The sequence below is a fragment of the Beta vulgaris genome, chromosome 5 (assembly GCF_026745355.1).
Source record: "Beta vulgaris subsp. vulgaris cultivar EL10 chromosome 5, EL10.2, whole genome shotgun sequence".
NCBI classification, from domain to species: Eukaryota; Viridiplantae; Streptophyta; class Magnoliopsida; order Caryophyllales; family Amaranthaceae; genus Beta; species Beta vulgaris.
The window spans coordinates 14,219,711-14,286,511 of NC_079206.1; the positions used below are offsets into that span (position 1 = coordinate 14,219,711).

Below are 66,801 nucleotides of genomic sequence, written 5' to 3' on the forward strand. Positions count from 1 at the left end.
GAAACATAAACAAAAATATGGAAATCAGAAAATGTGTGGGTTTGGCCTGTTCGTTATCGCTTTTGTTTCCAGTTTTCAGTTTTTTTTATACTAAAAACAAAATATGGAAACCAGAAAATGTAGGGGACTTTTCGTCATCGTATTCTGTTTCAAGTATTTTTGAAAAACTAAAAATAGAAATATGGATACTAGATAACATTAACTTTCTATTGTTAAGTTTTAAAAATTGACATATTTAATACACGGTTTTTTCACCAAATACCCTCAATGTTTCAAAAACTCAATTTCCAAAGGATTCGTTATAGTCTGATCCAAAAGGTATTTTTAATAAAGATTCCCAGAAAATATCGAAAGATGCAAAAAGCTATTTTTTAATTCGAAGTCATATACCCCTAAGTTTTCGAAAATGTTCACCAAACACCCATTTTCTAACGGGCGTTAGGTTGCCGTTAATGTTATTTACAATATTGCCATCATTAACCCCAAATCCCTAATTCTAACCTAATTATAACCCTACCCAAACCCTAACCCACCTCCCCTCCCCTCCCCAAACCCTAACCCCACCTAGACCACCACCCATCCCCTCCACCAGCAGGCCCATCCCCACCCTTCCCCTCCGCCGCATCCCCCACCCCTTCCCCTCCGTCGTCGTATCCCTCCTCCCCCTCCATCGTCGTATCCCCCTCCTCTATCTCACCCCTCTGTTGTAGCCCCTCCCCCTACCTGCTACCCCCTACCCCTCCCTCCCGCAGCCCCGCGAAAATCACCACCCCTACCCTCCCTCGTAGCCCATAAATTCGAAACCCCCCCCCCCTTGAATATTTGCGACGAAAACAGAGGAGGGAAGTGCAATCCGCGACGAAAACAGGGGAGGGGAGTGCGTTTGGGAAGTGCAAGGTGGTCGGAGGTTGAGTGGCGATGGTTCGATTTTGGGTAGACGAAAACAGAGGAGGGGAGGGGTGGGGACTGGGTGACGGCACTTCAGTTTTGGGCAGACATAAATAAAGGAGGGGAGGGGGGCTGGGTGGCGGTGGTTTAATTTAGGGCAGACAGAAATAGAGGAGGGGAGGGGAGAGGGTGGGCACTGGGGGAAATCGGCGGTGGAGAGGATGGGGGAGGGGTTGGGGAAATCTGTGGTGGAGTAAAAGGGGTAAGGGAAGGGCAGCGACTGGGGTGGAGGCGGTGGGGTGGGGCTGAGGTGAAGGGGGAGGGGATGGGGGAAGGCACGAGGTTAGGGTTAGGGTTAGGGTTTGGATTATTATTTAAGATTAGGGTTTAGATTATTATTTAAGATCAGGGTTTAGATTTTAGGGTTAGGGCTTAATGATGGCAAAATGGTAAATAAAGCTAATAGTGAGTTAACGGAAGTTAGAAAAAGGGCTTTTGGTGAACGTTTTCAAAAACTCAAGGGTATATGGTGCATTTTTGAAACATTGAGGGTATTTGGTGAATGTTTTAATCTGTCGGGGTTATTTGGTGAAAACACAATTTAATATAAGTATGACTAATTTCAAGTTTGTTATACCCCTTATATCATACTATAACTTCTACATTCATATAATAAAAAACTAGAAACTGACAATAATTCTTAACGGACTTGTAGTTTCTAGTTTTCACTTGTCAGTTTTTCAAACTTGATATGTTTAATATAAATACGACTAATTTTAAAGTTTAAAAATACTTATTGTATCGACTTCAACTGTCACGAATTGGGTTGCTAAATGACTACCTAGAATTTCCAAATACGTATAAAGTATTGTATTTGTATACTTTCCATCTCTTTTCTCCCCTTTCTTTCTTATTTTCCCTCCCTATCTTCTTCCACACCACCACCACCACACCATCACCGCCACACTCCTAAATATTTTTGCCCCAAATGGCAAATCCTCTCAACCCCACGCCACAACAAAAGAAAAAAAAGAAAGCCCGACCCCAAAACACAATTTAGAAAGGTCGTCCAACTTGGTTGGGATTTTCTTGCAAATACAATTTTATAAATTAATTGATGCAAAGCCCACCTGTTGATCTTTTTGAAAGAAATAAGTATATAAGATTCCAAGTTGTTGTTGTAGATAATCACTTCAAATTTTACAACAAGAATAGCTCACCAAAAATTAATTTTCCCCTGGATTACTCTTGCATCGCTACTTTTACTCTGATGATATTGATTGATGTATGAAAAATACCTCAATCTTTCGAGTTTTCTTCGATTTTCTTTAAAAAAATTTAAAAAATGAGGCGTCCAAGGGCCATGACAGGCAGTCCACCATAGGGTGAGACGTCTGCCATGGATGCCTTTTTTTGGATTTTTTAAAAAACTCTACTGTTTATGTGGATTTCATATGCCCTAATGTTTCTTCTACTGTTGATTCTTCCTTGACTATGGTTATGGGAGATGATATGGTGATGCTTGGTATGATAATGAGTGGGGTTACTCTCAAAGAGTTGTTGATATTGCTGACATTGTTGCTAACAAGTGACAATAAACAGTAATTGATCATTTATGTTAACAAAATGAAACTTAATTAAAAGTTGGCAACGGTGTTGGTGGTGGTGGCGCCGGTGTTGGTGGTGGCAATTCTAATGGTAGTGTGGCAGGGAAAGGGATAAAGAGAAAAGAAATAGAAATATAAATTCACAATATGAAAATATTGTATTTAATACCGTTAGTAGGAAATATTAGGGTGTCAAATACCAAATTCCCTTCCCAAAACCAAAAATTGAAAATTGACCGTAATTTAAACCAATCCGGAGTAGAGGTGGCCATTGGGCGGGCCCAACCGGTCACAGACCTAGACCGAACCGAAGAAGGAACCGCCCGGACCGGACCATCAAATCGGCGGTTCATAATCGGCCTAGGATCAGACAAGGAACAGGGTTGGCGTGGGTCGAGTGTGGGTCATGGGGGATCGGACCACCCTTAACCCGGACCGTGGACCGGATGATAACCAAGGGTTGGCCCACCCACAAACTTGCACCGTGGATTGGGACCGTTACAAATCCGGCCCAAAAATCACCATCTCCCTCCCTGCCTTTGAAACCGTGGGTTGGGACCGTTCAAGACCTTCCCAAAAATCGTTATCTCCCTCCCTGCCTCCGAAAATAAAGCAGTAAAACTGTGAGTACCATGGGTTGGGACCGTTCAAGACCGGCCCAAAAATCGCCATCTCCCTCCCTGCCTTCGAAAATAAAGCAGCAAAACCGTGGGTTGTTGTGTATTAAGCAGCAGATTTTCGAAAATAATGAAGGTGGCCATACTATGATACTAGAACGGTCAACAGTGGAATGGGGTGGAAAGGAGAGGATTAAAAGGGAGAAGAAAAAAGTAAAATTGGGTGGAAAGCCTCTAACCACCATTCGTGATTCCACCAACATACTGTTACATACAGGATGAATTAAAGAGAGAAGGAGAAAAGATGATAAAGTGATATTGGAAGGAGTGAAAAGATCACCGATGAGCCGTGTAATGTGTTACATATGGCCCACATGGGCAACTATTATTTTTTTTAAAAAAAAGATAATTCATTTGTTACTGTTGGGAATGACTAGTGAATGAATTTGCAGAATTCAATTGCAAGCTTTTGCTATGTAGCTCTACTATTCATTTGCAGGTAGCTCCTCATTATCATCCGTTTTTGGTATTTTATCTTGTAGGTTGCATCTTTTGCTCCTCAATTATAATGCCGAACGGATGAATTATCGTACGCTCACCCCAATTCCATTATCAACTATCTCCCAACATACTTCATGATTTTTTCACCCCATTTGAAATTCAAAATTAATTTTTTCCCCCCAAAAATTCCTATAAATACCTCCGTCGACCATTTTCATTCTTCACAATTCTCAGCATCTCAATTTCATACTATCAAATTATTTCAATCTCGCATACTGAACCTTCTCTTTATACTTCTTTGAGTACTTAAAAATTCTACTTTCCAACTTTATTTATTGCAAAAAAAAAAATCTTGTTTGGCATTATGTTGTCTACTTAGCTAAGTTTTAGTTCTTTAAGCTATTGTTTTACTAGTTTTTTTTTTTACTTTATTAGTTCTAACAATACCACATTACTTTAATACTTTAGTTTCTATCTCCAAAAAAATGTCTAAATTTTTCAAAAATATAACTAGAAGAGGTAAGAGCAGTGGTTCAACTAGCCGAAGGGGTGGTTCTGCTAATTCGCCGTCCATCGACAATAGCGATTTCATCCAAGATTTAGAACATGAGTTGTTAGATGATAATGAAGTTTTTGTGTAACCACCCAACCGACAACCATCGGCTTCAAACATGCAACAATTGGGTTAGTGTTCAATAATTAGCAAATCAACTATCACTTAGCAATTATTTATAATTATTTTAATAGTCAATGTAAATAATTAAGTCAATGTAGATAATTAATCATGATTATGATACATTAATAATATTTTAGCAATAATAATTATGTAATGGTAATTATGTTAATTGATATTTATTAGGCTAATTAATCATGATTATGTTACATAAAAATGAATTAATCGATAACAATTATGTAAAAAAAGTATGACTTAGCTAGTTAATGGTAGTGGTGTTATTTAATAATGATTAAGATAATTATTCATGATTATGTTAGATAATAATGATTTAAGCAATAACAATTATGTAAATCAAATAACACTTAGCTAGTTAATCGCGATTATGTTAATCTTAAATAATTAAGATAGTTAATCATGATTATTTAAAATTAATAATGTTTTAGCAATAATGATTATGTATAATAAGTACGTAAATAAACTATCACTTAGCTAGTTAATTGTGATTATTAATTTTAAAAAAATTAAGATAGTTAATCGTGATTTTGTTTAATTAGTAATGTTTTTGCAATAATAAGTATTCATAATAAGAACGTAAATAAACTAGCACTTAGCTAATTAATTTTTATTATGTTAATCGACAATGAGTAAATATATATATGTTAACTTAAATATCGTAGATGAAGCCGGTGAAATCGACATGGGCAACGACGATGACATAGCTGGTGGCTCACAACCTCAAGGTACCAAAAAAGTGTCATGAGTGTGGCCATTCTTTGAAAAAGTTGCTACCAACGAACCGAGACAATGGAAGTGCATTTGTTAACTTTGCAAGAATGCAGGCGTCAACCCACCACCGACTTACAACTGGAGGAACGGTGGTGGAACGGGAAACTTAGGTCGTCATTTGACCAACAAACATGGCCTTACGACAGAGAATGTTAGCAGTGGTGGGGACCGAAACATCCAGACACAACTCCACGGGTATGCTGGTGAGATGCCCGGCGCAGGTATGTCTTTCTCCTACAATAGAGATCGTATGATTGATGAATTTGCTAAAGATAATTGCGTTCAACCTGGGAAAGTGATGCATATGAATATTTCAATAGAACTGCTTTGCAACTAGCATTTAGGAAAGTCCCCAGGAACACACTTAAGCGCCCACACAAACGACATTTCATCTCTATAGAAGTCATATGATGGAGATGTTCCGTACCTTCAACGGTCGCATTAGCCTGACAACGGGCACATGGACCTCATGTGTTTAGTGGACTTTTTATGTGTGTTGCTGCCCATTGGATCGATGATGAGTGGTTTTTGCAAAAACGTATTATTGCTTTTGAGCTTATGGAAGAGAGTCATAGTGGGTACAACATAAAAGCCCGTTTAATGGAGTGTTGTAAGAAATATCATTTGCTTGATAAAGTGTTTTCATTATCTATGGATAATGCAACGGCCAACACTAAGGCCATTGATTTCTTGAAGCAGGAAAGTACGTTTAACTTATATTAGAGGTCAATTCTTACATGTTAGATGTTGTGCTCATATACTCAACCTGTCTGTTCAAGAAGGTATAGCTTGTTTACAACCTTTATTAGAGCCCATTAGAAATATCGTTAGGGTCCTAAGAAAAAGCCAGGTTAAGAGGAGGTACATGGCGTTGTGTAAAGAATTCAGCTTGCCGAAGAAGGTCTGGTCTCTTGATACTCCAACACGATGGAATTCTACTTATAAACTGCTGAATGATGCAATCAGGTATCGTGATGTTATGACTCCTTTATATAATGAAATCGAAAGAAGATATGTTGATTATTGATTATAATTGGACAGTTGCACTGCTTGTTCAGATGTTCTTAAATCTTTTCATAATGCAACTAACACATTTTCTTTGGTTTATGAACCCAACATTCATTTGGTAATTGTAGAATGCATTAAGGTGGTACATGCCATCAACGAGAAATTGGATGTGAGTGAAATCAAAGTTGTGCTTGATAGCATGAAGGTAAAGTGGTTTGCATATTTTAGTGAATTTCCGTACATTTATGGTGGTGCCTGTATACTTGATTCGGCGCTTAAACTTGGTGGTCTATCAAACTTGCTAAATTTCTATTATCAATGTTTAGGTGTTTCTTATGATGTTGGCAGTTATGTTTTGAAGTGTAGACATCTTTTGGAGGAATTTCATGATCATTATGTCTCGATTTATGACCCCGATTTCGTTCCGACTTCCGGACATGCAAATATTGTTCGCTTTGATTCTTTAATTACTAACATATTGAAGAAACAAAAAACTAGTGTTTTCGGATCCGCTTGCGCAGGGGTAGACGATTATTTGTCCTATCAATTTGAAACATGTGCAGATTTCCACATTCTTAAATGGTGGAAACTTAAGGAAAATCAATTCCCCATTTTGGCTAGAATTGCAAGCGACGTACTTACAATTCTAGCATCAACTATTGCTTCGGAATCTGCTTTTAGTGCAGGTAGAAAAGTGCTGGATGAAAAAAGATCTCGCCTATCTCCACAAAGCATCGAGATTTGCGTTTGCAAGAAAGATTGGGATCAAGCCGAAAAAAGAACTCAAGGATTAAGGGAAGATGAAGCAGAAGAAGATGATCCTTGGATGCTAATGGACACCGAATCATCTAGTTCATCCAATGCAGGGGAACATACAGATGGGGGACAATAGTCAACTGTCAACTGCCAACCACGACTTGAAATAAAATAAGGTATGTAGAGAACTACGTTGGCTTTGATTCCTTCAGGATACGTAGGCAGCTTACTCCTTGAAATTTTCAATATGATTGCCAAATTATATTGTAAATCCTTAAAAATTTCAATATAATTGCCAAATTATATTGTAATTTTCAAATGTAAGTCCAATCCCCCCTCCCATCAAGGGGTGTTTTCCAATAATTTATTAATTTGATTATATGAATTACATACAAAATTTTATTGTTCTTGTAAATCATATATATTGTAAATTCTTATTTGTGTAAGCATTTAAATTTATATTGTAATTTCTTATTGTAAATAAATTAGATACTATAAATTATTATCGTACTGAAATTGTCATATTTGTAAATTCTTATTTATTGCATATTTATATTTGGATATTATAAGTTCTTATTCTGAAGAAAGTATTTATTAGAAAATCTTATTTATCGTCTCATGTCGTATTTCGGCATTGTAAATTTTATTGTAATGCAATATTTGTTATACATTCTTATTCCAAAATTATATATTCTTATTTATCGTCAATAGTTGGTTTTTCTCGTTCTTTATTATTTAATTATGCTCAAATTTTATAATTCCCTGGGAGCCCCTGAACCGACCCGCCTAGAACCGCCATTCAACTCGTCCTGAACCGGTGGGCCAGCCTTGAACCGAACCGCCCTTCTACCCGTCTTGAACCGATGGTACCCCGGTCCTGGTTTCACAGTTGGTAGCCGTGACCCTGAATCGGACCCGCCTAGAACCGCCATTCAACTCATCCTGAACTGGTGGGCCAGCTCTGAACCGATCCGCCCTTCTACCCGTCCTGAACCGGTGGTACCCCGGTCCTGGTTTCACAATTTGTAGCCCTGACCCTCAACCGGACCGGTCACCTTTCAGGTCCAGTTTAGGTTCCCCTCCCACTGAACCGGCCCGGCTTTGAATCGGCCCAGCCGAGACCGTGGGCACGTCTAAATTCCGGAGTACAGCACTGTTTTCCTTTGGAGGTGCAGCCCGGTCCCCCTTTTCCCCTAGCCTTCTGTTTGGCTCCCTCAGACCCTGACTCATTTCTTCTCTCTCCCCCTCCAACGCGAAAACGACAGCTTACCCAAACTCCATTTTCCCTTAGGCCTTACTCTCTCTTCTCTCTCCTAGGATCCGTTTCACTCAAACGGAACTTCTCCTAGGATCCATCTCAACTCGAACAAAATTCACAAACGATTCTATCAAATTCCCCCAGATTTACAAAAATAGTGTCGTTCTTTTGAATCCTCTTCAAAAATCCCCTAAAAATGGCGCCAGTTTCAGCTCTTGCTAAATACAAGCTCGTATTTTTAGGGGATCAATCCGTTGGTAAAACCAGTATCATCACTCGTTTCATGTATGACAAGTTTGATAACACTTATCAGGTAATCTCCTTGATTTAAGCGTTTTAATAAGATCACTAACTCATGATCTCAATCATTGTTTCAATGTTATACTTTTTTTTATGGATCTCATCAATTTCTAGGGTTTTATTTGGCTTCTTTTTCGTTGATCTATTCGAATGTGATCTTCGGTGTATGATTATCTGATTTGTCGTTGTTTGTCATTGGGGTGATGGTGATCGGCATCTTTTAGATTGTAGTATAGTTTTTGTGAAATTGAATTTCATGTGTGCATCGGAGACAATTTTTGAGGTAGATCTGTGCTCTTAACAGAATGTATTTGTAAATTTGAGTGAAGTTAACAAAAGGATCTGTGCTCTTAACAGAATGCATTTTTGGTGCACTACATTTAAAGCATTGCTTTGAATTTATGAATGTATTGTTTAAATTATGTGAAGAGTAAACGGCTGGATAGAATGCGCAATTCACTTGCCATTGGTACGCCATACATGTTTTAATTAGTGTTGCTTAATTCGCGGTAAAAGATTGAGTATGGGGACAAAATTGGCTACCTAGTTCTATCAAGTTAGCGAAAAGTATACCAATTTGCCTTTTTCAGGTCGCAGTTTGTGAGGGTTTAGCAAAGTAGGTGACCTTGTTTACTCTCGACTGTTGAAGGCACTGAACGAGTGTGTTGTACCCATGCAATTGGTTACAGTTGGATCTCTATTGTGCTAGCAAACTTAGGATAAAGCTCTTCATCTTATTTTGCAAGAGTTTTGAGAGAAGTAAACAAGCAGTGGATCAAGAATGTAGCGGAAGGGTTGAAGAGAAGACTTCCTTAGGTGTTTTGCTCCTATTGTTGTTACAGCAGTAACATATTCTTTTAGACCTCTTGATCGAAAGAAGTAAAATCCCATAATTGACTTGTTGCATGGATGATTATATACTAGAATCTGAATGGCTGTATTGGTTATTCTTGCAGGAGAGAATCAATTCTCTCTTATTGCTTCCCTGAAATGATGAAAGACATGATATCATGGGCTTCATGTTCCGCATCACCTAACTTGACTACCTTTATGTGCGAAGGGATTGTATGGACAGAGTTGGGAATTGTTGTTTACTACTTGGTCAAACTCATGGAAGGATTTTCTTTGATGGGCGCTATTTAAGATATCACAATATGGTTGATGACTCGAAGTTGCTAACTACCACCTTAGCATTATGCTATATCAATCCTATTGTGTGCGTGGATCAATTGCAGGATGCATGAACATTATGCTATGTGAAAGTGATTGTTTGCGTCAATGGCCTGTAAAAGATGTTTTAGAGTAACGAAATAGTCCAAAATGCAAAGAAACCGCTTCACAAGTCGCGAAGACTTTGCTCGTGATTCTGTTTTTAAGTCATGTGATCAGACATAATAACGGGAAGTTGGATTGGTATTGTAATCATATTTTGTGGATTTGAGAACGAGAAATCATGTTAATTGAGCTTAGTTTAGTGCCTAAATGGTAGACTTAATAGCGTACTAGGATTTGTCTTATGTATGTGGTTCATAATACGTATTCTGCATAGCTTTTATTTTAAGGCAAAGGTACAGGTCCATTATAATGTATCTCTCCATTACTTATCAATATAAAAAGGTGCAGGTCCATTATAACCCTGTCTCAGGCTCCTGGCTTCAGATCGGCACTTATAGTCTGTTGGTCAGATCTTGGATGCTCGATATATAATTGCTCACGGATTTGATTGTGTAAGGGCTAACATATCAGGAGAAAGTATAATATGGACATTGTCAGATTGTGGATGTTCAATATAAAACTGCTCATGAATTTGAGTGTATGAAGAATCCTATAACTTGGTGGTTTATTAATGAATGTTATTTATATGTCTGAGGGGTAAGGGGCTTGGTTCAAAATTGCTGTCATGATTTTATCATGCCTATAAGATACTATGCACTTTTCTAACTTATTCTATGTATTCTTTATTGCTTAAGGCTTATGAGACTCTTTCGATGTTTCTCAGGCTACAATTGGTATTGATTTTCTATCAAAGACCATGTATCTTGAAGATCGTACTGTACGTCTACAGTTGTGGTAAATAACATCTCTCTATGCATGTATTTTCTTCTTTTTTGTAAATTCAACAAGTGATTGTTGCCGTTTGAACAATTTTTGTTGGAGCTTAGTGTAACATAGTGATCATTTTGGCGCATGCGTACATGTTATGGTTTGGGCACTTCTAACGTACATGATAATTATTTTATAGAGATTGTGTTGTAGTTGAAGGTGGAGGATGTAGTTTAGAAGTTTTAATTGGATTGCTGTGGATTTCATATCACTTTACATTAGATATGAACTTTCCTGCGACTCTATAGTATTGGATGTTCAGTTTGCAGAAGAGGACCTGGACTTGTTGTAATTTTAGCTTAGTTTTCAGTTTTGATATTCATTTATACCTGCATGTTTTTGTGCGTTGTATTTTTTGTTTGGAGCTATTGAGCATGGTTGCTGAAAATTTATGTTCAACATTGATGTCTACTACTTATTCAGTGACTAATTTTCATGTACAGGGATACTGCTGGGCAAGAGAGATTCAGGAGTCTTATACCAAGTTACATAAGGGATTCATCTGTTGCAGTCATTGTATATGATGTTGCAAGTAATTCTAAATTGTTGAACTGCAATTCGCTACTTAGCTTTTTATGCTGTTGATGAAATATAATGGAAAAATGTTCAGCCTATTTACATTTTAGTATTGTGGTTTGCGCAGGTCGACAATCTTTCCTTAATACAGCAAAGTGGATCGAAGAAGTCCGCACTGAGAGGGGTAGTGATGTCATAATAGTCCTTGTTGGAAACAAAACTGATCTTGTGGATAAAAGGTAGTATGATGAAAGCTAATTTACAATTCTGAAAGTATCTCTTTGCTCTTATATGGGGTTAGTATTGTATTGTGGTTCTTATCTCCAGATGACTGAAAAAAGAATCAAAGGAAGTTGGCCTTAAGACTCCATTGATTCTCGTCATGATTCTTAGATGATTTTTGTGATTTTAAAATTTCAGAATGATCTTTATCTAAATGTACAAAGCTATCTTTTGAAGTTTCATTGGCATGTCTGAACCATTTTGAGTTATCTTCTGGTGGATTGATGAGTTGAAATTCCCTTTCCCCTTGTTTTCCTTTCCACTTCTTCAATCATAGCCTCTGGAGTCTGGACTGACCGCAACCACCATAGGACTCCTTCCCCGTTTTTTTTCCTTTCTTTGATCTTCTATGGGAATTCTTCTTGTAAACCTCTCTGATTTTCTTTCTTCCATTGCTGGTTTAAGTGGTCGACGGTGAGGAAAATCAGAGTTTCTTTAAAGTTAGGTTTTTTTTTTTTTTTTTTTTTTTTTTTTTTACCAAATTACATCTGCACCTTCAGACATCTATAGATTCCACAAAGTTCAAACAACACCAAAATTATATTTATCTTACCCCTCTTAAATCTGCCAGAGCATTTACGACTCATTTCCTTCAGCGGTTTTTGTAACAACAAATATGGCTTCACTTCGCAAATGGAGTTGGGAGAAAAGTGAGAGATGATGCCTAGGCCATTGCTTAGGTGGAGATGCAAATGAGGAACTATATCACAATGGTGGTTGCCTGGTCGGAGTTGTGGAAGGAGAGAGATCAGTGGGTTGGAAGAACAGAGAGGGGAAAATAAGGAAATGTTGGGGAACATCGGGCACTTGAACTCATTATTCTCATGAATATTAATTGTAGTGTTCCTCATGGAAAATATCTTCCCATTGGCTAGGGGAGCCAGAAAAGGCATGTGTAGATGGGTATGATCCCAATTCTTGGAACGAGTTTGTAATGAACTGAATATTTGGGCAGTAAATTAAAAGAAGATGACGATTTTGATTGCGATAAATGGAAATTACATAAAATAAAGATAATTTATCAATTTTTCAAGTGACTCGACAGACTCCAAGCTAACCACTAAAATGAACTCCAAAATATTTTCTTCATATCCATTGCCTATCACTAATCTCCTATATTCGTAGAGCTAACATACTTACTCCCCAAGCTAACCTAATTATATTGTACTCCCCATATTACCCCTCCCCTAAACCCAATGCATAACAGAGTCCCTCCCCGAAAAAAAACAGAAAATAGATACTTATAAAGCTAGTCGGCATATGTGGAAAAAGTATTTTTAGAGTTCTTCTCTACTGTGTAACTTATATAATTGGTTGTTCCTTGCAAATCTCCTTTTTTTCGTTCTTATAATGGACTCTATAATACTTGTTGCTGTTGTTTCACTACCTTCTTTTCTCTGCTTCACAGGCAAGTCTCCATAGAGGAAGGAGAAGCTAAAGCTCGTGATCTTAATGTCATGTTCATTGAAACCAGTGCAAAAGCTGGGTTCAACATAAAGGTCTGTCTTTGAATCACTTTTGGCCACTACCTTAAACTTTTTTTGTGATATTGTATTTATCTGCTTCCTGGCACCTTAATATTGGTCCGGTTGAAGTTTTATATTAATGTTAAGCTTCGATCTTTGTGAACTTATGGACAGTTTATTTCATTTATCAATGTATTTATATAGTCTTTCAAGAGTTGTCGCTGGCAGTCAAAATTTTCCTTGTGTTGCACTTGACATCACTGTAGTTGAGCATAACTGCCATTTCTTTAGAGGATTTATAGCAGAAGTGGAGCTTTAAATTTTGTTATGGATTAAGTTCCCTATAAATGATGCATATTACTTTGGTCCTAAGTCCTAACCTACCCTTTGTCTCAAATTTCCGTCAAGTTTGAAATGATTTATTCAGCTGCCCAGATGGTGATTCTTTCTGCCAAATTTTTGTGAACTTAGCTTATCCTCACCCCTGGTTTCATATCTCATTATGCAAACTCAATCTTGGTCAATAGCTTACTTTCGTGGTCGGCAGCTGAATTTTAGAACTCGGTAACCTTTAGAGGCTTGACTAACTACTTACTTTTGGCCAAGCACCAATAAACTTTTCAGTTACCACTTATCTATATTAATGTTTGGAAAGCGGAGATCTATAATGGTGTAGCTACTTAGAGGATCCTGGCAAAAGTTTTGATCTTTTTCGTTTGTTGTGCTCATTCTGTTGGGTCACTGGTTACAGTTATCAATCGGTCATTTCTCCTTTAACATGTTGGTTACTCTTGTCTGAAGTATGTATTGGAGCTTGTATTGAAATTAGGTGTTTCTAAACCGCTGGTCTCCTTCATGTCTCATACTCTCTTCATCGTCTCCAATTTTTTTTTGTTTTACTATACATCCTATGTTCTTTTTCAATTGCAACATATCTTTGTAAGTAAAAATTATTAAATTTTAATGTGTGGAAAATAAACATTCAGATGAATATAATAATATAACACTTGATAATTATTTTTGATTACATTTGAATATATATAGGAAAAATTGAAATAATGGGCATTCTGCTATTCTCAGTGCCAACTTTTAACTATTCTTTAGTGGTACCAACTTTAGGGTATGGTTTACAGAAATGAGTCGGGGTAATCTGTAACCGGTGAAACAAGCTAAAAAAACTTGTTGACTTTTTTTTTTCCAAAAGGAAGGGGGTGATGCGGGAGCGGTTTTGGGGTGGGGGAGGGTGCGTAGGGAAGCGAAGGGGGTTTTGAGCACGGGAGGGGATTTCGGGGAAGGGGTGGCCCATAGTTGAGACTGTTCTCGTCAATTTTCCCATAAAGATAAGGTCAAAGTTTGTCATATTTGACCATGAAAATATATGTTGCAACAGCATAGCAAGTATATCTTTTTTCGTTTTCCTTGTTTTTGTTTTCCTCTAAATTCTTTTGGATTTTTTAGTTTTTACTACCTGGTAATCACCCTGTTTCAAATTTACCTCTTTAATATTCTTGACTCGCTAAGAATCACCACCTAACTCGTTATCAGGCCAAAATTTTGGCCAAGTGGGGCCGCATAACGGATATAAAAATCCCCCCCTTTTTGTACTTTCTCTCTCTCCCTCCCCCGACTTCTCTTTCTTTCCTCCCGGAACTAAAATTATTTTATTTTCTCAAGCCTTTCTTCATCTATAATCTCAAATTTCTTTCTTCTAAATCCAAATTGACTTAGGACTTATACTTATCTGCCACATTCAACCACAATCAAAGGACATTTTCAGATTCTGAAATTGTATAAATGTATGAATATTGAATTATGCTTCAAAAGTTGAGGTTCTTGGTTGATTGTTGGGAAGAAGATTGAGATGTTATGTACCTAAAAATAATGAAGAGGAATGTGAACCAAAACAATTATTAAGCTAAAGAAGACCATAGATGCCCCAATTTAGGCCCGATTTACCAGAAAATCAATTTACAAAAAGTTCCCGAAGTTTGACCTACAAAATTAGATCTACGGAATTAGATCCATAAATTATATACTACCTCCGTTTCTTAATAAGTGCAACACTTTCCTTATTTTGAATAGTCACAATAAGTGCAAGGTGCAACCAAACTCAAAATGGTATAAAAAGTTCAATATTATTACAAATATGTCACCAAAAAGCAAGAGGGGGCCAAAACTTTTTTGTTTCATCTCTTGAATTACTCTACTTTATTGTGGTCCCAACCTTTTCTCTCTACATTCCTTAGTATTCTCCCACTTTTTCTATGTTGCACTTATTATATAGCAACTTAAGAATATGCAATCGTCATTTGATTGAGGTCGAGTATCTCATGAAATTGTAAGCCCTAACTTGATTTAGGTTTTTATGAAAGAATTTTGGGTTTTTAAGATGGATTGGAAGTCATGGTTTATATGAAATGAGAAATTGGGGCATCGGGGTAAAAAGGGGGGAACGAAAGGTAAAATAGTTAGATGGGCCCTACTTGGCCGTATTCTTCACCTGAGATGAGTCAAGGTGCTATTTTTAGCATTACATTAGCTAAAACTTTTTCGTGGTTGTTCATTTCTATCACAACAAGATAAACTTTACCTGGACTAATTATTAAATCTTGGATGAAAATTTTAAAGTGGTAAATTTGAAAAAAATCCAAAAGGTCGTAATGCATAAATTTAGGGTACTTATAAAGTGGTAAAAAACAAAAAATCCAATTTTGTTTCCCCTTTTCTTTCTATTGATATCGTTCTTGATTTTTTTTATTAAAACAGCAAGGGTTTACCGGGTCACCTTTTAATTTTCCAAAAATTATAGATATGCTTTAGGTGGTAAAATTAAAAAAATCCAATCCTTTTTTCCTTTTCTTTCGGTTGATATCGTTCTTGATATTTTTATTAAAACAGCAAGGGTTTAAGGGGTCACCTTTTAATTTTCCATAAATTATAAATATGTATACCTAGCTTCTCCCCCTCCCCTCCAAAAAGGGATCTGCATTCATATATACTATATAATTCCCCATGTTAGCTTATAAAGCTAAACTTTCACTTAAAGATAAATTACATTTTGTTAATGGTGTCGTGAAAGAAATGTATTCCATCTATTCCATTTCATGGAAGGTGGCATACAACATTTTGTATCCTGCTTTATTCTGGTAAATCTAGTGTAAGTAAGTAGAGTTCCAATTTCTTGGTCCCGAGCATTGCACAGAATATCCTGCGTCCACTGTTAGATGACAGTCACAGTCAAAATTTATCTGGTAAATTGTAGCTAAAGCTGAGAGGATCTTCTTTTCTTTTATCTGAGTACTTTGAGCCACTAGCTGGTCCTTTTTCTCCCCCTTTTGGTGAGAAACATAACTGAGGCTGGGGTTGTGACATTGTGACTTTCATGAAATGTCATCGTACTATGTTTTTATTTTATTTTGGCAGCATGGACTTTTTCTATTATTTCTGCAAAGTAAGATGAAAGTATTCCATGAATGATTATGCAGGCATTGTTCCGGAAAATTGCTGCTGCATTGCCTGGAATGGAGACACTCTCTTCAACAAAGCAAGAGGACATGGTTGATGTAAGTCTGAAGTCGACATCAAGTGCACCCCAGTCGCAGCCTCAGGGCAGTGGATGTGCTTGCTGACCCTGCCTTATCTTGCTCCATGGAAGTCACATTCTCCTTAATTGTGTACCCTTTTTGTACTTTCGGCCTCTGAATCTAGAAAGATTTTGCTCCCTTTCTCTGAAGTAATTATAGTCATAAATATTGTGCTTTTCTTGCTAGAGTTGAAAAAAGATTGTTCTTTGAGAATTTAAGGGACTAAAGTATGTAGAAATTCATCAGCTTTTTATGTTATTATTTGTCTGAACTCCAAAGGCAGATGTGAATATGACTTGTCAGTTGTCATCACAATGAGACACTCAGAGTATCTACAATGGGGTGGGTTGGTCTTACTTGGTTTTGGAGTTTTTTTTTTCTCTCTCCTTTTCTCCTTCTTACACCTCACATCCCACTAAAACTCCCACCCACTCATCTTTTTTTTGTCACAATGGTGTGGTTGGTCTTACTTGGTTTTCCTATTTCTCTCTCCTACTTTTACCAAACCCAATCATATACAATGTTTATTTTTTTATATAAAATAGATGATTTAAATTAATAAAAGCTACTTTTTGTGCACGCCATCCCATGCTCATATGGTCTGGATTTCCAGACCAACCAAGCCAAAGAGTCAAGTTCTACAACAACAAAACCAAGTAAAACTAGTTTTACTATTTGCTAGACCAAGCTAAACCCAAGGAGAGAGAATGGAAAAACTACAAAGACCAACAACAACCCATCCACCCATTGTAGATGCTCTCAGCTTCCTTTGCCACACTTCGTACGACATCTAAAGTAAATGATTTTGTTATACTTATTTGTTAATAGCATCATTAGCATGTAATATGATGTATGTATATCAGTTTCAATTTTAACAGCCTGCGATGCGATAATTTGCTTAGGGTGTGTTCTCTTCACCTGAATAATCTTGAAGTTATCTGAACTTATCGGTCCTGACCTGAACTGAACTTATCGGATTTGATTCAACTTATTGAATTTGATTGAACCTGATTGGAACTTATTGTATCTGATAAATCGTAAATGTTGTACACAAGTATTACTAATAAATCTATTGTATACGAGAACCAATGTATCACCACCGCTTCTTAGTTGTATTAAAATGTTGATATTTCTTTTTTATTTTTTATTCAAATAAAAAAGACAATTTTTTTATGTAGTAATTAGGTCTAAACAAGGTTAGTCCTCATGAGATTGGGAGGGGGGGGGGGGGGGACGAGAAGGATATCCCAACTTATACGGAAACTTTTAAAGATTGGAAAATGGAGATTTATATAAAGAAGCAAATATTTACACATAAATTCCCCAAATTGAGACTGATGAGAGTCGATCATGAAGTTGGAGGTGGGAACTCCAACCATTGAGCTCCCACAATGACCTCATATGGAAATGACGACGATATTTCAATTTCAATTATATGATATTTTAGATTTAAGTCCTATTCTTTTGGACTAAATTAAATTGAAATGAACTTAAAAGAAAAAAAAAAAAACAGGGAATCAATATATTTTTTCTCTGGGTATCTTGATAGTAGCATATTATTGCCTGTCTTAACCACACCACTCAGTTTGTAGGCACACACTATTTCGGCAAAATTTGAACATGTATTTCTACCAACTTGTAAGTTATATATAGAAAATAACAGGTATTTTCTTATGGGACTTATCACATTAGTTATATATTGAATGTGATCGAGGTGACTATTATCCGTGTGGTTTAATTTTTTTTTTATTTACGAGATTTCAATTCTAGAGGATTTGGAGATAAATAGATAGAAAAAGTATTGGCGTCTCATAGTGAGATGTTAAAATGACATTTCACGCAAAAAGACAATTTTTTTTGGTATTAAAGCTAAATCAAAGTGATAACAAAATAGAATATTTTGGTACCAACTTTCAGTTTGGTATCGAGGTTACGTTTTGGTACTGTGACCTTGTTTTTGTATCACTTTGACTTAGGTTTTTTTTTTGAGGGGTCACTTTAACTTAGGTTTGTACTAAAATTTTGTCTTTTTGTATGAGATGCTATTTTAACATATCACTATAAGACGTCTATAACACCTCAAATCAGAGACTCCATACAAATAAAGATATAATTTGGGTAGCCGCCTTCGTTGATTACATATTGAATTGACACGAAAGTTTGTAAGAACCAATGTTTCCTTACAACCAAGAAAGAGATTAGGGATCGGATGTTTCTTTTTGGATTTTGCCACATTGGTCCTAAGATTAGATATTTGTTGTATATACATGGCCCATCACATTTTAATAGTTTAATATTGATTCTCCAAAAAAGAATTACGAATACACACACAAATTTGTACTATATGATTATTGAGATGCAGAAAGGAGAATTGCCTTATTATAAACAATCAAGTAACCATGCACTGATGCACAACCACAACAAATTTGCAAATAGCCAAGTGGTCCTAGTGTATTATGTGGGATGACTTGACGGTTCTTAGTTGTGGTCACTTGGTTACAATGACTAATATCATATTATTTTTGGAGCAAATAAGTTAATAATTACTCTCTCTATTCCTATTTAGTATACATGGTCGCTCGCTCTCATAAAAACATGATTCAATATTTGATTGGGTAAAGTTAATAAAACGGTAAAGTGGTACGACCACATATAATTGATGAGAGAGTAAAGTTATAAGAATATAAAAAGCCACATTAAAACTTTTTAAACTAATGATATCCGACGTAAAACTCTTTCAACAAAGTCTACAAGGGAGCACTTAATGAGTTGATGTTTTTTTTTTTTTCTTTTTTCTGATAGAATGAGTTAGCACCTCTTAATTGATAGGCTTTTATTAGATAGACATCTTGTATTTTTTCTTGAAAAAAAAATTAAAAAAGCTATTCCTATCTAGTGGAATTAGTTCACTCCTCTCTTTGGGTTTCCAATGGATTCTGCCCAAGAATTATCACAACAAACCAACGGTAAGCTACTCATCACCTACTTCTCTAAGTAATAGCATCATAGTTTAATTTCATTTGATGTTCAACAACAATTTTTTTTCTAATTCAATGCTAAATATTAGATACCAAATTCCTAAAAATAGCATTCTCCTTTTCTTCTTAAAGCTTCTCAATCTCACCCAAGCTTCTACTTCCTTCTTTTAGTGATATAATAAGGCATCTATATACATGTTGCAATATATTTTCAATATATCAAGTTTTTCATAAGTATATTTTACTATAATGAAATTACAAGATATCATTGGTCATTCAATTAACTTTTTTTCTTGCTTAAACATCCGTTTTTCCTTAATTGATTTGGTCACTTATTACTTGCCTCTATACTAAGTATTAATTCTCATATATGTATGATAAGCCACTATATATATTCAAATCTTACATACAAATTAACATGTGTTTACATAAGATGTGACATAGAACTCTTTTTTTTTGAATAAGTTCTAATTGTAATCAAAAGATACCCAACAAGAAGATCCGATTCTTGTGTATAGAGGCAATAATCAACAAATTAAACTATCGGAAAAGAACAGATATTATTAGTAAGCTTAGTCACGTTTAATGGTCTAATAAGCCTTAAACATTTAGCAATTTGCTTTCTAATAACTTTAATTTGCTATCTAATTAATTTGTTGACATCATTTGTATAGGCAAAAACGAAGATAATGCAAGACCAAATGAAAATGAAAGCCATCATACTTCCATAGCAGCCAACCCAAACAACAATAATTTCCACATACCAAAGCTAACACAGTACAAAAAATGGATCCGAGTAATGACTTACATCCTATTTCTCCTCGTTGGGCAAACTACCGGCATCCTATTGCTAAGACTCTACTTTGACAAAGGAGGAAACAGCAAATGGATGGCTACCTTTGTGCAAACAGCCGGATTTCCCATCCTCATTCCCCTCAAATTCTACTTCTCTTTCACTTCACCAACTAATTTTCGCCCCTCGCTCTTCAAGCTCACCTCCCTTTACTTTGTTTTCGGCATCCTTGTAACCGGAGATAACTTGATGTACTCTTATGGAATACTCAACCTCCCAGTCTCTACATACGCCTTGTTATGTGCCTCTCAACTAGCCTTCAGCGCGGTCACCTCCTTCTTCATTAACTCGCAAAAAATCACCGCTCTTGTACTTAACTCGCTTGTGATCATCACTATATCAACGTGCCTATTAGCCATCAATGCCAATGATGAAGGTAACACGAGCAACAATGTCGTAAAGGGAAGATATGTAGTAGGCTTCATATGCACTGTTGGTGCTTCCGCGACATATGCTTTGTTGTTGTCCGTGGCACAATTTTCTTTCGAGAAAGTGATCAAGGACGAATCTTTTAACACAGTGGTGTGTATGCAACTTTATCCTTCGTTTGTGGCGACTTGTGGTTGTGTTATAGGGCTATTTGCTAGTGGAGAATGGAGCACGTTGCCGGATGAAATGAGGAATTACAAGAAAGGAAGGGTGCCTTATGTAATGATCTTAGCTTCCACGGCAATATGTTGGCAAGTTGCTTCGGTTGCGTTGTTAGGACTAATCTTTGAAGTATCTTCCCTTTTCTCAAATGTGATTAGCACTTTGAGTTTACCTTTGGTTCCGATTTTCGCAGTAGTGTTCTTCCATGATAAGATGAATGGGGTGAAGGTGATCTCTTTGGTGCTTGCTGTATGGGGATTTCTTTCTTATATATATCAGCATTATTTGGATGGCATTGAAGCTAAGAAGGCAAGAAAAAAAAGTGCCAATGAAATAGTTCTCGGAGATAGCTCAGAGGTGTGCTGATATAGAGGATATTTTGTAATTAAGATTAGATATTGTTATGTTTCTAGTTTTTGTGTGAACATTTATATAAATTTCTATTGTGTTACCGTAACATAAATCGCGGTTCATCAAAGTGAACTTTAAGTTGAATGAGATCTACAAGAATCTAATCATATGTCTCCCACAACCACAGATTGAGTCTTGTTTTGGAACTTCTTTTCTGTTGAGGTTCAAATCAAAACTTACCTATTGTGTGGTTCATCAAGTACTTTATCCGTTTAGAAATAGTTGTCCATTTGCATAGTGTTTAATAGTAACATCTTATATTTTGATTCTTTAGTGATTTATATTTTAGGAAAACAACGCGTCTTGTGTGTCGCCGGCCACACGCAAAATTACAGGTGTGGCCGTGTGCGTGACACGCTGTCAGCCCGTCAGCTCATTTAGCTCATTTTCAAATGGTCATATCTCACTCGTTTTTCCTTGGAAGAGCTTTTGACCAGCGTTGGAAAGCTATCGAGCCAAATTTTCATCTGCAACTTGAATATTAAGTGTGCTGTGAGATATGACCTTTTGAAGTTGACCCTTATGCACAAACACTTATAAACAAACGGAGTTACTCTTATGAAACAGATGTAGTTACTCTTATGACCAAATGGAGTTACTTGTATGAGTATGTGGTTGATTTTAACAATAAAAGGGTGTCATTCCTATAAAGAAATGTGGTTACTCTTATAAGCAATTGCGGTACTTTTGTAAACCTTTGGGGTTACTCGTATGATTAAATGAGGTTACTCGTATGATTTATTGAAGTTAATTGTATAAATAAATGAGGTTACTAGTATGAACTAATTGGGTTACTCATAATATTAAATGAGGTTACTCATAAATTAAATGACATTACTAGTATGAATTAATTAGGTTACTCATATGATAAAAATGGAATTACTCATATAATAAAATGGGGTTAATATAGTGAACATTTGGGGTTACTTGATCAAATAGGGTCATCGTATGATTAAATAAGGTTAATATTGTGAAATAATGAGGTTACTCCTTTGAATAGATGTAGTTATTTTTGTGAACCTTTGGGGTTACTCGTATGATTAATTAATTGAAGTTGCTTGTATAAATAAATGAGATTACTAGTATCAATTAATTGGGTTACTCATAAGATTAAATGAGGTTACTCATACATTAAATAGATGAGGTTATTAGTATGAACAAATTAGGTTGCTCGTATCAATATACGGGGTTACTCTTATGCATGAATGGTGTTACTCATTTGGATAAATGAGGTTACTTATCATTTTACTCTTATGAATGAATGCGGTTAATCATCTGAATAAATGCGGTTACTTTTGTGAACCTTTGGTGTTAATCGTATGATTCAATGAGGTTACTTGTATAAATAAATGAGATTACTCATATGATTAAATCAGGTTACTCTAAAAAAAACTAAACGAGGTTGCTACAAAAAAGTAAATGGTGTTACTTATATAATATTTTAGAGTTACGTATAACAATAGAAGTGGTATTCTTATAAACAAAATGAGGTTATTTATGCAAACAAAATGGGGTTGCTCATATGATTAAGTGGAGTTGCGGTATGAATAAATGATGATATTTATAAGGTCAAACTAGGTTACTCATATGATTAAAATAGGTTATACATTATTAAATTAGGTTACTCATATCATTAAAATAAGTTACTCATAAAATTAAACAAGATTACTCCAAAAACTTAATTAGGCAACTGCAAAAAATAAATGGGGTTACTCATAATATTTTAAGGTGGGTTACAACAAAATTGGGTTACTTATATAAACAAAATGGGTTACTCATATAATTACATGGGGTTACTCATTGTATTCTCAACTCTTCTCCATTGATAATTAATCAACATTCAACAACATTCAAATTTCAAGCCTTAGCATACCCCCACACCACCCTTTAACCAAGACTACTCTTTTACTCCAAGCTACGCATTTTGAAGACTTGTTAAACTCTTGTTTAGAGATAGTTGTTGCAACTTGCAACAATTTTACCACTCTCATTAATTTCAAGTATTTCAACATCACCACCACCACCACCATGTTTATCATCATCACCTAGGATTATTGAATAACAAATTGTCCAACATTTCACACTTCAAACCTCAAATTCCTCAAATATATCTTGCAACTTTTCATAATTCATGTACGCAGTACACCTCAAATTCCGCCATTAATTCTTTATCGTTGTCTTCAACCCTTACAACGCCATTGATTTTACAAAGGAAAGAAAGAAGTTAGGATTTTGAGCTTTGAACTTTCATGGAGTTCGATTCCATTTGCGAAATTACTCCCGTTTTTTAGCTTGATGATTTGGTGAGGTTGGAACAAGTGAAGTAGAGGGGAGAGAGGGGAAAGGATGAGATTGGAAATTAAAAGAGAGGAGGAAAAGAGGAACGCATAATAGTGAAAGGCGCGTGTAAGGGTTATTTTTCTATGTTTGGGCTTATATATGGACCTGTCACACAGGAAGCTATAGATGTAGCAGACCCCGTATAAGAATTTGTATTAGGAAAAATATAATCATATGGAATCTTGTTAGATTCGTCTTAATGTATATTTTTATTAATAACAACTTTTATATTTTTTATTAAAGATATTAATATTTGAAGTCGTGCACCGACAAGCGTGAAAATATGATATAGTGCAACTATCTTTAAACGGAGAAAATACAAATTTAAATTGAATCCTATTCAATGATTTGTCCATAGCTACAATTCATATAGGTGATAATTAGCCGACCGAACTTTTGCCCAAACATGAAAGTGGCTCCTTTCGGACTGAAAAATTACGCTCAAACATTGTTAAATTAGGCAGCCTAAAAACCATACTGAAAGCCAAAAAAAAACACTATTCATGCTTGAAGGTCTTCACTGAAACTAAAAATTGGGCTTCAACTCGAGTATGTTTCGAGTCTGGCTGCCATGCTAGACTCAAGTTGACTAGCTGTACAAGCAAAGTATTGTTGAACCTTGATTTGACCTAATTGATTTAATCCATTCAATACTTTGTAATACTTAAGACATGGTTCATGAACCTACCATTGAATACAAATTTAAACTTTTTCTTCTCTCTAAACTGGGAGCTTCTCTCTCTAGGAAACTAGAGCCATCTTAAAAAATCTTTTCAAACCTCCTTCTACCGTATCCCTACTATTCCTCTATCTTCCTATCTAAATCCTAACTCTTTCTTCTCTTCTTAACATCTTCCTCACTCTTTTCTTCTATAATCACAAAGAACTATAGGGAACCCTGTCCCTGTCGCCAATCACCTACAAAATGACTAAAATTTTCACTAGTGGAAACAAGCAGTAGGGCTGCGCTGAAAATGGTATGTAGGGCTGCGCTTTTAGAGGGCAGCCCTTTCCATCGCAGCCCTTCATTATTCAAGTAGGGCTGCGCTAGAAAAGCGCAGCCCTTCAAGACGAAGGGCTGCGCTTTTTTTAAAAAGGCGCAGCCCTTCTTGATAGGAAGGGCTGCGCCTTTTTGAAAAAAGCGCAGCCCTTCTTACTAGAAGGGCTGCGCCTCCTTCACAAGCGCAACCCTTCTTGCTTTAGAAGGGCAGCCCTTCTAGCAAGAAGGGCTGCGCTAGTGAAGCACTAGCGCAGCCCTTCTTGCTAGAAGGGCTGCGCTAGTTTAAACTAGCGCAACCCTTCTTACTTGAAGGGCTGCGCAATTTTAAACTAGCGCAGCCCTTCACTAAATTTTTTTTTTTTTATTTTGCTTGCACACAGCCTGCACATACCAGCAGCACAGCCTGCACCCACACACCAGCCCACCCCACCCATAACCTCTCTTGGACAAGAAAAAAATGCAAATTGCAATACGATAATATATGACAAGTGGAGAAAGGTAATAATTAACTTCAAATATATTAAAATAATGTAAAAAGTGTACATAGGTGATAGAAACTAGCTAGTACATTATTGTTGGAGCGAAAATCTCATCCTATGCAATCATCGGTAATGTAGGACGCCAACTTATCCGAACTTCGTCAATTTCTTCTTTGGTGAAGTTCCTCAAACGTGGTTTGGAACTAGCATAAACCTTGCAAAATAACCAAGGAATAAACATATACAAAAAGTCAATCATTTTACCGTAGTTAGTACTTCTAAAAATGACATATATCTTCCCGAAATGGAATCAAAATCAAATGCAAGCCTAAAAGTCTACACACTAGTTATAATATATCTCATATAATCATTTTCAAAGAGAATTTGAGGTTAAATCACTTCATAACTACATTTTGGGAGCGAAAAGGCCAAATTAGGCCAAAATAGGCCGGAAATGGCCTTTTTCGTTCCCGAAATGCAACCAACAAGAAATTAAAGCCTAAAAGTCTACACACTAGTTATAATATATCTCATATAATCATGTTCAAAGAGAATTTGGGGTTAAATCACTTCATAAATACATTTTGGGAGCGAAAATGCCAAAATAGGCCAAAATAGGCCGGAAATGGCCTTTTCGTTCCCGAAATGCAACCAACAAGAAATTAAAGCCTAAGAATCTATATACTAGTTATAATATGCCTCATATAATCATGTTCAAAGAGAATTTGAGGTTAAATCACTTCATAAATACATTTTGGAGCGAAAATGCCAAAATAGCCAAAATAGGCCGGAAATGGCCTTTTCGTTCCCGAAATGCAACCAACAAGAAATTAAAGCCTAAGAATCTATATACTAGTTATAATATGCCTCATATAATCATGTTCAAAGAGAATTTGAGGTTAAATCACTTCATAAATACATTTTGGGAGCGAAAATGCCAAAATAGGCCAAAATAGGCCGGAAATGGCCTTTTCGTTCCCGAAATGCAACCAACAAGAAATTAAAGCCTAAGAATCTACATACTAGTTATAATATGCCTCATATAATCATGTTCAAAGAGAATTTGAGGTTAAATCACTTCATAACTACATTTTGGGAGCGAAAAGGCCAAAATAGCCCAAAATAGGCCGGAATTGGCCTTTTCGTTCCCGAAATGCAACCAACAACAAATTAAAGCCTAAGAATCTACATACTAGTTATAATATGCCTCATATAATCATGTTCAAAGAGGATTTGAGGTTAAATCACTTCATAACTACATTTTGGGAGCGAAAAGGCCAAAATAGCCCAAAATAGGCCGGAAATGGCCTTTTCGTTCCCGAAATGCAACCAACAACAAATTTAAGCCTAAGAATCTACATACTAGTTATAATATGCCTCATATAATCATGTTCAAAGAGAATTTGAGGTTAAATCACATCATAACTACATTTTGGGAGCGAAAAGGCTAAAATAGGCCGGAAATACAAGAAACAACAATTGGAAACCTAAAAGTTACATACCTTTCGAAGATCAACAACATCTTTGCAATAGTTGACGATATCGAGCATGAACCTCATGACGTAATACCCACGCAAGTCCACCTTCTTGTACCGGACACTAAAATTCACCAAAGATGCAATAAATGACATGTTATATGTGTATTATGTGTTGTATAAAAGGATGCAAAAAATATTACATGTTACCTCGACTAAATACCAAACAGGAGCTTTTCCTTGTCGAAGTCCAGATGAAGTAATCTTCTTCATCACACTACATCAATACACATTATTATAAGATTAGATGTACATTTAATATTTAATAAGCTAATAAGTGTGCATATATAGTTTCAATTAGGCTACCTATTTAACAATGATTTGACTAGTAAGGACCGTATTGTTTCTTTACGAAAAGAATCAAAGTGGTAGACTTCGTTACTTGACACACATATTGCAATGAGTGTCCAATGGTTCTACAACAATAAAAATAATGTTATTGTTATCGTAGAACAACTAATAGGTCAATTTAATTAATTAAAAAGTCAGTTTACGAAGCATACGATTCAATGTAAGGAAGAAGAACGATCTTATATCCAAGACGAGAACATGCGTTCAAAGAATCCTTAGATATACTTTAACCTCTTTTTCGTTTTGTACGCAACTGTCATCTCGTACAAAGCTTGGACATAACCAACCAAAGATTGGCTGACTAGATCGCCTCACATCATTGTATAATAGCCTGAGAATTCATATTGATAAAAATAAAACTTACTTATTATGGAAGTTATTATTAGTTGGATTGAATACTACTTAATTAATAAAGTATTACCTCATGAATGTTTGTATCATGGAAACATTCAACTCTTCCCCAAGTAAGAATTCTTTAATATCATCCTTACAAATGTAGGTCGATGTTTCCTCATCAATGTAGTGGAATTGGTGGTGCGACAACTTAATCTCAATCATTGCTCCATCGGCTGCATCACTAATGCACTCATGTAGCCAGAAGCACGGTTTAGTAAGGCGTTGCACCACCTCCATATCCGTAATGAGTGGATACTTTGCTGAAGAATTCGTTCCCACTTGGGCACGTCGGCCTCCCTGAGGTGAAGCTACCTTCTTTCCTTCCTGTCGGCCTTCCCCGAACCCTAGTAATTAGTTAAATTAAAAGATATTACTGACAATCATATATAGGAACTATAAAAGAAAACTATGTATATAAGTTATGTTAGAGATTGTACCTGATATGCTAACCGCACCAATGCACGCGGCCATAGAATATAACTGCCAATGGAATCAGACAATAACTGTAGACCAACTGCTGCATTCGGCAGCGGAAGAGGAAATGCTTCGAAACCGGTCACAATGTCTTCAACGCTGACCACATAGTGAATATCAGCTACTGGCTGGTTGTGCAATAGTGGCCGGTCCCTAGGGGCTGTACAGATCCATAAGCCACGATAATGAATCTACCATGACCATCTCCTTGATTACATAGCTCACATGGTGTCTCTTCCTTTAAAAAAAAACTCTATTCAAGGTTAGTCTATAGAAACAACATATTTAAGAACAATAGTTGTTGTGATATTAAACAATTACCGTTAACTCCGGTTGTGGACGAGGCTGCGTAGGAACAGGCTGCGTAGGAACAGGCTGCATAGGAACATTGCCCTGCGTGAAAGCACCAAAAGTCGGTAAGCCCATCTGCGCCAAAATGGCGTTGAAATTCTGAGTCATCTCCGCTCTGAGCTCCTCCCGAAGTTCGGCTTTCATAGCCTCCACATCTATGGAAGGTGATGAATTGACACTGGAGGTAGTGGATCTGGACGTAGAGGTGTATTGATCACCATACACCTTTCTCACCCGAGGCGGACACCTCCTACGCCCCTACACGTCCATACTGGTCCCGTCCTAGAGTCTCGTGTAAGGCATCAACTTGTCCTCTAGGAGTGAACTCACCAGCTGCCTCCTTTTCCTTCAACCAATCTGCATAAATGATAAGAGAGAAATACTCGTGAGCGCAGAAGTTATATTATTATGTAAACCTTATCAATAACTTTAATATGTACTTACAATGGCATTAGCTATCTGTTTTATTCCGGGATCAGGTATGATTCTCTGTCCCTTTGCATCAACCCCATGCATGGAACACCACCAATCGAGCACTCTATCTGGTTGCCGCTGTGCAGCTGTCGTCGTAGAGCTAGTGCCCGATTGCGTCGTGGTCGACGCAATCGTGGCGTCGTGGGGTAATGGGGTAATCGTGGGGTGGGGTCGCAGGGGGGAAAGGGCAGGGGGGTTGGGGTCTGCAGGGGGGAAAGGGGGAGCAGGGGGGTTGGGGGGTCTGCAGGGGGGAAAGGGGGGGGGGGGGGTTGGGGGGTCTGCAGGGGGGAAAGGGGGGGGGAGGGGGGGTTGGGGGGGTCTGCAGGGGGGGAAAGGGGGGGGGGCAGGGGGGTTGGGGGGTCTGCAGTGGGGGAAGGGGGCAGGGGGTCGGGGGTCTGCAGGGGGAGGGGGGCAGGGGGGGTTGGGGGGTCTGCAGGGGGGAAAGGGGGGCAGGGGGGGGGGGTCTGCAGGGGGAAAGGGGGGGCAGGGGGGTGTGGGGGGGTCTGCAGGGGGGAAGTGGGGCAGGTGGGGGAGGGGGCTCGTGCAAGGGGTGGGGGGGTGGGATGGGGGGTTGGCGGGCATGGTAGCGAAAAGGCCCAAAATAGGGCCAAATAGGCCGGAAATGGCCTTTTCGTTCCCAGAAATCAACCAACAAGAAATGAAAGCCTAAAAATCTACATACTAGTTACATTATACATCATATGATCATGTTCAAAAAGAATTTGAGGTTAAATCACTTCATAAGTACATTTTGGGAGCGAAAAGGCCAAAATAGGCCGAAATAGGCCGGAAATGGCCTTTTCGTTCCCAAAATCCAATCAACAAGAAATTAAAGCCTAAAAATCTACATACTAGTTACATTATACATCATATGATCATGTTCAAAAAGAATTTGAGGTTAAATCACTTCATAAGTACATTTTGGGAGCGAAAAGGCAAAATAGGCCGAAATAGGCCGGAAATGGCCTTTTCGTTCCCAAAATCCAACCAACAAGAAATTAAAGCCTAAAAATCTACATACTAGTTACATTATACATCATATGATCATGTTCAAAAGAATTTGAGGTTAAATCACTTCATAAGTACATTTTGGGAGCGAAAAGGCCAAAATAGGCCGAAATAGGCCGGAAATGGCCTTTTCGTTCCCAATAACCAACCAACAAGAAATTAAAGCCTAAAAATCTACATACTAGTTACATTATACATCATATAATCATGTTCAAAAAGAATTGAGGTTAAATCACTTCATAAGTACATTTTGGGAGCGAAAAGGCAAAATAGGCCAAAATAGGCCGGAAATGGCCTTTTCGTTCCCAAAATCAACCAACAAGAAATTAAAGCCTAAAACTACATACTAGTTACATTATACATCATATGATCATGTTCAAAAAGAATTTGAGGTTAAATCACTTCATAAGTACATTTTGGGAGCGAAAAGGCCAAAATAGGCCAAAATAGGCCGGAAATGGCCTTTTCGTTCCCAAAATCAACCAACAAGAAATTAAAGCCTAAAAATCTACACTACTAGTTACATTATACATCATATATCATGTTCAAAAAGAATTTGAGGTTAAATCACTTCATAAGTACATTTTGGGAGCGAAAAGGCCAAAATAGTAGGCCGGAAATGGCCTTTTCGTTCCCAAAATCCAACCAACAAGAAATTAAAGCCTAAAAATCTACATACTAGTTACATTATACATCATATGATCATGTTCAAAAAGAATTTGAGGTTAAATCACTTCATAAGTACATTTTGGGAGCGAAAAGGCCAAAATAGGCCAAAATAGGCCGGAAATGGCCTTTTCGTTCCCAAATCCATCCAACAAGAAATTAAAGCCTAAAAATCTACATACTAGTTACATTACACATCATATGATCATGTTCAAAAAGAATTTGAGGTTAAATCACTTCATAAGTACATTTTGGGAGCGAAAAGGCCAAAATAGGCCGAAATAGGCCGGAAATGGCCTTTTCGTTCCCAAAATCCAACCAACAAGAAATTAAAGCCTAAAAATCTACATACTAGTTACATTATACATCATATATCATGTTCAAAAAGAATTTGAGGTTAAATCACTTCATAAGTACATTTTGGGAGCGAAAAGGCCAAAAAAGGCCAAAATAGGCCGGAAATGGCCTTTTCGTTCCCAAAATGCAACCAACAAGAAATTAAAGCCTAAAAATCTACATACTAGTTACATTATACATCATATATCATGTTCAAAAAGAATTTGAGGTTAAATCACTTCATAAGTACATTTTGGGAGCGAAAAGGCCAAAATAGGCCAAAATAGGCCGGAAATGGCCTTTTCGTTCCCAAAATGCAACCAACAAGAAATTGAAGCCTAAAAATTGGAGAAATTACACACACCTGAGTTTATGTCTCATGATTCATTGAGCTTCCGCCTTTTCTTAGGATCCTCAAGTACATGTATCCCTTCCGTGTGATCTACACGCATATAATTCTCCGACATATTTACATCATCTTCCACACGAATTTCAGGATAGGTAAAGGGGGGAGGTCCTCAAATGCATCATATTCTTCCTCATTATCAACATCACCAATACCGAGGATACTCCTTTTACCAGGTACAACAATTGACCACTTATGATCAGCAGGATCAGTTACAAAAAATACTTGCTTCACTTGTGATGCAATTACAAATGGCTCCTCAGTTTCACGTAAACGACTAAGGTCAACAAGGGTGAAACCGCAAGGATCATCGTTTCTTACACAACGCGATTATTGTCAACCCACGTGCAACACAAGAGGCAAATATTAAAGTACAGTAGTCCAGCTCCCAGATTTCTTGTATTCGCCCATAGTAGTTGCTTTCAGCATGTACAGGCGACTTATCTTTCGAGCTTGCATATTGTGTAGACGACGCCACAAGTGAAACACCACTATTTTGTTGCGATCTTGACTTGAGATCTTGACGTTCAGTCCAAAAAGTATACCCATTAATATCATAACCCTCATAAGAGCGTACAGCTTCACGAGGACCAAATGCTAACCACTTGACTGTTTCAGGAACACTTTCATCCAAATCATTGAGTACTCGTTTATGAAACCAATCAATGAAAGTCTTGTTATGCATTTGCGTCAATGCCCTCACTCCTTTTCCAGGATTGCTAACACGTAATTCCTCCATATGTTCACTTAAATAAGGATGGACATCTGGTACGTGATGCAATACAAATAAGTGAGCTTGTTTACGCTTTTCTACGGAAGGTGTGATCAATTTTGAACCAATTGTACCCTTGCCCTCAAGTCTGCCCTCGTGTCGGGATGTCGGAAGTCCAACAGGATCAACACTAGCAAAATACTCAGCCACAAAATTACTGATCTCTTCACCCACAATCCCTTGAATTATACTACCTTCTGGTTGTGCAGGATTACGAACTTTATCTTTCAAAGTTCCCATATATCTCTCAAAAGGATAGCACCACCTCAAAAACACTGGACCACACAGCTTAATTTCTCGAACTAGATGGACAATGAGATGGACCATAATGTCAAAGAATGCAGGGGGGAAATACATCTCAAATTTGCATAGAGTTTCAACTACTCTAGTCTGCAAGGAATCGAGGGTCGACGGGTCTAGGACTTTGCTGCAGATTGAATGAAAAAATGAACACAGTTCTGTAATGGTGTGCCTCACATGCTTTGGAAGTATCCCACGAATTGCAATCGGTAAGAATACTTGCATCATGACATGACAATCGTGCGATTTCATACTCGATAACTTCAACTCACCATTTAAGGTAACAAAGCGCTTCATATTCGATGAGTAGCCAGTAGGGACCTTAATGCCATACAATGACTCGCAAAAAATCCGTTTCTCTGCACGCGACATCGTGTAGCAAGCTGGTGGCAAATAATTCGTCTCCGAATCCTCCACCTTTTTACTTTTATGTTTCATCATCATCAACCCTTTCCTCCCCTCTTTTCTTCTTCTTCCGTCCCTTTTCTGAGCCCACAACTCTGGTCGAATCCCCTCTTTTCCAAGTAAAGTCGTGACGCCTTAACATCTTTTGTCTTCCCGGAATATTCATAAGTGTCGCGATAATAGCTTCACAAACATTCTTCTCTATGTGCATGACATCCAAACAATGTCTGACCTTTAGATCTTTCCAATATGGGAGTTTCCAAAAAATGGACTGTTTTTTCCATAATCCTGTAGGTCTATCAACCTCACTAGCAGGTTTACCAAAGACTGTTTCAATGCCCTTCACCTGATTATAAACTTCAGTACCAGTTAATGGTCTATGAGCAACTTCTTCTTCAACCGTCCCATCGAATGCCTTCTTCTTAAACCGATAGGGATGGTCGCGGCTGAGGAGCCTTCGTGTGCGCATATACACATGTTTGCAGCCCTTAAGGTGTGTAGATTTCATGTCATCTAAACAAATCGGGCAAGGTTGTTTTCCTTTAGTCTTATACCCAGATAAGTTCCCATAAGCTGGATAATCGTTCATAGTACAAAAAAGCATGGCACGCAGAGTGAACATCTCATTAGCATACGCATCAAATACTAACACTCCTTCGTTCCACATCTTCTGTAAATCTTCAACAAGCGGCTGAAGGTATACATCTATGTCATTTCCAGGTTGTTTGGGCCCCGATATAAGAAGCGACAACATCATGTACTTCGTTTCATGCACAACCAAGGAGGCAAGTTATAAACCACTAAAACTACTGGCCATGTGCTATGCTGCGAGCTGAGATTGCCAAAAGGGTTCATGCCATCCGTACATAATCCAAGCCTCAGATTCCTATCCTCATTACCAAATGACTTATGCACCCTGTCGATAGTTTTCCACTCAGGCGAATCAGCCGGATGCTTGAGCAGACCGTCTTTCTTCCTACGATCTGCATGCCACCTCAAATTCTTCGCATCTCCTTTCATTGAGAACATGCGCTTAAATCTAGGTATTATGGGTAGATACCACAACACCTTGGCTGGTGGTCCTTCACTACCTCCAGCTCCTTCACGCTTGTACCTCGACAATCCACAACGTGGACACTCATGTAAATGCTCATACTCATTACGATAAAGCACACAATCGTTAGGACAAGCATGTATCCGCTCGTACTCTAAACCCAAAGGACACATCAACTTCTTCGCATAATAGTACGACTTTGGCAGTTCATTTCCTTCAGGGAGCATCTCAGCTAAAACTTCCAACAACGATGTGAAACTAGAGTCCGTCCAACCAGCGTTCGACTTAATGTTGAACAGTGTTACCACTCAGAAAGTTTGGTGTACTTTGTACAACCTGGATACAACGGCTTTTCAGCAGCCTTAGACATAGACTCAAAAATACGAGGTCGTCTACACGACTGATCTTCAACCTCGTGTATCATCTCGTCTACCCGATCCCTATCATCATCTCCAAATTCATCATCCAAATTCTCATCCCCTAACTCATCATCATCCTTCTTTTTTTCTTCACATACATCATTCTTTAATCCAGAGCTTCCCATATACCTCCCCTGCTCACCATGCCAAATCCATACATGGTATTGAGGCCTAAACCCACGGCGAAATACATGCTCCCTAACCACATGTATACTACTAACCTTGCTCACATTTCTACAATCCAAACAAGGACAATAAAAGTCGACTGCTCCAGAGGATGTTTGATATTCTAATGCACTTCTACAGAATTCCGAGACCCCATTCACAAACTCAATCGATTCACGACTACCATACATCCAAGTACGATCCATCTCATTCAAGAAGACCACCTCTAATAATTAAACACAACATTCATTATAATGCATCAATCATTATTAAAGTACACATACACTCACATATTCAAATCACACACGTATACAACAAGCTAAGATAGTCACATGTTCAATTGTATGCATGCAGTCAAAGGTCCTTATCACTCCAACCTAACCCATCCTTGGACGTCTAATCTCACTAGTGAATATATGCCAACTTTCAATTCTAAGGAAAATCCGGCAGCATTTCCCTACAGTTCTCCAAGTACACAATGTAGATAATTGCTTATCTACATATGTACCCAGAGAACAATGTAGCGAAACGATAAGCCAAGATTTTCCTCAGAATTGAAAAGAAGACACACATTCACCACCTAAGTGAGATCAAACGTCCAAGAACAGTCCCAAACCGGGGACTATTCAAGACTTACCCTAATGAGTAAGTCTTGAACGGGTATCTAGGCATATATGATGATGATTCAAACAACTACTTATATATTTTCATATATATAGCTAAATCACATTGCGTTTTCATACAATCTCATATCAACAATAATAATTATATATACATTATAAAAAATACATATACATTCAATAAATTATCAACTTTGTCTACATGTTAAAGTAGTTACCTCTTAACACCAACGACGAGCAATGAAGAGAAAAGAGATACTTGGAATTTACTTGCCTTCCTTAGCCTCTTCTTCCTACAATTGACAAAACCCACATTGCACATTAACATTTAATTCAATTAACAAAACAAAAGTAACTTAAAAACAAAATTAATCATACCTAATTAACCACTCAAATGGTGGAGAAGAGAAGAAATAAAAGAGAAGAGAAGAGGGTGGTGCGCAAAGGGTGGTGCGCAAGGGTGGCGCAAAGGGGTGGTGGTGCGCGAAATGTGGTGTCGAATTGGGGGTGTGGTGCGCGAAATGTGTGCGCGAAGGGGTGGTGGTGCGCGAAGGGGTGGTGGTCGCGAAGGGGTGTGGTGGCGAAATATTGTGCGCGAAGGGTGGTGGTGCTCGAATTAGGGCAGCAAGTGGTGGTGGTGTGGTGGTGCAACTCGAAGAAGTGAAGAGAGAGAATGAAGGAATATCGCACTTGGGGTAGTAAGAAGTGAAGAGAGAGAATGAAAGTGGGAAAATAATGAAGTAAAGGCGCGCTACATAGCTTGTATCGAAAAAAAAAAATTTGAATGAAGGGCTGCGCTAGTTTCAAAAAGGCGCAGCCCTACACACAGAAGGGCTGCGCCTTTTAGAAAAGCGCAGCCCTTCTGCATGTGAAGGGCTGCGCTTCCTAAAAAGCGCAGCCCTTCATACAAAAAGGCTGCGCTTTTTTTAAAAAGCGCAGCCCTTCATCAATAGGGCTGCGCTTTTTTAAAAAGCGCAGCCCTACTTGCGCAGCCCTTTCGATTTTTTCCCCTAATGTTTATATATTTTGATAGATGCCCTACATTCGGTATAAAAAAAATGGGACCAATCATTCCATCCCAAGTAGGAGACATGCATCCAACGGATGTAATATATCCAATGTCTGTGATAGGGCAATTCAAGGATTATCGTGATTTCACTGCAACCCAAATCCAAAATAGGGACAATTCATGCTGGTTTACCAACGAAGATATTAGGGTGGAAAAAGTGGGTAAAACCTTCTTCTTCTATTGCACCAATGAAAATGAAAGGGACAACCTGCTAGCAAAAAGGTATGCATGCTACCAAGGAGGGCTAATTTGTTTTAAATGCTGGTTCTCAAGTGCAGCTATTAGAAGTTTTAATTTTGCTTCATGCCCTTTGTGGGTTAGGGTTGAAGGGATTCCCTTAACTTCAAATAGGGCGCATGTAGCAGGAAGAGCCTTAGAAAATTAGGCCGAATTATCCGGTTTGATGAAGCGTCTTTACGAAGGTCCAAAGGAGTTCATTAGGGCTAAAGTTTACATAGAAATTAATAAACCCCTTATCCCTGACTACTTCTATGAATATGCAAGTAATTACTTCAAGTGGATCGATTTTAGATATGAAGGGGTTTTTATCTTCTGCAAGAAGTGCAGGATCATTGGGCATAAGGCGTCTAGGTGTAGACTATCGCTAGAAGAAGCTCACCTGCAATTTAGGGCTAGAATGGCGGAAGTTTGCCCCTCCAGACAAAACCTGTTTGTAGGTCACCCGCCATCCCCATGTTACTCAAACAAGATTACAGGTCTAAGGAGGATTGAAGTGCTAAGAACTTCTAGAATCGACCTGATTGTTGATCCTTCAGACGAAATCCCATTTGCGGCTAATTTTGTAAGCTCAGCGTCGGAAACGGAGTCATCAAGTTCTGATGATAGTTCGGGTCCAGGCAATGAGGCATGTTCCAGGAAACGGGGCAGGTCACCCTCACCAAGTGATGATGATAGCAGATACCAAAAGAGACCCCTTTGGGCAAGGAGAAATGTTAATCCTCCTCAAGCTCTGCAGATTACGAAAATCAATAGGGGCAAGGGAAGTGTCAGTAAGTTAGGAAACTTCGCCGGTGGAAGAAGAAAACAAAGAAACCACTCTGACGCCATAGAGAAAACTGGGGCAAAGCGAAAGTCAAAAGTTAGCCAAGCTTGGTCAAACGAGAAAAAAGATCCAAGCATGCAGAAAATTGGGTGGAAAAAGGGATTAAAGCCTTTAAGAGCTTCCAAGGTCAGATTTGTTTTACCCTAATTAATAATTGTTGTGGTATAAGATTACTAGAGTCTCCACTCTGCAGTCTAGGCCTAAGTAATTATATCAGCTGGTCACCCTCGCTCCTGGCATTTATTTCTCCAAGCTCTGAGTGGAGAAGAGTAGATGGATACCAACTTCTTTTGCCCAGATCTCCCAAGTACCCTAAACATTTACTAGTTAGGTTGGATAACCAAGTAGAGGGAGTTAAGTCTGCATTAATGGAAGGACCCTCTTATTCCTTTGAACCCCCCCTGCCATTGACGGTTGATTATACCCCCCAGGCATTTCTATCCTTTCTTGCGTAGAGAATGCTTTGAGTTGAATAACTATAGTATAGTGCCTATTTATAACCTCAACAACCAGACTAGTTCTCCCAAAGATCAAAAACCCCCTTTTTTTAGGGATATTTATACCAAAGTGTACTTTAACTCTTTGACCCATCCCTTTCTCTTATCCTCTTTCCTATCTTCAAACTACTTTTCTTCCATTGTCAATTTTCTTCCTATCCCAAAAATGGAAGTCCAACTTGATGAGCTGAACGTGCAATGGATAAGTAGCCATGGGCCTCTTGATATTGACCATTCTAGATTTTACTTTCCCACCAACCCTCTGAATGACCCATTCCTTCCTCCATCAGAAGAAGGGTTCAATCATTTGCCAAGAGGCTGCCTTCTAGACTTTTTTAGAAGCGCTCCTAGGCCAATCCCACAAAACTCATCTTCAGCCCAGAGTGAGGACTCTTCCGACTCTTTCACTTTCCCAAGACTATTTATGGAATCTCCTAAAACTTTACCTGGGAAACCCCCAATCCTGGAGTTGGGGACTGGGCCCTCCTCAAAAGGACATGGCAAAAAAGGCCCAGATTCTCCGCATTCATTTTATAAGATAGGCCAAGGAAAGGAATCTTTGTTTTCTGGGGTCCTAAGCCCAACTCTCCCTTTCTCCCTTGGTTCTGGATGCTTTTCGCATGGGTTTGAAACTGGAAATTCGAGCACTCATAATAATCCTGTCCTTGGGCCAAAAAATGAAATGGGCCGAAAGCATGAGAAAACTCAGGGGGGTTCAGAAAAGTCTTTTTACTCAGCGGATTCTGATCTTAGTTCAGGGGGATCTCCAAGCATGGATATTGATGGGCCTTCAGGCCCTTTGGGGGGGGGGGGAGGGTGGAGGGACCGTTGCATTCTATAAAGGTTAGGAGGCATAAGGTAAGAACCATAAAACAAAAGAAATCTCTCGAAAAAATCCAGAAAGAACGAGCTTTGAGGAACAAGAAAAGAGGAAAAAAGAAGCTGGGGTGGGTTGGAAGCTTTTAGGCAAAACTCAAAATTTCGGATGAAAAGAGATCCCAAGAAGAAGTCCAAGTGGGAGGTCATCTGGAGACTATTGAAGAAGTCATGGATGAAGAGGGTCCAGTGAAGAAAAGATGTAAATTTCAGAAGCTTTATCAAGGAAAGGCGAAATTTAAGTATGGATTAAGTGAGGAGGACATTTTGAAGTCAAGATCAGATGAGGCGGTGTTTCAGAAGGGTGTGGTGGCTGGCCCAATTCAGCCCCCAACAAAATTATGAGAGCAGGTGCTTGGAGCTGTCGGGGTTTAAACTCTACTAACAACCCGACTTTTCCGTTCTTAAACTGGTTTATTAGTAGTTATGCTTTAGACTTTTTATTTTTAGCAGAAACCAAAAGCTCGGTGAAGGAGCTAGAACCTTGTATTGCTAGGCTAGGGTTTAGTGGGTTGGGGGGGGGGGGGCTGTGATTCAATTGGTCTCGCTGGAGGCCTAATTTTGTGCTGGGGTAGCTCTATTACAGTCAAAATCTTGTTTGTCTCCCAAAACTATGTATGCTGTGAAATAGTGGATGAAAAGAATGTAGTTTTTTATTTGGTGTGTGTCTATAGTGCGCCCATGCTCGAAAACAGACAGGAAGTTTGGAACACACTAAAGGCTTTTATTTGGTCTCACCCAGGAAAATACTTGCTATTGGGTGACTTTAATCAGGTTGAACTTGATCACCTAAAACTGGGTGTGAATGAAGACTTTAAGGGAGGAATTGAATTTACTTCATGGAAATTAGACTGCTTAATCTTTGATCTCCCCTACCATGGAGTTTAGTTTACATGGACAAATAATGGGATAGGAAGCCAAGCTATTTTTGAACAACTAGGTAGAGCCTATTGCAATGATCCCTGGAAATTAGCCTTCCCCAATGCCTTTGTAGTTAACTTTCCAATCTTCATCTCGGACCATGGACCAATTCTATTGGATTGCTACCCATCTAAGGAAAAGAGAAAAAGACCCTATAAGTTAGAAGCTTAGTGCCTTGACTTTGAGGAAGTTGAACACCTTTTTACTACTTCCTGGGCTTCTACTTGTCTGGGGTCAGCCTTGTTCAAAGTCCAACGTAAACTTGCAATCTCTAATAATAAGTGCAAAACTTGGTGCCTCAATTTCAAGGCAAAAAACAAAATACAATGGGACCAAATTAACCATGACCTGGTTGAGGCCCAATATAATTTAGGAAGTGACCCTACCTCCCTTCTCTGGGCCGAAAAAAAAAGAGTTCTTGGCTTCTACTGATATCAAATTAGAATATTAGAAACAGAGAGCAAGGACAAAATGGGATGGGCTTGGAAATCAGCCCACGAGTTTTTTCTACAAGTGTTCAAAGGCAAGGCAAGGAAAAAATGAAATCCGGGCCATAAAAAATAGGGATGGGGATTGGATTACGGAGCCAGGGGCAGTAAAGGAGGAATTTTTTATGTTTTTCAAGGACCTTTTTAAAGGAAGTGAAAACATGGAATGTACTGAAGAGGATCTTAGGAATTGGGCTGGGCCTATGAACCGTCTGAATGATACCCAAGTAAACGCGCTTCTACAACCTTTCTCACAAAATGAAGTTAAAGAGGCCATGTTTAGTATGAAACCTAATAAGTCTCCAACCCCTGATGGTATTCCCCCAGTTGCTCTTCAAAAATTATGGCATATAGTAGGAGATGAGATTGGGCAAGCAACAAGAAATTTCCTAGAAGGGGGTTATATGCTAAAAGAAACAAACAAAACCTTCATTGGCCTTATACCCAAGGTGGACAGACCTGAGGAAGTGAGCCAATTTAGGCCAATTAGTTTGTGCAACACAACTTACAAACTCATTTCTAAATGCATGGTCAGAAGGTTGCAACCCTACTACCTCATAGGTGAAAACCAGAATGCTTTTGTTCCGGGACGATCGATAAATGACAAGTGCATTATTGCTCATGAAATGCTAAACACTGTTAAAAAAAGGAAGAAAGGTGGCCTTTATTCTATGATCCTAAATCTTGATTTGAACAAAGCCTATGATAGAATAAAGTGGAGATTTGTTAAAGAAGTGCTCAAAGTTGTGGGGTTGCCTAATCTTTGGATTCATCTTATTATGGAATGCATCACCTCAGTCTCTTACTCGGTGCTTGTCAATGGAGAACTGGTCGGGCTAATCAAACCAAAAGCGGGGCTAAGGCAAGGGGATCCGTTGTCACCATACATCTTCATTCTCGATCTGCATGGAAGTACTTTCAAGGAAACTAATACATCAACAAAATCAGGGACTTGTCCAGTAGTCTCGCACCTTTTCTTCGTGAATGATGCCCTTTTTTCCATAAAAGGAATGATGGAAAATGTGGGAAACCTAAGGAAAACGTTGGATAAATTTTGTGAAATGTCAGGGGAAATGATTAACATTCAGAAATCATACACGGTCTTCAGTAGGAACACTCCAAGGAAGTTTGTGAGACTGTTGAATAAAGGATTTAAAGTTGCAAACAAGGAGAAGCTAGGGAGATATCTTGGGTGCCCAATGGATGTTACAGGTCCTTCTCTGAACATTTTTAAAAACATACCGGAGAAAATATCAAGAACAATCTCTTCCTGGCAATTTACACATTTGAATCAAGCAGGGAAGCTGATACTTATCAATAGTATCCTTACTGCTTTTGCTTCTCACATTATGGCCATGTATTTGATTCTCAAAAAGATCATTTCCTTAGCAACATCAACGTGTTTGAAATTTTGGTGGGGCTCAAATTTGAATAAGAAACCTATTTACTGGAAAAAGAGAAGTCTTCTTGAGGAACATAAACACAAGGGAGGGTTGGGGCTGAGAAATCCGGTGGCAATCAATTCTGCCAATCTTTTCAAACAAGCATGGAGAATCCAAACTAATCAAAGTCTTCTTGTAAGTAAAGTCTTCAGAGCCAAATATTCAGACACATGGTTTGAAAAAAGTAGCAGAGGGAAGGTTCCCCAAGTTAGCTCTTAGGGAGGCAGGAGTATTATGAAAAGCGTGAGGCAAATGTCAAGTGGACTAGGGAAAACAATAGGAAACAGAAAGTCGACAGCCATCCTCAATACATTATGGGCGGGAGGGAGGTACCTGCATTTTAAACAAGAGCCTCCATGTCAAGAAGGGACAAGGCCATGGTTAGTGACTTAATTCTAGATAACCACACATGGGATACAAATTTACTAAGAGATTGGTTTGGGGAGGAGGATGTTAAAACCATTAAAACAGTTCACCTTGTTTCAAGTGATAGGAAGATGAGTTCAGTTGGGAAAAATCGAGTCACAGAGATTACCTTACCAAATCAGGATACTGGTTAATTAGGGGAGAAGAAAGTGAGAAAGTTGAGATATCAAAATTCAGGAAGCAAAAATTCTGGCCAAAATGGAAGATCTTCTATTGGAAGCTAGCTAATAGTGCCCTTACCACCGGAGTAGATCTTAGAAATAGGAAAATTCTAAGCGAGATCCCTTGTCCTTTCTGTGGGAAGGAGGAGGAGTCGGATACTCACTTATTCAAGGAATGTGAAGTTACCAAGAGAATTTGGAAAAGCTCAAGTCTGGGGATAAATTTTGAAAACATAGTGAATATCGACATATCCCAATGGACAAGAAATTGGCTTTGGTTTCTTATGCAGGAAAAGCAAAATATAGAAGGGCAAGCAGTAGAATTCTTAGGAATATTATGGAGTATTTGGCTACTAAGAAACAAAAGTACCTTTAACACGAGTTATCACTTCAGGCCTTTAGATACTTTTGGGATTGTTAGGCACTGGCAAAGAAGAAGGCAAGCATGCTCAAACAACTTGCTTATGAACGAAAGGCCGCAGAAAGCCACAATGGGAGATATGCGAGGGAAGACTTCTTGGGAGAAAAGCTGGTCTCCTGGTGTTCATCATAGTACATTGATTGTGGATGGTACTTGGAAGGAAAACAAGAGCTTGCTTCATGACCCGGGCGATGCTGCGTATAGCTGGGTACTTAGGGAAAGAAGTATATAAACAACCTCAAGAGGGAAAGGAATTAAGGCAAGTTCATCAGTGCAAGCGGAGGCCTATGCTCTCCTCTTTGGCATTAAGGAATGTAGCTCGAGAAACATAAAGAAGCTGGAAGTTTGGTCGGATGCTAAAATAGTGGTGGAAGGTTTACAGGATGATGCAAAGACAATATCCTCAATAAGAAACATAATATTTGAAATACGGCTATTATTATGTGATTTTGAGTCAGTTTGTATAACCAAAGTAGCAAGAGTAAAAGTTCAAAAAGCCCACTTCCTGGCTAACCAAGCTAGAAAGAGGGAAGTTAGTATGTAACTGCTTATCTTTGTTATTGCCAAAAAAAAAAAAAAATGAACCTACCATTAGTGGTCTTTCACATCAATAGTTATTGCACTAACCTTTTGTTTTCAACCATGATATTCACCGCCCGTAATTATACGTTAAATTTTATTCTTTCTCCCTCCTCTACTTCTTCTTTCTTCATACCTACTACCACACAACCATTAATGTCGCTGCCACCACCAACACCTATAGTCCCGGTGTAACAACCGACAATTCTCTATTTTCCAAAATACATTTTTAATGTAAAGCTTAAAGAATTATGAAAGTATTATCGTCCGTGTGATAACGTATCAACTTATTCAGAGTTTTGTAGCGGAAATAATAATAAATAACTTTGAAAATAAAATTTGGTCAACCAAAAAGTCAACTCTGAAAATCAAACCAACATAAAGTCAAAAATCAACCTCAAAATTAAAAGTCAACTAGAAAATATAAAGTCAACACAAACCCTCGAAATTCCCGAACCCATGATGCATCATCTTCAAACATGTAAACGATGATGCTCTATTGATCTCGAGAGACTGCTCACCATATGGGTCATCACAAGATCAAAAAGACATAGCCATGATTAATACATACACGCAAAGCACATAATCAGCAAAGCTAAGTACTACATATATAGTAAATAACTGTAAAACCTAACATGATACTAATAGATATCAAGCGTGGATAAATAATAATATAATAACATAGCAGACTACTTTTACTAAACTAAACTCCACAGCTAATAAGTTAATTAATTTAGATGGAATAGGTAATGGAAAGAGTTGTCCAAACCAAACTAGTCTTTCAAACTAGAAGACGAAGGACGGGCGCGACTCCGTACCCTACTGATCTTCGATATCGAGGAACCTTTTAGAATAAATATAGGGCACGGTGATCAATTCGGTCCCAAGAAAAGCCATGGGCTACCAGCATGTACTCCAACTCATACTAGTCCAACACTTTAGATGTGCACAAGTCTAAAACTATTCCTATTCACGTTCCACTTTACATGATTAATAATTTATTTCCTTGTTATGAATCACAAGTAGGACAAATAATATAATCATCAAAGAATCATAAACTTCCATTTTTATCTTACGATTAGATAAGGTGCTTATCAACTTAACAATCCAAGATTAAATTCAATATTAAATCCATAACCTTTATTTAATTTATTGAACCAAGTCAACAACCAACCACTTTTCATAGGTGAATAACCAACTTACCAAATAAGACCCCCAATCCTCATAAAGTAATTAAATAATTCAAAGGGAACAACATGATCCAATAACAACATAATTATTAATCCCACATGTGAATTAATAAAATAAAGTTTCAAAAGCTCATATGCTTGCATCAATCATTCATATAAACACAATATAATCATCATAATTAACATGCTTCACACAACGACATAAAACATGTAAATCCAATTGAATATAAATCACATATGAACTAAAAATAGTTCTCTATACATGATACTACATAAATCCCATCCTTAGGACATGATAGTAACCCAACCAACACATAGGTATATACTTACGTTGTGTAGACAAAGTTTAAGACACATAGGTATGATACTACATAAATCCCAGCTTTCTCGTGCTTCTTCCAACGCGATCAAATCTTATTTGCATCTCCAATTGTTAATTTGAAGGCAATACATTATGACTATTGTAAGTTCGGGTATCTTTTTATTACTTCAATTGTAATTGGTTTATGAATTATCGATTCAAGATTTTCAGAGGTAATTATCGATAGACATACATGCACAGATGGTGGCCTATCCTTCGTAGCTTGTATCATCTGATTGATCTTTGGGATTTCATAATTTTCTTTATCACTCATCCAAATTCAAGTTCAAAATAGAGCTACATTTTGAAGAAAAGGCTTTTATAAAAAGTTATTGACTTTGCCTTCCTTATTAGCTTATATGAAAAGCTGTAATTTTTTTATTAACATTGTTTATTTTTCGTTGTTGTTAAACAATCGGAATTTAAGACACTTTTTAAGTTACTCTAACCTAGTATTGTATTTTTTTTTTTTGAAAGGTTAGTATTATAATTAAATAGAAGTAAATAACATGAGAAACATTCCTAAAAAGAAAAAGAAACAACAATCAGTTGCAGCTCACTTCTAGGATATTCTAATGCCTTTCATCCTTCCTCTCTTTTTCTCACCTCTCTACCATTCCATAACTATCTTCCTTCATCATTTGATCTAACTCTCCTCCACTTCCTTTTCTTTCATCTGAAATGGAAAATTTTATATGTATTTTGTGAAAATAGCAATTAATTTTTATCGGATCCATAAATATTTATGTTCTATATCCCGCTAAAGATGTTGAGCGAGATAGTACACAAATTTTGCTTTTCTTTTTGGTGAACAAAGGTAACATAACATAATTCACAAATTTTGCTTGATCTGATTTACATGCAACAATTAGAAAACAGAGTTACATGTATGTTTTCACTCCTTCAATTCAAAACTAAACTCGTTCATAAATTACAACTTCACATCACCAAAAAAATGAAAAAGGAAAGGTTAAAGAAAACAATAAACAAAAAGCTTAATATTCTTAACAGATATTTCCGCAAAAAAGTCAATCTCAATTTTTTTGACTTCGAATTCATCGTTGCTATCTTCCTCTATGTTGGTTGATTCCCCAATTGCTGATGCTGCCATGTTGATGTACCCGTGTTTTTTCATATGGGTTTATCTGTTCGAAGTATTTCTATGCAGGAGTTTTTCTCTCTCCTCTCTATTTCTCACTCCAATTATTCGAATTGTTGTTCATTTGGATGAATTACAGAAAAAATGTTCACTCATGGTACACCCGGGTGTACCATGAGCATGGTACACCCAGGGGTATATTTTTAATAAATTAGATCTTCAGGTGCTCATTTGACACCAAATTTGCTCATATGGGCATTTTGCTCATTTACTCATTTGCTCATTTTGCTCATTTTGTAATAAAAGTGTTTGCTCATTTTCTTAAATGAGTAAAAATGTTTGTTCAGATGCTCATTTGTTCATTTTGCTCATTTGCTCATTCTTTCATTTTGCTCATTTGGAGGAAATAGTCTTGGGTGTACCATGAGCATGGTACACCCAGGTGTACTATAAATATTCTCGAGCTAACATTCGATCATGAAATTGAAAGAATTTGGTATTGAGGGTTTGAGAGGAGGGAGATGCAGTAAAACAAATATTGAGATTTAAAGATATGTGAGTTGTTTCCTTTCATGACAATATTCAATTTGATTTAATTAGGGATTATTTTTTGGAATTAATTTGTTTCCTTAAATATAAATTGCTAGATTTAAGTTTACCTTACACAGCCTAAATCCACATGATTTGCAATCTTTTTAAATCAAATACAGTGACACGTGGCAAGTGAATGAGAGGCTTGGAAAAACTGAGAAGCAATGAGAGGGGATAAACAATATGGGGCTGCCACATAGGATGAAGTTTTCTTGCTTTAATATTATATATGATGATTTTATTACTATATATTAGTGTAGATAATTCCAAACACACCTAATTTATGGGACCATACGTTCAAAATGTCTAATTAGTGAGTCAATTTATGTCGAACAAGTGACGCAAAAGCAAGAATATCTATCCACTTTGAAGCTACTTTGGAGTTTGGAGAAGTATCTATTCTTAGTCCTCATCTGATAAGGAAAGCGGAAGGCAAATTGCAATAATTGTTATTCTGTAGAATTTAAAATTTTATTAAATAGTACTCCTTCCGTCTCATAATATAAGTCATGATTTTGTTTTTACACGGGAATTAAGGTAAATTTTTTGGTAAGGAAAAACCTTGACAAATCAAAGAGAATAAAGGAGATTTCAATTTATCAAGGATAATAATCAATCTCAAAACTTTTTAAATTGGAAGAGATGTTCTAATCATTGAGGTATATATCTTTCAGTCTCCCGCTAGTTATTGATAGATAGTTAGAGGCAAGTATTGTTTGGTCTGAAAACTTTTATGAGATGAATATAACTAAATAGAAATGTGGACACTTTGGTAGATAAGCATGTGAGACAGTGAGAGAAATGGAGGTCAGCCACGAATATTGACTATATAAATCAATCAGAAATGCGATAACATCTTTTGCTATTAATCATCAATGCCATTTTAGACGGTGAGACTGGAGTTTGGACCAAGAAAAGGACGACTATACGTGTTTTCGGGTGCAAAAAATACGATTATACGTTATTGTGCATGATGGGCAGTATTTTCGAAGGAAAGCATGACGCAATATGAAATAAAAGCTTTAACATAATTATGTCTAGGTATGAACCCAAGTACCCAATAACCCAACCTAACCTAAGAGTTCTTTTTTTTTTTTTAAAAAAAAAGGGAATTTCATTAATCGAAGCTCGAAGACATTTATACTAAGTATTAAACAAAAACAAGATATAATCAGACAAGATCAAATCAAATTCGCATTCGAAGAAATCACGATTAACCTTATATAATAATAGAACACATTCCCCTCATATTTGTTAAATCAAACAACTATTGATTGGAAAGTCTATCATACTGACATAGTTTGGGGAAGAATTTTTTTTATTTAATCATATTGACTGCATCCGAATTTCCAAAACCTTTATGTTGATAGTCTTCAACTTTAATCAATAAGAACAATTTCACATAAAATTTTTAAATTTCCACGTGGGAATAGAATGAAGTCAACTCCAAACTCCCATGAAAGGAGAGAAAGAATCCACAAATTGGGTAGAAAACTCTCAAAAAGAGAGAGAATGAAGGATTATTAATAACATAAGCTATTAAAAGTAGAAGAAAAATAGAAGAATTGGGGGCTTATCACTATCGAAGGGATGATGACAGCCCCGGACCAGAAGAAAAGGATTAGGGTTTTTGGAGGAAGAGGAGAGGGGGAAGAGGGGAGAGGGAAGAGGAAGAGACAAATCCAAAAAAATTTGTTTGATGTTTACTAACATGAGAGGTTAGTAGGTAGTGGGTTTGTCGTGCTAGGTTTGGAACCACACGATAACCACAACAAAATGAGCGATCCTGTTAATTCTAGACAAAAAGTTCACAAATTCTTGGACGTAACTGTTACACCATACTTTATAATGTAACAACTTATAAACCATCACTTTTTTTGTAAAAAAACACAACAACCCAAATGACATGAATAAATGATGAAATGACATGATATTCAAGTCATTATTTGTATAATTTATGTCATTATTTTTGAAAAATATATCATTACATATGTTATTCTAAGTTATGATGTAACATATTACATCCAAGTCTCAAGAGGTCCAAAACACACTCAATCTAAATAAACCTGTTTTTTTTTTCCGACGGAAAAAAAACCGTTAAATGTCATATAATTATGAACAAACTCACTCAAAATTGATTCATGGTTTGCACAAAACTTTGAACTGCCCGGAAAAAAACTCCTTATTAATCATTTGAAAAAAGTCCACCAGTACATACTCCAAGTTTCTTATATATTGACTTAATTTCGTGGAGCTATGATAAGCTTTCATTTTCTAAAAACTTCAACTATAAATCGAAATTACTTCCAATAAACATAAATATATACATCTATCTCTGAAATTAATGCACTTTTGCTTTTGGTTTTCTATGGAATCTGCTCAAGAATTGGCGCAACAAAACAGAGGTAAGCCACTCAAATCGCCAATTTATAAGTTAATTTTTAACGGCAGTAGCTACATAGTTTAAAATCATCTTCAATTTGATTCTTTATATGTTCACTTTTTGTTGCAAATTTCATGATTAAGGAATTGAGTTTTATACTCTTTTTCATATTGATGCTTTAATGGAGAAATATGTAGGTGACTCATCACCTTATCACTTCTTATTTATATAAATTAGGACATGGAGTTAGCAATTAAAAGGATATCCTAAACATTTATGTATTTCTGACAGATAAAAAGTTTATATCATCAAGGGTTTGTGTAAGTTTGTTCAATCCATCTACATAATTTATAGTAATATTAAAATGTCTATAAATCAAGTTGTTTTCTCCTAAATTACCTCTCCGAAAAAACACGGGAAATAAAAAAAAATTATAAATTGAAAATTTGGTGAGTTGTTTGGTTGACAATAAAATAGCAAAATGAAATAACTCATTCCTAAGAATTTTGAGTTCCCACTAAATAAAGGAGTTACTTACCTAGGTCTCCCTAGGTAAGTAGAAATTTCCGTGGAAATTTGATTCCCTCGTTGTCAATCAAACAATTTAACCAACTTCTCGTGAATTTGATTAAATAATTGATTTCCTATAAATTGCAACTTCATGGAAACTTTGACTGTCCATGTAAACCAAACGATCACTAAATTAAATAAATGACTAAATTGGATAAATAAGTAGGATTGTATTGGCATTGATTATATATATGCTTCATGCTTGCATTGAAAATTATAATATCTTTTTTGTTATATCATGCTAAATATTTAAGCTATTAATTAGTTTGATCTATACGAGATAAAGCATTCTAAAAAATATTATTGTCAGAAGAAATTTGATATCATAAATAATTAAATATAGCAATATGTGTCTTATAATATGGTCGTCTTCACTAAAAGCTCGTGGGAATATATCCTAGTGGGACGCCTAAAAGTCAAATTTGGTGTGCACATACTTCTCTATAAGGAAATATGAGGAAGCAAAATCTAATTTGAAATATTTATACATAGCAACCAAAAATCTTTGAAAGTCTAATTTTTTTCAATCATGTAAAAAGGTTAGCTAAAGTTCTTTTTTGGTTTTTTTAATGTACAAATAAAAAAAATGGACGTTAATCCTCGACTTTATTTGATCCAAAGGAAAAAAACCATGCAGCTGAAATAACTCACTTAGAACGCCTTTTAAAAGATTACGTGGTACAATTGGATCGAATAAACCCTATAGAACAAAAATTCGGTTTCTTGTGAACCTACAGGTACTGTCTTATTCAATGTTTGTTCAATCACTCTTTTACACGCAAATGCAATGTGGCATTAGGTTCGGCAATAATGGCATCCCCCAATCCTATTGCTTTTTTTTTTTTTTTTACTTATTATCTATGTAAAAACGGTCAGCTAAAATAATTAATTTGAATGAAACTTGACTTTGTAGTTCTTTATCAATGATTGAAAAATGGAAAGAAAAAAGGATTCATATTTCGTTTCTTAATTGAAATGAGCAGGCTAGAATTCGCAATATTCGATGAGATTAGATAGTATGGTACAAAGATTCAATATACTTCCTCCGTTTCATAATACTCGCTACAATTTCCGTAGTAGGAAGTTTCACATTACTTTCTACACTTTCTTTTTGGGCAATAAACTCTCTCTATCTTTTGGGGTGCTGATTTGGATCCTTCTTTGACTGGAAAATAGCTGGGCATCTTATGTTTTCTTTTCCCTTTTTATTTGCTTTGAATATGTAATTTGGGACATTTGTATTCGGCCTTTGGCTGGGGGAAGATAATCTCCTCTTTCTTGGGTGTGATCATATTGTTAGAAATCGGTGTTGTAGTTTGATTAATGCGGAACAGAAAATCAATGAAATAATGAAGGTGAGAAAACTATAAAGATGAACAAACAAATAACAAAAGGATTTACGTGGTTCAGTCAAATTTGACCTACATCCACAGGTGGAGGATTAGAGCTTCTTCACTATAATGGAGAAAATCAGAGAGAATAATACAAGGAGTCCTAAATCTAGAGGCTAAAAGTGTTTCATAAGTTGTGTTAATAATAATGAATACTAAGAGCCCTTTTATAATAATAAGGAACCCGTACAAACCCTAAAAGATAACTTAAAAACGAAAAATATCGGAAAAACGCGTTCAGCGCCCAAAATCGCGCACCGCCTGATTAGGTCGGGCCAAAACCGCCCGATCGGGCCCGGGACAAAACTGCTTCGTCAGTTTTTCGTAAAACAGTCATAACTTTCTCGTTTCTCATCGAAATTGGGCATATGACCTATCGTTGGAAAGCTCTTTGAACAGGCTATCACCTCCAATTTGAATCACATCAAAATCATTTATAGATTGAGAGATATGTGCATTCAAAGTTAGCCTTATGCCATTCACAAGATTTCAAGTCAATTTAACAATCTCCACCTTGACTTGAAACCAATCAAACAAGGTAACTCCACCTTGAACCAAGAAGTGATGCTCAACAACAACAAAAAACACCATAGAACCTCCACCTTAAACAAAATTCCATAAACCTACCCATTGTAGGCTATCCAGAACGGACATCTTCTATAACTTGTGTACCGATGCGTCTTCGAACACAAAATCCGTATACAACACCATCACATGGCCTAGATCGAGAGTATAAAGTCACCAACGCTAGCATGCTTCATCAAATTGACCAAACTCTCTTCAAACACTTCTTCATCTCAACAACAAACTCAAAAGCAATTCTAGAAACTGAATGACAACGATAATTTCTAAATTGCAATAGTACTTAATAATCACAAAAGTACCAAATTTGAGATAAGAAATAGCATAACTAAAACAAAATCTAATGCATAACCAAGATTGTTACTTTATTACAAACTTAAAAACAATCTATCATAGACTCCAAAAAAAAAAAAATCCACACGGTTTCTCGTTTTACCAAGAGATCTCAAAAGGGCACTAAACATAAAGAGATCGTAGAAACCGCAGCCCCAAATCTTGTAATCCTAAAGTGCAAGATCATCATTAGAAACAGCGTTGGCAATATTTGCAGATTGATCCTCATTAGACCTTTCTCCATTTTTCTTCTTTAATTTCCAACACTCAGATTTAATATGACCCTTCACATGACAATAGTTACAGATTTTGCCAGAATTCTTTCCACCATGAGCAACCAAAGCATTTGTGTGAGCAGAACTATTAGATTTATTAACCAATTTATTGTCAATTAAATCTCTCTGAGTTAAGGCCTCCTTAACATCCTGCAAACTCAAATCATCTTTACCATATAATAAAGTATCTCGAAAGTGCTCATAAGAATGTGGTAAAGAACACAACAACCTAATAGCCATATCCTCATCATCGATCTCAACATCGATGTTTTGCAAATCCATAATTATAGAGAAGAATACATCTAAATGAGAATCAAGCGGTTTACCTTCTACTAGACGAAGATCATGAAGTTTAGATTTTAGTAGTAGACGGTTGGTCACGGACTTTGTCATATAGAGTGACTCCAACTTCAACCACAAACCCGCAGCAGTTGTCTCTTTGGCAACCTCTCTCAAAACTTCATTAGAAAGACTTAAATGAATCGCTGAGAGTGCCTTCAAATCTATCTCCTCCCACTTCTCATCCGTCATACCCGAAGGCTTTTTGGATGCACCTTCTAGAGCCTTGTGACAACCACTTTGAACCAGGATGGCTTTCATCTTTAATTGCCATAGGCCAAAATTTACTTGCCTATCAAATTTCTCAATATCGAATTTCATTGACATGATAAAAAAAAATCAAACTTGTTCTATAAACACCTAAGATCTTAAACAACCAGGCTCTGATACCAATTTGTTAGGAAATCGGTGTTGTAGTTTGATTAATGCGGAACAGAAAATCAATGAAATAATGAAGGTGAGAAAATTATAAAGATGAACAAACAAATAACACAAGGATTTACGTGGTTCAGTCAAATTTGACCTACATCCACAGGTGGGGGATTAGAGCTTCTTCACTATAATGGAGAAAATCAGAGAGAATAATACAAGGAGTCCTAAATCTAGAGGCTAAAAGTGTTTCATAAGTTGTGTTAATAATAATGAACACTAAGAGCCCTTTTATAATAATAAGGAACCCGTACAAACCCTAAAAGATAACCTAAAAACGAAAAATATCGGAAAAACGCGTTCAGCGCCCAAAATCGCGCACCGCCCGATTAGGTCGGGCCAAAACCGCCCGATCGGGCCCGGGACAAAACTACTTCGTCAGTTTTTCGTAAAACAGTCATAACTTTCTCGTTCTCATCGAAATTGGGCATATGACCTATCGTTGGAAAGCTCTTTGAACAAGCTACACCTCCAATTGAATCACATCAAAATCATTTATATATTGAGAGATATGTGCATTCAAAGTTAGCCTTATGCCATTCACAAGATTTCAAGTCATATTTAACACATATCACTATAAAAGTTTCTTCCTACTGAGGAGGAATACCTGGGTTTGAGTAGAGTTTATCTCTCCTCCCTTTATTTACATAATAATAAATTTCAAATTATCAAAAAAAAAATGATTAGAGGAATTCTTTTTTTAGGGGTAATTAGAGAAATTCTCAAATCTATATTAATAATTATAGCAATTAAGATAATATTTATAGTAATTATGGGTCATTGCACCATGCTCATGGTAAAGTCAAGACTTTTGTTTACTTATTTTATTCATTTCTAATTGCTTCTACTCATTTGAGAAAATAAGCAACACTTTTACACAAATAAGCGAATTTTTTTCTCATATTCTCAAATGAGCATAAAGGTTTGCTCATATTTAAACGGCAATATATATTTCAATTGTGAAAATAAGTTCACCATGATGAACACCAAAACTTCAATACCTGTTTTTGGTATTGATGAAGCCCAACTTTATTATGAAATCACATTTTACTGTTTATAAATTTGATTGACCATGTTGAGAGAAAAACTATGAAAGAGAGAGAAATTTAGAGGTGAAAAACAATGAACGAGAGATAAATTTTGAGATAAGAGAAACAATAATAGAGGTAAGAGAATATAAAACTAATGTTGTTCTTAAATCATCTCTTGCATATAATGGAAATTCTAATGTTGATTCTCAAATCTAAAATTGATTCCCCATTGATGAAATTCGAAACTCCAATATTTATTTTTGCCATTCATTTAATTTCAATGAAGATTGCTAATTTAAAGTAGAGAGATAAATAATGTAGAAGAAAAATTTGGAAGTGAGAAATAATTTAGGACAAACAAATTTGGAGGTGATAAACAATGAAGGAGAAACAAATTCGAAGATAAGAGAAACAATAAAGGAGAAGAGAATTGGAGGTAAGAGAAACAATGGATAGGAAGAGAAGAAAAGAAAAAAGTGATTAGAAATGTCTAAAATTTTGTTCATTTAAAGAGATAATTACAAAAGTACCCGTAAGCGAGGGTGTTAAGATGCATGTAATTTGTAAACATCAAGTAGTTGAATTTGTAATTCTTCATGCCGCATGTCCTCTTCTTGTAGTTGAATTGTCTATTTTCCAATTTTTATAACAAGCAACAATTTCTCCCCTGTTTTCAAACGGCGCTATTTTGTATCTCAAATGTAGATCATTATGCATCCTTTAGATTCCCCAGAAAACAATAAACATGTTTTTCTCAAAAATTGGTCAATCTTCAATCTTTACATAATCGGTGCATTTCGAGATAGTAAACAATCTAAAAGAGACACAATTTACTTACGTTTTGGATAATATCATTTATGGTTTTTCTAACCTATGCACCAAATGTGTAGTTTTAACTATTTGTTTTTCGTAGTATTCAACAAAATTGACAAACATGGCATAATTAATTGAAGAAATTATTCTTATTGTAGAAATTAAATACTCCCTTTGTTTTTTTTTTTTTTATCTTTTTCATTTTTCTGTGCACATCTTTCAATACATATTTTTGAACTTAAATATCTTTCATAATATATTAGTAAAAATTATAACGATTGAATATTAATAATGTACTAATTGAGACGAATCAAACAAGATCCCACATGACTATATTTTTTTTTCTTATAAATCGAAAAAAATTGATAAGATTCTCTTTATGTATGAATAGTGTCAAGATTTTTAAGTGAGAACAATAAAAAAAAAAAACAAGGGAGTATCACTTATGAGATTTATATCACTTATTAGTTATGCCATATATATTAATGTTGTTGAATAAAAGTAAAAGCAAATAGCTAAACCTATACATAAATAGTATAATTTAATCCAATCTCAAAATTGTTGATATCAACCCTCTATACATAAATAGTATAATTTAATCCAATCTCAAAAATGTTGATATCAACCCTCCATCGTTTCAATTTTTTTTGGCATTTTAAAAGTACTTTTACTATATCCGTCGCATAATATAGTGTTTGTTTCTAGTTTAGACGGTCTTCAAGACATACATTGACTCTAGATATCTCCAATTTCTTATTAATAAAAAAATATAAAAAGTTGATATTATAAAACTACATATTGAGGCTAATCTAACAAGCTCTCGCACGAGTATGTTTTCTTGTATATATCAATGAGAATATTTGGTCAAAAATTTTAAAATTTAACCTACCTAAAATGAAACACGCATTACATTATGAGATCGAGAGAGTAATACATATGGTGCTACCCGCCACAATTATAAATATTCGTCCTCAATACTATTCTTAATTCTTTTACTCCTTTATGTTGTTATTAGTTTATTTTTCCACTTTCGACAAAGGGGTAAGCTTAAGTTTTAGTAATGTTATTTTTTGTAGGCAAAGATGATCATGATTCAAGATCAGGGGAGGACAATTCCATAGCCAACCATAACAATAGCAACAATAAAAGGAACAACATTTGCAATTTTCACATGCCAAAGCTCAAGCATTATAGCAAATGGTTTCGAATCACATCTTACATTATCTTCCTCCTCGTCGGCCAAACAACCGCAACTCTCTTAGGAAGACTTTACTTTGACAAAGGTGGAAACAGCAAATGGATGGCTACCTTTGTGCAATCTGCTGGCTTCCCCATCCTCATTCCCCTTAAATTCTTCTTCTCCTCCTCAGCAGCCAGTATTCGTCCTTCGCTCGCTCGACTCGCCTCCCTATACTTGGCTTTCGGCCTCCTCTTAACCGGAGATAACTTGATGTACTCTTATGGACTACTATACCTCCCAGTCTCTACATACTCCTTGTTATGTGCCTCCCAATTAGCCTTTAACGCGGTCACTTCCTTCTTCATTAACAAGCAAAAATTCACTGCCCTTGTGCTTAACTCGCTCGTGATCCTCACTATCGCGATGTGCCTATTAGCCATCAATGCTAGTAATGATGGTAACACGAGCAATGATATCGCGAGGGGTAAGTATGTCATAGGGTTTTTATGTACCCTTGGTGCATCCGCGACATATTCTTTGTATTTGTCTTTGACACAATATTCGTTCGAGAAGGTGATTAAGGATGAATCTTTCAACACCATTGTATGTATGCAACTTTATCCTTCGTTTGTAGCGACTTGTGCTTGTGTTATAGGGCTCTTTGGAAGCGGAGAATGGAAAACATTGAATGAGGAGATGAAGGGTTACAAAATGGGGAGGGTGTCCTATGTGATGACATTAGCTTTCACGGCTATAAGTTGGCAAGTTTCTTCGGTGGGATTGTTGGGGCTAATTTTCGAGGTTTCTTCCTTGTTTTCTAATGTAATTAGCACCGTGAGTTTGCCTGTGGTTCCGGTTTTCGCAGTGGTGTTCTTCCATGATAAGATGAATGGAGTGAAGGTAATCTCTTTGGTGCTTGCAATTTGGGGATTTGTTTCTTATATCTACCAGCATTATTTGGATAATACCAAGGTCATAAAAGAGAAGGGGAAGGACAGTATTGTAGCTGGTTCAGAAATGTGTTGATGGAGGAAAACAAAAGAATATGGGAATGAAATTCTTGGAACTAGCTTGGATTTTTAGGATTTTTGTTTACTTGAAGAACTGCCTCAAGCAAGCAAGTATAACTTCAGATCAGTAAGCTTTATCTTGAATGCAATAATTTCAGATTTGTATGTCTAAAAAAGCTAACAATAACAACAATAAATTGTAAATCCCACGAATTAGAAATTGTTGATTCCAAATATAGGGCAAACTGCCAAGAAATTGTCATATGGGGTCGTCTACAAAAACCCTCGGCCTCCGTGTATCTATATCAGTTATCATACATTCTTGGGTGTAATTGTCACACTATAATATATGATGTAATAACGTACAATTTACCGTTTCTTTTGTAAAAAAATTCAAATGACATGAAATAAATGACAAAATAACATGAGATTTAGGTCGCATTATTTGTATAGTCCATGTCATTTTAGTTGAAGTGCATATTATTACACATGTTACATAATAAGTTATAATGTAGTAATATGTAACATCTAATATGCACTATATATATATAGAGAGAGAGAAAGAGAGAGGCAGATCACATGAGAATATGCTTCTTACATGAGAAATAAGAATGAATTTGAACCACACGACTGGATTAAAGTTACAACACTTGTTCATTAGAGTTATACCCCTAAAAAATTTTGAGTCTTATATCACTTTTTAATTAGAATTACATCACTTATTCGTAAGAGTTATAACGCGTAAAATTCATTCTTATTTCTCATGTAAATATACATTCTTATATATATATATATATATATATATATATATATATATATTATAGGGGCAAGATCACATGAGAATGTTCCTTACATGAGAAATGAGAATGAATCTCAACCACACGATTGGATTAGAGTTACAACACTTGTTCATTAGAGTTATACCCACCTAAAAAAATTTTAGAGCCAAAAAAAAAAGTTTGAATTTTGAATTTCTGTTTCTAATATACTTATTTTTTGGAGTTACATCACTTTTTCATTAGAGTTACATCACTAATTCATAAGAGTTATAGCACGTAAATATCATTCTCATTTCTCATGTAAGTATGCATTCTCATATGAACTCACTTCTATATATATATATATATGTGTGTGTGTGTGTGTGTGTGTGTGTGTGTGTGTGTGTGAATTTTTCCTTGAATAATGCAAAAGTGGTTTTTAATTCCACAAATATGCCCAAAAAAAAAATATATCCTTACTTACCGTCCACGTAGGACGACACACGATTTTGGTCTCCAACCCTTTTTAAGGTACTCTAACCCTCTTTCCACCAAGTTATATTTGGTCTCCCTTGTCTCAATTTGAAATCTTAATCTCAGCTTTTTACTTTTCTATAGGGAAATTTTTCACGATAACCTAGTGTTTTTGAAAATTCCACATTGGCATATGGTGGAACTGTTCTTTCAAATTCTACATGATAATCTTGTCTCTCTTAAATTATCCGCTAAATGACCATTGTCTAACTCTTCCTGAAGGAATGTGATTTCATGCCGATTGCATTCCGTGATGAAACGTTATATACAAATTACAGAGATAAGTTAGGCTACATTTAGCTAACTAAAATGGTAATTAAATATACACTACTAAATGAGAGAGATATAATATATACATAATATATATATATATATATATATATTAATATATATTATAATTATATATAATATATATATATATTCTAACACACCCCCTTAGTCGAAGCGGGAGGATCACGGATGCTAAGACTGTCCCGGAAATCATCAAATAATACGCGTGGAAGCCCTTTTGTAAAAATATCAGCAATTTGGTAATGGGACGGGACATGAAGCACAGGGACTTCGCCACGAGCTACTTTTTCACGGACGAAGTGAATATCCATCTCAATGTGTTTAGTGCGTTGATGTTTAATTGGATTGCCGGATAAGTAGATAGCACTCACATTGTCACAATAAATTAGAGTAGCCTTTTGAATCGGACAATGCAACTCTAGAAGCAAATTTCGGAGCCAGCAAGTATCAAAAACAACATTAGCAAGACCTCTGTATTTGGCCTCAGCACTGCTACGGGAAAGGGTAGGTTGTCATTTTGAAGACCAAGAAATCAAGTTGTCTCCGAGGAAAACACAATAACTAGAGGTAGACCGACGGGTGTCAGGACAACCTCTCCAATCTGCATCTTTATATGAGATAAGACCATCAATTTTGGACTTGTACAAGTGGAGACCAAAGGAAAGGGTGCCCTGAATGTAACGTATGATACGCTTGAGAGCACGCATATGATCAATAGTCGGAGCATGCATATGAAGACAGATCTGTTGCACGTCATAGGAGATGTCTGGCCGAGTAAATGTAAGATATTGAAGAGCACCTGCATGATACGTAGTCGGATCATCATAAGGAGTGTCAGCGGTGGCACTAAGTTTAGACTTAGTGTCAACAGGAGTAGGACATGGACTACAGTTAGACATTCCTGCACGTTCAATAATTTGAGCAGCATATTGTTTCTGAGATAAGAAAAGACTATGAGCATGACGAGTGACGACAATACCCAAAAAGAAACTCAAAGGACCCAGATCCTTCATAGCAAATTCAAATGCTAAAAGAGTCATAATATTCTTACGCAGACGATCAGAGGAAGCTATAAGTATAATGTCATCCACATATAACAGAATATAACCAACGTTAGAACCATTCTTGTAGATGAATAAAGAGTGATATGATTGACTGTGAGAAAACCCAATGGTAGCAACAAAATCAGCAAATCTTTGGTACCAAGCTCGAGGAGCTTGTTTCAAGCCGTATAAAGATTTCTTTAAAAGACAAACATGATCAGGATAAGTTTTGTGACGAAAACCCATGGGTTGATGCATATAGATTGTTTCATTGAGATGACCATGCAGGAAAGCATTCTTGACATCCATTTGATGAATGGGCTAAGATTTGGAAAGAGCCATATATTCTAACTCTTCCAGTTAATAATTGTTATAGTAGGGTAGTCAAAATATATTTTCACATCTATACAAATATATTAAAAGGCGTGCGAAAAAAACCTATGTGTCACGTGAAACTATATTCAAAATTCTAGTGCAAATGTTTTATGTCTATGTGTACTACTCACTTAAAAAAAATGTGTAAGTGAAAGATATCGAACACGTGACCTTTCAAATGAAAAAGAAAAGTTTAACCATCAATACGCTATGACTTTGTTGTCTAATGTTTCAAATAAAATATGATAAAGTCTTGTAATAATTATAATTAACAAAAAATACTTAAACAAGTATATACATATATAACACTCTTATTACATATAATTCACAAGAGAATTTTGATGTCATATTCTCTTACCACAATTCCTTTTAAGGAATTGTTTTCAAACTCGAACCTTTCAATTTTTTACTTACTACGTCGTGACGTGAATTTTTCAATTTGTTAATGGAGAAAAAATCCGAAAAGTAGCAATATAAATTATGAAATTTAAAAATAATAACATATTTTGATTTATTTTAACTGACTCGAGACATCTCCCGGACAAAAGAAACTAGTTTTAACTTAGGACCGTTCGTTATCATTTTTTGTTTTTAGTTTTTAGTTTTTTTTTTTTGACAACTAAAAACCAAAAACTGGAAACTAGAAAAAGTGGTTTTCACTTTTCAATTGTCAGCTTTCAAAATCATCATGTTCCCAATAAATTTGACTAATTTTTTATTCATTATAGGACACATATCATATGCCTTTGAAAATAAAAAAAAACCAAAAAATAGAAAATCACGATAATACCGAAAGAGCCCTTAACTCCTGAACTTAGTAATCAATCACGCCATTACTAAAAAGTTATTAAAGTGTTTAAAAACCAACATTTATAAAAAGGTTAATAATTTATTGTGTCGAATGAAACTAGTAGACTATTTGCTCTGAAAGGTCTTATACTCTTGTTATGGTGACAATATATCTATCTATACAAATATATTAAAAGGCGTGCGAAAGAAACCCTATGTGCCACGTGGCACTCTCTTCAAATTTCTAATGCAAATGTTTTATATTTATGTGTATGTGTAAGTGCAAGGTATCAAACACATGACCTTTGAAATGAAAAGTAAGAGCTTAACCATCAATACACTATGACTTTGTTGTTTAATATTTCAAATAGAATATGATGAAGCTAAGTCTTATAATAATTGTAATTAACTAAAAAAAATTAAATAATTATATATATCTCTAACACTCTTATTACGTAACTTACAAGAGAATATTGATGTGATCATATTCTCTTACCACAATTTCTTTTAAGGTATTGTTTTCAAACTCAAATCTTTTAATTTTTTTTACTTATTACGTCGTGACGTGAATTTTTCAACTTATTCTTGGACAAAAAAATAAGAAAAGTAGCAAAATAAATTATAAAATTTAAAAATAATAACATATTTTTTTTACTGTAACTGACCGGGCATAAAAAAACTAGTTATTATATAGAAGAGTGGAAAATAATTAAAGGATGGAGTATGGAACTTTTATTAATCGATCAATTTTACACTATAAGCTAATGTAAGGGTACCATGTAGAAAATACCTAAGACCACAAAGTTACTATATAAAATGTAAGAAAAGATTTTTCACCATATTTCAAAACACACAGGATTACAACATAAAACACTTACCTAAATTTTCATTCGAAAAGCGAGTAATTATAAGCCAAAAATATCAATTCACAAGATCAAAGAATACGTTCAGTTCAAAGTTTTTGATTCATTTACTATTACACTAGCCTTTTGTGCACGCGATGCGTGCGATGATATTTTTAGGCCTAATACTAAGTAGTAAACAAACTGAAAATGCAAGTTAGTATTTAAGTTCACCTTCGATTTGTGAATAAGATTCTTTCATATTATTTGTATGTTGTTATTCATTTTTGTGATTTTGAATACTTTTTTGTTTCTCAAGTCTTATATGCGCATGTTCTTTTATAATCAGTATGATGTTCTTTAATAAATATCGTCATGTTCTTTTTTTTTTGGTTTTATTCATTTTTGTAATTTATAATAGTTTTTGATATGGATTTCAGTAATTTTTCTATGATCCCAAAATTATAACAAAAAAGTATAAGACAATTTAGTTTTTTTTCCTTGTCTAACTTCTAAATTCCGATTTCACAAATTGATATTTAAAAATTTTCATCATGTTAATTTTTCTCCTTTTCTGCGTGTTCACACTTTGAGTTTCAATTATATTTGAAATAAAAATTTAAATTTTTCATACACAATCTGATTTTGAATGAAATGGTCATTTTAATTTTTCTCCTTTTCTAAATTTTAACACTTTGAGTTTCAATTATATTTAAAATGAAATTTTAAGTTTTTCATACAAAATTTGATTCCGCATGAAATGGTCATTTTTTTATCTTTCTCCTTTTCTAAATTTAAACACTTTGAGTTTCAATTATAGGTAAAACAAAATTTTAAATTTTTCATAATTTTTTTTTTCTGAAAATGGATTTTTGCAAAAGTTGTTCGCAAAAAGGTTTGATATTGTTTTGTTTTTCAAAATTTATTTCTGAAAATGGATATTTTGCAAAAGTTTTGGGCAAAAATTTATATTGGAATTTTAAAAAAAGAACTAAATCATTAACTTTTTCATCAGTGTCATAAATGAATCGAATTTCATACACACCTTGTTTTCAGATTTTATATGAAAATGAATCAAATTTAAGTCTAATTATGTAAAAACCCTTTTCAACTAATTCCTATTATCTCCATTTTTTCAACTACATAACAACCGACTAATGTGAAATAACTTTAAAGATTAAAAGAATTATGTACCTGTTTGAAAGTTTGCAAATCGTCGATGGACGAATGTGTGATATCACTGTCAAAATCTTATGTTTTTCTCAGATTTGTGTTTATAGGTAGTTTTTGTGAGTATGTAATTGTGAATGGTTATTGAGAACAATGATTTGTAAGTGAATTTTGTGAATGTTTTTGTATGTATTGACGTCCTAATATATTAGTTTTAGTTTGTAAGTTAATTTTTAGTTTTTGTGAAGTTTCCTGATCATTTGAGTGATTTGCGTGATTTTTACAATGTGATTTTCTCAATTCTATGAGTGATTCATAAAGTTTCCTCATAAGTGATTTCTGAGTGATTGTTGAAATTAATTTCCGGTAGCTTTGTTTGACCCCTATTTTGGTATTGAGATTCCTTTTGTAATTTAGAAAGAGAAGGGGGGCAAAATAGTCAGCTCAAAAGTGGACACCGTTGCTCCTCCCTTCCCTTATATAATAGAGATTATAGATGTAAAGAGAAAGTAAAAATGGTAGAATAAAAAAGAAATGAATCATTACTTGTGACATCTCCACATATTAAAAGTACATCTTCTGGCCAACTTTGCACGTGCCGAGCAACTTTATAATTGATTCCGGTTAGGAAAGAGGCAACATATATGTAAAATAACACGATAAAAAATAAACTATGAGCAGGGCCGGCGGAGGGGAGGCGCGACCGGGGCGACCGCGCAGGGCCTCCGCCAGTTAGGGGCCCCAAAATCTGGTATGGTATATTATAACGACGCATCAAACAATGACAAGCAAAATTGCTTTGGTTTAGTGGTGAGTGCTTTTAAATAAAACCCTTTAGTCAGGGGTTCAATTCTTCACAATGAAAGTTTTTTTGAAAAAGCACACACTAGACATGGAAACACAACTTCCCACAATAATTACTATGATAATTACTACTGTTTTCCATAATAATTACTACTGTACGGCAATACTAATAATCCTTTCCTTCCCCTTTTTTGGCTTTTTCACATTCTTTCCCTCTTAACGTATACTTCTATTCTTATTTATTTTCTTTCCACTTTTTTTCTTTTTTAATATTAATTAATTATATTGTTTCTTCTTTCTTGATCTAGATTATTTTTTTCCTTCAAAAAAAATATACTAGGAGAAAAATTAGTTTTAGCCATCATCTATACTGAGTATTGTATGTACTCCGTATATATCTCTATTCTATATGGGAAGAGGGGTAGGACACCAAAATATTAGAAACCCCATTTTACCCTCATAACATCTCTATTATAACTACTTCCTTTAATGAAAAAACTAGCTACTTATTTTAATTAAAAAATAAAAAAAGAAACTACCTAATTAATTTTAAAAATAAAAAAGACATTACAAAAAGAAAACCATCAACAATTCAAGTATCCCTAATTTATTCGATATAGTTAACAATTAATTTAATTTTTCTACATCGTATTTTCGCACGCATTGCGTGCATATAAAAACTAGTATTTATATATATATAGAGTCAAAAGAAAGGGACCAATTTTAAAAAATTGCACAGGGTCTCGAAAATCGTTGCCACGACCCTGAGTATGAGATGGCAATATGTTGGGACACAAGGTGACACTCAAGAAAAAGGGGGAGGGGAGTTGAATTGAGTGACGAAATCTAATCGATTTTAGCAAAACTTAGGTTATGGTAGAGTGCCAAACACTGTGAGAAACACTCGTAAATTTCTGTTTTGAGTTTTTGCGAAAATTAAAACTATATTAAATCAATACTCAAACTCAAGATATAACGTGGTTCAATCTCACCTCTGAGATCTACGTCCACAAGAAACAAAAACTCAATTATTTCTTTAAATCCTAAAATATTCACCTCTTGATACAATAAGAATTCCCTCACTACTAAAACCCTAGTAGTGACCCCCAACACTTTACTCTAAGTGTTGACACTCTCTATAATTGTAAGATTACAGAAAGAAAACGATCCTCAACTATGTGCTTCTTATTCAAGCAATTTCGAGGACAATTACAATCGTTGAATAGTTACTTAAACTGACTCGAACAGTGCTATACACTGTGCCTCAGGAAATTGTTTTCAGCTCTTAATATCTCCGATTTTTCTCTCTGAAAACGTGAGTTATGAAAGTGAATTCTAAAACCCTTTTATAATACATGGCCTGGTCGAAAATCGTTTCAAAATATATTTATCTTTTACTCCTTAATTTAAGGGATAAACCTTTTCGTTTTAGAAAACAAACTTTATCCTTTTTCATCTTTATCTTTAATTCTAAAAAGATAAGTTTTCCTTAAATCCATGTTTATCCATATCTTTAATAACCAATAGATTTTCTTTTTATCTCATACTCTTTTATTATCTCAAATTCTTTTTTCTTAAAAACAGTTTTCGAAAATCTTATATTTTATACAAACATTTTTTTAAATCGGTTTTTTTTCTTCTAAAAACACGTTTTAATGAAAATTCTTTTATAAAACGTTTTTATTAAAACTTTATCTTTTTAATAAACTTGCTTTTCGAATTTCAATTTCCTTTTATATAGATATACAAAATTAACATAATTATTTATTTCCTTAACTCTAAGAAAATAATAATTATACTAATTTTATATTTTCATATTTGGCACATAATATATCACTTTTCAAGAACATTACACTTTGCATAAAGTAACTAAACAACTTGGACTTCAATCTTGATTCTTCATTTCTTCAAAGTTTCATTTATTTATTCCTTTCTCAACCATCTGTCATACACATTCATATAATAGAACATATTGTTTATCATCATCAAAATAACATTGACTTAGAGTCACAACACAATATCAACCCATTTTTGCGAAAAACCACTCTTCAATAATAAGAAAAACCACGAATTCGAGGATGAAAATTTTTCTATTACAGAAATACTTGATTGAGACAGTCTCATACAAGACTCTTTGCTTAAACAAGTGATCTAATGAAGAGCAAATTTAAATTGTTATAAATCTGATATCCATGGTGACAAACTGCTAGAATATACAGATCTAGAAAAAACAATGGTACTTAGCACTAATTGGAAAGACACCCTCACAACAAATAATATTTGATGTTTATAACCTTTAGGGTTGAGTATACTAGAGCCGTTCATTTTGTGCAAATAAGTAGGTGCACACGTTCGTATGTTGAGAAAGGTGTGCACGATGAACATCAAGGGATAGGTTATGAACATAAAGACCAATACCAATGAACATATACTAATAGAGATGTGCATATGTTAATTTGGCTTGTTAGCCATATACATGTGTTTCTTTGACTTGTTATTCCTTTGTATTTAGTTTGTTAATTAGTTATTTACATGTTCACACCTTTCTCATCATACAAACGTGTGCATCATTACAGAAATATTAATTTTGCCAAAAAAACGTAGAAATGCGAGGAATATCCGAACACTTAATTTATGGGACCATGCATTTCACATCCACAATAATAAATGTTCAGCAAGTGACGCAAAATGGCAAAAGCAAGACCACTCATTGTAAGAGGAAAACATCAATATGGAGAAGTATCTCTTTTTGATACAAAAAGAGCAGGGCAATAATTGTCAATTTGTCATCTCAAGAATTTTTTGTTCTTTGAAACTTTTTGAGACTATATCGTCTGTTCTGAAGAGAGACTATCGTTGTCGAAAACAGAGGTGGGTGTAATTGTGGTTCATGTGGACCTTAGCTTATTTATACTGTCATACATAGTACACATACTAAATGCAAATTGTTTTTCCTAACGACAAATCAAAATTATTTTATAGCAAATACTTCTATATTGGATAAGTACAACCGGGTACTTAGTCAAAATTTCGGGAACTAGATTCGAACCAAGTCAGAACCGATTCCTAAAACTTGGAATTGGAATTGAAATTGGTTGGATCAGGTCCTTGTTTTCTGAAATTGGTATTCAAAATAGTTGGGACCAGTTCCAACTCCGAGTACCCAGTTCTATGGAAGTGTGATGTAATGTCGATTTTGACTGGAGGTGACTTTCTAGAATTGATCTTGGAATCGATAGGAACCGATTTTAGTATTGGGTATCTGGTACCCAATGACATTCAAAAGCTAAATTGTTTTATTGTTAAGATTAATAAAGACTAAAACCATAACATATATGTATTAGTATCCCTTGGTATAGTTTGGGCCAAACTTCTATTGACGATGCGAAATTATTCATCATACATAAAAAATTCGACTAGGTACTTAGTCTCAGACCTGGTTTCGTCAAGTATCTAGATTTACCAAGTACCCAGTAGGTGCCGGGTCTCAAATTTTACTACCCAGAATTGGAACCACTTGGAACTGGATTCTCAAATTTGAACCCCGACCCAATCCCAACAAGACCAGTTCCAGTTTCAGACCCATTGAGTCCAGCATACATTACCGACCCTCATTTGTTAGGAGAGAATTGCCTTCAATTGGACTTGTACCAACTCAAATTGAGGTCAGTCAGAATCTAGTAGACTTTGAAGTATCAAAATAAAAGGGCTTTGCTATACACCGCCCTAGAATTTCCTAATAACGCCCTAAATACGGTATTTTTATACTTGTATTTTTTTTCTCTCTCCTCCCCTTGACTCACTTCCTAATTTTTTCAGATTTTTTTACCCTTCTTCCTCCACTTTCTCTCCCATCTTCTTCCACTCAACATTAGACATTGGTGCCACCACACAACCACTGCCGCACCACCACCGCGGGAACACCACTGCACCACCACCGCCA

The 66,801-nt window shown here is 35.9% G+C and overlaps 4 protein-coding genes and 1 long non-coding RNA gene across 5 annotated transcripts; 3 read left to right on the forward strand and 2 right to left on the reverse strand.

Moving 5' to 3' along the window:
• Positions 1–8,005: 8,005 nt before the first annotated feature.
• LOC104892894 (ras-related protein RABH1b) lies at positions 8,006–16,663 on the forward strand. Its single transcript, XM_010678916.4, has 6 exons — positions 8,006–8,410; positions 10,397–10,467; positions 10,944–11,032; positions 11,144–11,255; positions 12,707–12,797; positions 16,250–16,663. The coding sequence occupies exons 1-6, from the start codon at positions 8,294–8,296 to the stop codon at positions 16,391–16,393; spliced, it is 624 nt and encodes a 207-aa protein (XP_010677218.1). The 5' UTR covers positions 8,006–8,293; the 3' UTR covers positions 16,394–16,663.
• A 2,496-nt stretch (positions 16,664–19,159) lies between these two features.
• Positions 19,160–21,233, forward strand: LOC104892895 (probable purine permease 11). Its single transcript, XM_010678918.4, has 2 exons — positions 19,160–19,314; positions 20,001–21,233. The coding sequence occupies exons 1-2, from the start codon at positions 19,278–19,280 to the stop codon at positions 21,134–21,136; spliced, it is 1,173 nt and encodes a 390-aa protein (XP_010677220.2). The 5' UTR covers positions 19,160–19,277; the 3' UTR covers positions 21,137–21,233.
• Positions 21,234–27,601: 6,368 nt separating this feature from the next.
• On the reverse strand, positions 27,602–28,337 carry LOC130591680 (uncharacterized). Its single transcript, XR_008969695.1, has 3 exons — positions 28,078–28,337; positions 27,720–27,994; positions 27,602–27,626 (listed from the first exon to the last, which is right to left on the reverse strand). It is a non-coding gene; the product is annotated as an uncharacterized LOC130591680 (long non-coding RNA).
• Positions 28,338–47,964: 19,627 nt separating this feature from the next.
• LOC104892896 (probable purine permease 11) lies at positions 47,965–56,691 on the forward strand. The gene is made up of 2 exons (XM_010678920.4): positions 47,965–48,321; positions 55,139–56,691. Exons 1-2 carry the CDS (start codon positions 48,261–48,263, stop codon positions 56,266–56,268), a joined length of 1,191 nt encoding a protein of 396 aa, XP_010677222.2. The 5' UTR covers positions 47,965–48,260; the 3' UTR covers positions 56,269–56,691.
• Positions 56,692–58,347: 1,656 nt separating this feature from the next.
• On the reverse strand, positions 58,348–59,187 carry LOC109134870 (uncharacterized mitochondrial protein AtMg00810-like). Its single transcript, XM_019249257.2, has one exon. It carries the CDS (start codon positions 59,185–59,187, stop codon positions 58,348–58,350), a length of 840 nt encoding a protein of 279 aa, XP_019104802.2.
• Positions 59,188–66,801: the final 7,614 nt, after the last annotated feature.

Excerpts from the sequence above, each read along its gene's own strand:
- LOC104892896 (XM_010678920.4), top strand. The coding sequence starts at position 48,261 with ATGCACTTTTGCTTTTGGTTTTCTATGGAATCTGCTCAAGAATTGGCG. Across the intron at positions 48,322-55,138 it reads ATTGGCGCAACAAAACAGAG|GCAAAGATGATCATGATTCA; the intron begins GTAAGCCACTCA and ends TATTTTTTGTAG.
- LOC104892895 (XM_010678918.4), top strand. The coding sequence starts at position 19,278 with ATGGATTCTGCCCAAGAATTATCACAACAAACCAACG. Across the intron at positions 19,315-20,000 it reads ATTATCACAACAAACCAACG|GCAAAAACGAAGATAATGCA; the intron begins GTAAGCTACTCA and ends TCATTTGTATAG.
- LOC104892894 (XM_010678916.4), top strand. The coding sequence starts at position 8,294 with ATGGCGCCAGTTTCAGCTCTTGCTAAATACAAGCTCGTATTTTTAGGG. Across the intron at positions 10,468-10,943 it reads ACTGTACGTCTACAGTTGTG|GGATACTGCTGGGCAAGAGA; the intron begins GTAAATAACATC and ends TTTCATGTACAG. Across the intron at positions 11,033-11,143 it reads CATTGTATATGATGTTGCAA|GTCGACAATCTTTCCTTAAT; the intron begins GTAATTCTAAAT and ends TGGTTTGCGCAG.
- LOC109134870 (XM_019249257.2), bottom strand. The coding sequence starts at position 59,187 with ATGGATGTCAAGAATGCTTTCCTGCATGGTCATCTCAATGAAACAATC.